The following is a 60948-nucleotide window of genomic DNA, read 5'->3' as shown; positions in this document are numbered from 1 at the left end:
TCAGGCGGGTTTTAGCCAATTTACTACAAATTTGTAATACGTAACGCTGTTTTCCTGCATTTCGATCTTGGCATGGAGCAGCGTGTTCCACGATGTTCTTACTCCAGGGTTGCAGTTGTTTTCATTTATTTCCATCGACTTGCAGAGATTTACCTGGTCAAACTTACATTATTACAGTATTTCAGATTGTTATGGGCAAGCTGCAGTAGGCCTATGTGGCTTTAACAATTCTAAAAGCAAGTTAAGTTTCTGTTTCTTTAGTAGTGACATCGTTGGAAACCCGTTGCTGCCTGGAAGGTTGGAAAACACCCACAAATATAAAAACACTCATAAGACTCTATTTTTAACTTGATACACCTACGCCCGCTAGACAACTTAATATAGTTTAAGTGGTGCACAGGGCTCTTTACACTCGATGTTTGTCAGTGAATTTGACCCAATCTGTGCACTCTGTGCTTAACCCTTGTGTTGCCTTAGGGTCATTTTGACCCGAATCAATATTACACCCTCCCCCCGCTTTAGGATTAATTTGACCCCATTCAATGTTTAATGTCGGTGTTCTTTCGGTAGTCAACAAACAAACATAAAGTGCCTCACACTTAAACTTGGAAAACAATATTAATTCTAATAATTTTCTGGAGGTTTTAATTGCTGGCGTCAAATTGAACCCAAAGGGTAAAATATGTTAGTAAATATAAAGGTAACAGGAGGGTGAAACATTGAATCGGGTCAAAATGACCCAAAGGCGGGGGGAGGGTGTAATATTGATTCGGGACAAAATGACCCGAAGGCAACACAAGGGTTAACATCAGGGGAAACCTGCGTCCTCTTACCAAATATAACCTGTGTGGTCGTAACTTTCACAACACTCCTTCCTGATCCTTTTAAAGTGTAAGCAACGTGCCACAAACCATTTGTAAAGTATGGAGACTTTTTCTAGATTTTCTACGATGCCCTACAAGAACCTCTCGACAAAGACTAATTATTTTGTTTATTAATTCTCTATTATTTCTCGTATTTATTTCCTTAATTTAGATTATTACTAATGATAAGATCTTATGTCCTTACCTCCGGTGGGTGGGTAGTAGGTATGAGGATTTACATTTAATCTGTAATTGATGTCAAATATGTTGTGTATCTTCTTCCCTGGTGCGATACAAAACATGTGAAAAGCAAAAAAATCTGATTTACAACAAAACTAAAAAAGAAATTATGAACCACTTTGTCATTCTCTGAAAGAACAGATTTCTTGTCACTGTAGTAAAATATAAAAAAACACTGTTATTGTTCTTTAGTTTCTGTCTAGACATAAAACAGTAACAGATTTGACAAAAAGGGCTTCTTTACTACTTTCTCTCATATTGTCCCTCATCATCAGCACCCCCCCCCCCCCCAAATGTACTTCCTGTCTTTTGTTACAAGACCTCAAAAACAATACACAAATGTGTGTGTCCTCCCCATCAGTCCAACATTATCAAATATGCTCAGTTCCATCCAGTGCACAGCAACCGTCCGTTTTTTTGTGCAAAGGCCTCCGAGCTCAAAGCCTCACCCATATTTGCTGGGGCGAGGGGGTAACAGTGTGGCCCTTTGTGGCCCCGTGTGTATTTATGAATGGATGAGCCTCGGGGCGAAGCCTCAAGAACAATGCTGCTACACTGAAGGACTGATTCTCATGTGGGAGGGGTGATGGTGGTGGCAGAGGAGGTGCAGGGGCGGGCAGTTGATTCCCCTCTGTTGGGGCTTGGTACAGAGAGTGGCGAGAGGTCTAGCTGGTAACAGGGCTGGTGTGACGAGTGTCAGAGGGAAGGCTGCCGGATCCGCTCAGACAGGAGCCGCTGAGCGCTTGGAGGTCGGTCACGGTCACGGTCACCGACACAGGTGAGCAGATGCAGTGAATTCTGGTTTGTTACGTTGTTGTTGTTGTTGTTTTTATGCCTTCGGGGGCTTTTGGAATTGGAGATGTTTTAGTTTAGAAAAAAAGGAAGTGGAGGACAAATGTAGTTAATACCAGTTATCATCGTATGACTATATCAGTTTATTATTTTTATTCTTTAGGGTCAAACACCTCCAGTCAGGATGAGTGTGCGCTTGTTTGCGTGACGGTTCATCGATGTGGTGATGAATGAGCGGGTGAAAAGATGGAGGGTTGTGGATGAGTCACAAGTTAGACTGAGTTAGGTGATGAATGTGTGTGTGTGTGTGTGTGTGTGTGTGTGTGTGTGTGTGTGTGTGTGTGTGTGCGTGTGTGTTTCTAAATGAATGCGTGCATGAGCGAACGTGTTTTGTGATGATGTATGCGGGGGGGGGGGGGGGGGGGTGCTAAAAGCCCAGCCAATCATTACTGGACAGATTTGGCTGCCTGTGCCATTAACTGTAATTACCACAGCGTAATACCACATCCACACATCTGATGCCTGGGAGAAGAGCCTCTGATTACTCAGCCAACCAAAACAAGTTTCACAAGTGCTTTAATAGCAGTCGACTGCATTATAAAAAATGCGTCTGCAGATAGATGGTTTACAGCGAAAACAAGTGACGGTGCACTTTTAAACAAGGAAACAAGTGTTTTATACAAATCTAAACTGGTGGTGGAATTGTGTAACTTTAAATTCGTATTTCTTATTCTTAATCTACATTTTTAATAAGACCAAGGGCCAAAAAAGCATCATCCCTGTGATGACACATTCGAGTTTTCCGATTTTGACCTTTTTATTACAGTTTCAACTTTTTCAAATGAGACTTCCAGCTAGATTTGGGGCATGGTCCCTCTTCAACATCGAGTCAAGGGGATCGATTTAGCGAGGAGCAATCTCGCCGTCGGCGTGTTGCCGAGCAGGTGACGGCTCTGTTTGTTCAGAGCGGAAGCGAGAGCGCTCTAAAGAGAGCGGAGGCCTGTGGCTCGTCCATCTGGGGGATGGCCAGAGTCCCAGGTAGAAAATATGGAGCCATCGGTGCTCCTGGCCTCTCGTTATGTCGATGATCTGCCAACTGAAGGTTACTCTGTTGTCATGCTTGCTTCATGTGATCTTGGTAAAATATTCCTCAAATGTGATCTGTCTCTGAGAAAAAGAAAAACCAACAGAAAGTAAAAGGGTAAATGTACAAATATATGTAGCATCAGCACTAACTTAAAGGGTGGGAAGTGAAACATGCATAAACCGACCAAAGAAATACCAAGAGAAATACTCTTGGCATCCATGAAGTCGTCTTCTGTGGTTTCCAACAGTCAAATAAAACCATCATATTTTTCCTTGGAAGACTTGAAGGCTGGGAAAAGAAGAACCACGCTAAATAAAGTAGAACACCGAACACTTCGAAGCACCAACTGTAAGAGGCAAGCAGTGCTGGATTTATTTTCTTTGATGACCTCAAAGTCCAGTCTGAATCTTTTATTTATTCCAGCACCCTCGGCAGTACCTCGGACAGACTGTGAGACTGAATATTGGCATATCTCCGTGTTTGTGTTTGCAGCTTGCCGGCATGAGTGTGCGTCTCCGCGCTGTGTGTGCTCATAGCGGCTCATGTGTAGGAGGGGGGAGCAGTCATGTTTTAGGACCATCTGCTCCTCCGGGTATTCTAGTGGGGGCCTTCGTTTGCGGTGGACCGACGCGCGTCACGGGCAAACAGCGAAGCGCAAGCTGTGAGCGGGCCTGTTCCGGAAGAAAAAGAAAAAAATCCTCCACTTGCATGCCTCGCACAATGGGCAGTGTTCGGCACACAAGGTTCCCATTCTTTTTGTTGTCGCCGGTCGTCCTAGAGCCACGGCGAAGCTCTCGTACGCGGGGCCGCAGACGATATTCACAATGAAAATGTTCTTCTTGGCACAGGCGGCTGTTTGTGTGAGCCTCTCGGTTTATGAGAGCGATCTGAATAATGGAGAATGACGCATTAAAAAGGTGTCGTGGCCTCATCTGGCAGAGACGATTGTTCAGATAGCGTCTGTGTCCGCCGATCGAGCCGAGGTTTAGATATTAGAAGAAGGCGTTCGAGTGGAGTCTGCTTTGCTTCTTTCGAAACGTGACACGAGTCTGTTCGACTGGACGCTCGCTCTCGAGTCCAGAGCCAGCGGGGACAACGGAGCAGGCCGAGCTCATACGGCACATACGGGATGCAGAGGAAGGTCACGTGCTGCCCACTCTGAGGAGTGTGTCGGCTTGCCTTCTGCTGCTGGCGTGTGTGTGTGTGTGTGTGTGTGTGTGTGTGTGTGTGTGTGTGTATGTGTGTGTGCGTGTGTGCAGCGTATGCGTTTGAACACAGCTCCAGAGCTCTCCCCTTTAACACTTGTTTACAGAGGGATTCCCTTGAGGTGATCCACGGCTCGGGTCGATGCCATCACTCGGGCCGGTGGCCTCAAGGCGCCCAGACGTAGTGACTCACCCTAACATTGAACAATGAGAGTGGGGGAAGAAAAGAAAGAGAGAGAAAAAAGCCACTTGCAAAGAAAAGTTGCCTTTGTTACTCTTTGCTATATGTAAACTAGGTGGACATCTGAGTGAATCCATGCTTGTGCTCCCTGCCCACAGACATTCCTGAGCAGGGGAAATATAGATCTGCATACAGCTTGAAAGATCAATAAAATGAAAATTCTCTTGCATTAAATTGTATGATTTAGGCAAATGAGCCTTTCTCGGATCCACACGTTCAGATCTGTATCACACGAATGTAAATCTGTACTTTCCATATCACAAGTTCTACGTTCCTCCTACACTCCGTATGTTGCTCTCACGCAGCCTTCCCAACGTGATATTGAGTCATCATCTTTCACCCAGCAGTGCTTTTCTAAACAGCTCCACTAATGTCAAAATACTTTGCGTTGACCTCCGAGGGGATGTGACCAAGGGGCACAGGACCGACGAGGGAGACGGTGGAAACCGGGGAGAGGAATGCCGAGTGGGCCAAGAAATGCCTGAACGCATATTCAGAGCTGCCCACGGCGAAATGTACAGCAGAGCTCACACAGTCTCCCTCTCTTCCTCTCGTCTCCGACCTTTTACCCACAGAATCCGACGTCCGGGACTCAGAGCGAGACGACCGACCCGTGGAGAACAAACGCAGCGGGGGAGACGAAAGAAGTCGGGGACGAGAGGGAGCGGGCGCCTGGTGCTGAGGCTGGTATGAGGCGAGTGTTTTGTGTGCGTGTTGTTGCGCGCGTACTGCGTCTTGAGTGTGCACACGTATGCCGTGTGCCCAGCGCCGGCCGTTTGTCTGCCCCATCAATGGGCCCCTTGTCGTTCGGGCTGGTGGGGGTCGGTGGTGTCAGCGGCTCCCGGCCTGGCCGCTCGGCTCCATTCTCTCCTGCCCGCGCGGCCCCTCTCCGCCCGGACACGCTCGCCCGTCTCTCGGCCTTTTGTTGCCGTGCAGATGGCGGAGCTTGACGCAACATCGGATGAAAAGGTTAGGATTGTCACGGCCAACAGTCGCGTCACTGTGGGCGAAGATGTCTTGAAAATGGGACCTGAATTTAAAATGATCACCTTCCTTCTTTAGCTCATTGTCTATCTGTCCCGCCGGAAATTTGACTGCTTTGGTTCTCTCAGTGTTGTATTCAACCACAACAGACAACAGAAAAGCAGACAGACACATGTTTGAGACTAGCTGGTGAACATAGTAGAACTTTTCAAGGTTCAAAGTTCAAAGTTCAAGGTTTTTTATTTGCCATTTGTGCCTAGAGCAACAGCCCAGACACATTGGAGTTGTTTTGCAGGGCAACAGAGGTACAAACACACGATAATAATGGGAAAAAATTAGTGCTGTGAAAAATAACGCGTTAACTCAGTTAATTAAATTACAGGTTTAACTAGTTTTTTTTTTTTTACGCATTTAACGCATGCGCAGAATGAGCTTCCAATCCGTCTGTTGTTGGTCGTCGGGACGAAAAAAAACTCACTTGCAAAATGAGCTTCCAATCCACCACTTCAATCTGAACTCTGTCCGCTCTCATGCAGACGGTCTGCTCATCGGTAATGATCCTTCCGCAGGTTCACCTCCGGAAACCTTGTTACGACTTTTACTTCCTGTAGATCAGGGTCTCAACACGTCGATCGCGACCTGCCAGTCGATCGCGGCGTAGTGTCGGTAGATCGCATGACATTAAAGAGATTGGCCCGCCCCCTGACATGTTCTCTAGAGCACGTCTTTGTTCTTTTATTAAACTAAACGTCTGTTGTTGATCGTATCTCCACAGCAGCATGTCATTTCTGTCTTCGCGTTGCGTTAACACTTATCGATCTCCGTCTCGCGCGCCACAGAGCTCCGTGCGCGCGCATCGGGACCGAGCAAAAAAAAAGTCACTTGTCAATCTGTTTCAGTTTTGCAGCGGTGTCCCCGCCGTCCCTTTCATCACGGCCCAGTTCATGAAGAAAACCCACACAGTCAGTTTGCCTCAGCAGCTGCTAGAGGAAGACTAGAGGCCTTTAGATTGTATCATGGTGGAGTTAATGGTTGCAGTAGGGGCGAGATCCCCCTAGCGACGCTGGCACTCAGTGGCACCTCAGTGGCAACTCACTGGCACCTCACTGGCACCTCACTGGCACCTCAGTGGCAAGTCTGTGGCAAGTGCCACAGACTTGCATAGATAATGTATTTTTTTAGACTTACTTAAAATATGCAATACGATATTGCTGTACAATACTGCTGTACTATATTGAATATTGTTTTGCTACTACTACGTTTCACTTCGTAATATATAACACTTATATACCATGATATGTATAATGTGGTCCGCCTTTCTTTAATAATAAAAAATATATAATTATTTTTTTTACCATGTCATACTGTTATACCTCCATGAAATTCTCCTTTGAGGAGATGCCACTGTTAGTCTAAAGTTTAAGCACTGGCACTCAGTGACACTTGCCGGCACTTGCCATCAGTTGCCAGCAGTTGCCAGCAGTTGCCAGCAGATGCCACTACTAGTCAAAAAGTGCCACTACTAGTTAAAAAGTGCCACTACTAGTCAAAAAGTGCCAGCAGACGGAGGGTCGGCCAGGCGCGTCTGCGGCATGTCTGCGCAGTGACGAGACGAGTCTTCGACGATTTAGTGACAAGCTTCACTGAAGTGCCCGGACAGCGGAAGAAATCACTTTCATGATCACAGAATGGAGGAGCTGCGGTTTAGCTAGATAGATAGATAGATAGATAGATAGATAGCTAAAATAGCTAGATACACAGATGGATATATATATATATATATATATATATAGTGTCTTTTTGTAGACACTTACTTACAATATGCGATAGTGCTGTACATTACTGCTGTACTATATTTAATATTGTTTTGCTTCTACTACGTTTCACTTCGTAATATATTGTAGCGACCCTGTGAAGTGGCTGTCAATCAAAGTGTGGCACCGTGCATGCTGGTCGAGGGGGCGTGCCTGTGATTGGCGGAGTAGAGGGGAGGCGGGGTTAACCTGTCGGAAAACGGGAGTTAAGGGTGGTTGACGGGAACCGTTGTTGTTGACTTTCGACCTGCTAAGCTGAGAGGAACACGCTGTATGTGTTGGTGGATGCCCAATAAAGGAGGATTAATAACGTCGTCCCGTCTCCGTGTCATCAGTGCCATAACGTCCGAGACGTTACAATATCATGGTATATAAGTGTAATAGATTACGAAGTGAAACGTAGTAGTAGCAAAACAATATTAAATATAGTACAGCAGTAATGTACAGCACTATCTTATTGCATATTGTCAGTAGTGTCTAAAAGACACTAATTAATATATATATATATATTAATTAGTGTCTTTTTTATATATATATACACACACATCCATCTGTGTATCTAGCTATTTTAGCTATCTATCTATCTATCTATCTATCTATCAATCTAGCTAAACCGCAGCTCCTCCATTCTGTGATCATGAAAGTGATTTCTTCCGCTGTCCGGGCACTTCAGTGAAGCTTGTCACTAAATCGTCGCAGACTCGTCACTGCGGCCGACCCTCCGTCTGCTGGCACTTTTTGACTAGTAGTGGCACTTTTTGACTAGTAGTGGCACTTTTTAACTAGTAGTGGCACTTTTTGACTAGTAGTGGCATCTGCTGGCAACTGCTGGCAACTGCTGGCAACTGATGGCAAGTGCCGGCAAGTGTCACTGAGTGCCAGTGCTTAAACTTTAGACTAACAGTGGCATCTCCTCAAAGGAGAATTTCATGGAGGTATAACAGTATGACATGGTAAAAAATAATTATATATTTTTATTATTAAAGAAAGGCGGTACATTATACATATCATGGTATATAAGTGTTATATATTACGAAGTGAAACGTAGTAGTAGCAAAACAATATTCAATATAGTACAGCAGTATTGTACAGCAATATCGTATTGCATATTTTAAGTAAGTCTAAAAAAATACATTATCTATGCAAGTCTGTGGCACTTGCCACAGACTTGCCACTGAGGTGCCAGTGAGGTGCCAGTGAGGTGCCAGTGAGGTGCCAGTGAGTTGCCAGTGAGGTGCCAGTGAGGTGCCAGTGAGGTGCCAGTGAGTTGCCAGTGAGGTGCCAGTGAGTTGTCGGTGCCAGTGATTGCACTCGCCCTCTCTCAATGGTTGGCAAACAAGAGACAAATGCTCTGTTTAACCCTCCTGTTACCTTTACATTTACTAACATATTTTACCCTCGGGGTCAATTTGACCCCAGCAATTAAAACCTCCAGAAAATTATTAGAATTAATATTGCTTCCCAAGTTTAAGTGTGAGGTACTTTATGTTTGTTTGTTGACTACCTAAATAGCCCTTTAAATAAATAAAAAAGTTGATATTTCTTATGTTTGACAGTGAAAAACAGCCTGGGGTCAAATTGACCCCAAAGAACACCGACATTAAACATTGAATGGGGTCAAATTGACCCGAAAGGTAACAGGAGAGTTAAACATTCTGTTTAGGATGAAGATGTATTAATGTTCCATATGGAAGAAAACTGCTAAATAACTGCTGAGTTGCAGCACCATTGTATAGAAGAATGTATAAATGTATATATCCGTCTTTTGTCATAAATCTCTATGTTCTCACAAAATATACCGAGAATATCGTTAATATGTGATTAATCATGATTAATCCACAAAAACCTGTGATTAACCCGATTAAAATTTTTAATCGTTTCACAGCCCTAGAAAAAATATAAAAAACACACTGTACATAAGGTGGTAGAATATACAGTATTAAGTACAGTTTATAAAAAACAGGTTATCGACATAAGAAAGGAGAGGGCAGAGGTTAATATATAGATAAATAGGCTAGTGCTGAGTGGTGGGGGAAGGTTATTTGGGGATATTGCACAGATTGGAATATTGTACATTTTCTCAGATAGTACATATTTTTCAATAGTTCTGTTTTGCCATCAGTCAGACTGTGGCAGGGAAGAGCAGCTAAAGGGATGGATATTTGACACAGGACTCGGTTGAGACCAAAACAGAGGTACAATAAGATAGAATATTACACTTAGATGTATTAGGTCGACAGAACATGAATCCAAATGAATTAGAATGTTACTCTGTAACTTCTGGATGTTGTTTGGTAAAAAGTTCACCATGTCAAGTTAAAAGTTTGATATTTCCGCTGCCACAATATAGAAAAAGTTATTGCAAGACAAGAAGATGGGAGAGAAGGCAGCTATAATACTTTTACATGTTTAAATATCTATGCGTTTGTGACTGTACACTCAAAAAAACGATTCAAGCCCTTCTTAGAGGTGACACATTTAAATATTGTTTGATACATTTAAATAAATCAATTACAAAACGAAGATATTTATATTGAATGGGTGTAACACAAAATGTATGAATACTTTCATTTATTAGATTTATTTAGGTTACACTCACAAAAATGATTCAAGCCCTTCTTCGAGGTGACACATTTAAATATTGTTTGATACATTGAAATAAATCAATTACAAAAATAGATGTTTATATTTAATGGGTGTAACACAAAATGTATGAATACTTTCATTTTTTAGATTTATTTAGGTTAGATGGTGTGTATATCAACTCAAAATAAATGTGTTTCATTGAGGACTACCCTTTGCGCATGCGCTTTCTGAAAATCAGTTGTTTACATGAGGTGAAGACACTTTCAGGGCTGTACGGTGGTGTAGTGGCTAGCACTGTTGCCTCACAGCCAGAGGGCCTTGGGTTCAATTCCCAAACGGGGTGTTCCTTCTGTGTGGAGTTTGCATATTTTGTTAGTTAGTTTATATTTTGAGTTGGACAAACATAAATTAATTTAATTTAATGAATATCGTTATTTTATTTGAGATGTATTTGATACAAATGAGTTGGACTAACTTAATTACATTTTATTGCACTGATGTGCTAAATTTGAGTTGGAGTTGCATATAATTATTGGATGGAAAACCTGCCAACAATTTAATTGAGTTCATCCAATGAGTCATTTCTTTGAGTGTATGATGAACAGCATGATGAATCCATGGCCTGTTGCGATGTCAAAACACAACAGCATTTCTCCCTCCCCTCCACCAACGAGGCTAATATTGGCTCGGGGGATGTTGGGACGTGTTAATCAAGAAGCTCTCATACACAATCCTCTCTCGGCCGGCCATCTGCACACACCGGCTGCTGCAGCATGAGGCGGAATCCTCTGCTTCGACTTCTGCGTGCGTTTATTCGACACCCACGGCAAGAGCAACAGCCATCATGATAATCGTATCCATTTTTATCAACATAGCCACCAACGTTCTTGGATATGCGGAAAGTTAATGTCGCCTTATTGGTAATTTACAAAATGTAAATAGAAACTAGACACTCAACAATAAGAGTATCATTTCAATGCTAAGGAAGCATCTGTTGGAGAGAGGATGGAGCTGCGCTCGAAACCGCCGATCCTCCGATTGAACCACTGAGCCACAGTCGCCTACAGAGTCGTTATGAATTTAGTGTTATCATCATAAGTGATTTGTTATGAGTCAGAGGAAACCACACCAGTTTCATGTATTTTTGGCCGGAATTTACTTTAAAAACTTAAAATGTGTCTCATCACAATAATAATAATGAGTTTAATTTGCACTGCATGCATGAAACTGGTAGGCGTGGTGTAAAGAGATGTTTTTCATTTTTATTGTGCTTTGATAAGACAACGGGAGGGAAGTTTATGCGTTCGATTCCCAGCTCCCCTTCTCTGCACGTTGAAGTGACCTTAAGACACCGAGGCTGAACATGGGGAAATGCTAAAGTTTAATTCTAGTTGCCTATTTTTTAATTTGAAAAATCAAAAATAATTTAGTTTAGTTCACCTTATGTAACAAAAGAAAGAAGACTATGATGACAGTGTTAAGCAACACAACTGTATTTTTATATGTATTTTACAGTCAAAGTTTAATATTTGGACGACTAGTTGAAGCTAATCTATCTTTTAGTAAAGTAATTGTACTTAGGTATACTTTCATTCAATTCTGGGTCAATCATGTATCTAGTTTACATTAAATTAGCAATTTAAAGATTCAAATGTTTTTTAGACCCATGATGTCAATAACTTTCTCCCACAGTGGACCAATCCCACATTTAAGCTGAACTCACCCTCACAAGGTCCGGCCTCCCCACGACCCTGAAGCGGTTCGAATAATGGAAGGGAATGGACTAAAATAAAGTGCTATTGAATCCATTGTTTATATTTATGATGATCGTGAAATGGCAGTTAAAAGTCAGGTTGATCGACTGAATCAGAATCGGCTTTATTAGTCAAAGGTGTGTCTGGATACAATGAATTTGACTCCAGTTTTAAGTTACTCTCAATGTACACACAGTTACACAAATACATATAGAAGAAAAACTAACAAACAAGGCCAACACATCTGAACATAGAACTATTATGTTCATACGAGTGAGTTGGAAAACAATCATTATATCTAGACTATAACCAGAGAGTCAGGAGAAGAGAAACCCAACGAGGAAACCCAAACACAATGTGTCGTGTTCTCACTTCATATAGATATGAACAAAGTGATCTCTTTGTTTTTACTACATTATGCTGTATAAAAAGTGTCATTTGTTTCACACTCACTGGACATCGTCACCCTCCTTACCCTTTGATTTATGAGTAATCTGCTAACGACATGGCGTTGTTGTGTCTCAGCTCAGGCGACACAGTGAGGGTCATTCATGGGACGCAGTGAGCGACTTCACCGAGGGCGAGCGAGCAGGTGCCGCTGATGCTGAGTTTGTGTGTTTGTGTCACTTACTCCGAGAGAGCGAGGGCCCTGTGAGTGATGTCATTGCATGATGCTGATGCTGATGTCACTTTCTTCCCCCTCTTTCTTGTTCTTACAGAGAAGAAGGCTGTCCGGCTGTCTGGGTGTGAGTGAACGCCCTCTAGTGGAGCTGAGCTGTACTGCAGAGCTGTCGGTTTAAATATCAGCATTTCAAGGTAAAACCACAGGAGAGGTTTTAAAAATTAAATGTTTTTATATGAAATGTGTTTTCACAAGTGCTCATCATCCCTGCATGTGGAACAAAAACATATTTTCTTTTTTGTTCACATTCAGGGAATGTGTTTTGTCACATTTTTGCTTTTTTAGCTGAAATCAAATTTAATTAGCCAGAGTTACTGCTAAATTATGTATGTAACCCATTGTTCCCGAAATGTCAAAAACTGTTCCAATCTGTAGTTGAAGTTGTAAATGATAAATTATATAAATGTTATAAATGTCCATTGTAATGTCCATCCATGTATGCAGAGTAGGACTTTCTTCTGATAACCACTTCCTGGTGAGAGTCTTTTTTCCCGCCACCAGAAGTACATTTATCAAATATTTGTCTCTTTTTGAAGACGTTTAAGGTAAATATCCCAGATACATGTTCTTACTCTTCAAAGGTATTTCATCCTCAAACATGTCTTGTAGGGCACTGTGTATCCCTCCTCAATAGTTTGTAACAACGGGGCAATCCCAGAAGATATGGGAATAGTTTGCATTTTGATTTCCACATCTTCTAAAGTTATTTTTTTTAAAAGTTATATTCTGAAGTGTTCTGGGTGGCGGTCTGGCTGCCAGTGAACATTTGGAGTATTTGTGTGACTCTTAGAAGTGGATGTGTTCTCTGAGTCACGCAGCAGCAAATGCTGTAAACAACACATTTCAAGGTTGTTGTTTTTCCTCTTGATGATGCATGCGCTGTGACTGACAGGATCTAATGTGTTCCAGAGGTCTATGGTCCAACGTTGAAGACAGACCATGTGGTGTTTGGAGCTGCTCATACCACTGCTGTTGATCATCAATGGTAACAAATACAAATAAAATTCCACAATTCTGTGGTACCTCACACTTCTCACGATGCACGCAGCTCACACGCCGTCGTGTCTGATCTCCTCTCAGACGGCAGTTGCCAGTGGAACGTTTGGGTACCTCGGGACATCTCGGCCATGACGAACTCCTGCGTGGTCATCCCGTGCACCTTCATGTATCCGTCTAGCATCCGGCCGTACCGCGGCACTCACGGTATCTGGTACTTCGGCCAGCCGTACCCGCAGCTCTTCCCTCCCGTTGTCTTCAAATCGCGCACGGACGTCGTGCACGAGAGCTTCAAGGGCCGCACCAAGCTGCTGGGCGACCTGCACCAGAGGAACTGCACCCTGCTCATCAACAACATCGGCACGGAGCACTCGGGGAGATACTACTTTCGCGCTGACCTCGGTGGAGCCAACATGTACACGTACCCAGACTTCTCTGAGCTCAAAGTCCTGGGTAAGTCACATTAAACTGTACAACATATAAACAAGAAATATGAGAGAAACATGGGTCTTTTTCCACCTTCATTTGGCTTCTTTTTCAGCTTTTATTCCTCCTCTTTACAGAACAACTTTTTGTTTTGTATTTTCTAAGGTGTTATATTTTATGAATTGGCACAATGTAAATATCTATCTCTCTCATATATATATATATATATATATACACATATATATATATAGACATAAATATATATATATGTATATATAAATATATATTTACATATATATATATACATTTTGCCATATACAGTATATATACATATATATATATATATATGTATATATATATATATATATATATTTACATTATTGTCCAAATTATTACTTGGGTCTTTTTCCACCTTCATTTGGCTTATTTTTCAGCTTTTATTCCTCCTTTTTACAGTTCAACTTTTTTTGTATTTTCTAAGGTGTTATATTTTATGAATTGGCACAATATCTTTGCTCTAGTTTTCTGCATAACTTAAATGCTGCTTTATTAATACAGCTCCTCTGGCTATTACTGAGAACTCAACTAATTTCCCGCCCACCAGATCAACCCAACATCGACATCCCAGAGGAGATTGTCAGCGATGAGAGTCTGGAGCTGACATGCTACGCTCCAGACAACTGCCCCGACATGACTCCAGAGATCCAGTGGATGTACACCGACTACCTGCCCGACCCGGAGTTCAGCTCCGACTACCTGGAGGAGAGCAACACAGCGGTACTCTCCAGCACCCTCACCTTCATACCCCGACCCATGCACAACGGGCAGCTGCTGGGCTGCAGGGTCTACTACCCCAACACCACACTGGTCTACGAGAGACTCCTCTCTCTTGACATCAAGTGTAAGTTAAAGAGTACCTCACACTATAAAGGCTCATAACTCATAATGATGCTTTTTCATCTGTCTCTAAGCTCTCAAAAGTCAGACATCCCACACTAGAGTCTGAATTCCTATCAAGTAAATTCCTTTGTTGAGTGACTCTGAGGTTTCTCAAACTCAAACCTCTCCTCTTTGTCTACGCCATGCATGCATATTATTTTATACATTCATATAAAATCTTGTAAAATATTTTTTGTCAGGAAAAAATCAACCCGTTTAAAAAAATAAAAAATAAAATCTGTTTATTTTTGCATTTTGTGACACAATAAAAGACAAATCAAATGGATTTTGTATGCAAACACATCACTATTATATTTGTATTTTTCAAGATTTGTGTTTAATGCGCTACATATTCAATTCATTCAGTTTATTTTGTAATATCACATTATCACAAATTTGCCTCACATATGACATCCCTGACTTTTGACCTCTCATCGGATAAGGAAAAAGTCCCACAAAATAGAAAAAAAAACTTTCACAGGGGAAAAAGGGAAGAAACCTTTAGGAGAGCAACAGAGGAGGATCCCTCTCCAGGATGGACAGAGGCAAAATATGTCATGAGTACAGAAGGAATCATTACAGAGTAATAACACATTCAATGAGTATGACAAAGTGCATGAATAGCTGGTAGTCGGCATGGACCACGATCCAGACCTCCGTGATCCATCAGGCAGATGGAGAACTTAACATAATTAAAAGCTGCAGTGTAAATCATTCAGTGTTGTCCGAACAGGTCAATAAATTCTCCTCTTTACTCTCCGTCCCAGACGCTCCGCGCTCTGTGCGGGTGAACGTGTCCTCGGAGGTGATGGAGGGCAGCTCGGTGATGCTGCACTGCGAGGTGGACAGTAACCCGTCTCCCAGGATCTCCTGGATGTTCGGAGACCAGGAGCTGCTGTGGGACACGGCGTCCAACGTCTCCCTCTCCCTGGACGACGTGACGCCGGCGCAGGAGGGAATCTACACCTGCCTCGGGGACAATGGCTACGGCCTCATGAACACCTCACTATACCTGTCTGTCAAGTGTAAGTCTGTGGCCCAAATCCAACATACATATTTTGAATATTGGGTACAATTTATATGTAGCAGGACATGAGGAAACGGTAAGTTACATTGCATTTTGCATTTATTACCTTCGCATTGAAAATGCAGAAGGTTATGTTTTGATCGCTGTGTATTTATTTATTTATTTATTTGTATGCGTGTTATTCGCAGAACTCAAAAAGTATTGAACCGAATCGCATGGAATTTGGTGGGATGATTGGTTATTATCCGGGAACCAGTCGATTAGATTTTGGGATCAATCGGGTCAAAGGTCAAGGTCAAAGGTCATGAACAGGTCAAATCTTCTTGAATGGCATGACATTTTGTGGGATGATTGGTTATTATGCGGGGACCATTTGATTAGATTTTGGGATCAATCGGGTCAAAGGTCAAGGTCATGGAAAGGTCAACATCTTTTTTTTTTACCATAGCACGATACATTTGTGTCCAATTGGCATGCAACTAATGCCAACATGTTCATAATTCAATGCCCAATCTTGTGATATGCGAAGGTATGCGCTCTACCGAGTGCCCATTCTAGTTACTATATATTATGATTTAAAATTAGTTTGGATTGTACAATTAGCTTGAATTCTCCAATCAGAAAGGATAAAGGAATAGTGCACTGAGCATGTTTTGAGTATCTATGTCGGCTTACAATGCGACGCATATTTACATTATTGTCCAACTTATTGTCCAAATTATTACATATATATATATATATTTCTACATATATATATTTACATTTTTGTCGTAATTATTGTCCAAATTATCACATACAGGACTGTCTCAGAAAATTAGAATATTGTGATGAAGTTCTTTATTTTCTGTAATGCAATTAAAAAAACAAAAATGTCATGCATTCTGGATTAATTACAAATCAACTGAAATATTGCAAGCCTTTTATTCTGATTTATTGCTGATTATGGTTTACAGCTTAAGAAAACTCAAATATCCTATCTCTAAATATTAGAATATCATGAAAAAGTATACTAGTAGGGTATTAAACAAATCACTTGAATTGTCTAATTAACTCAAACACCTGCAAGGGTTTCCTGAGCCTTGACAAACACTCAGCTGTTATAAATCTTTTTTTTTACTTGGTCTGAGGAAATATTAAAATTTTATGAGATAGGATTTTAGAGTTTTCTTAAGCTGTAAACCATAATCAGCAATATTAAAAGAATAAAAGGCTTGCAATATTTCAGTTGATTTGTAATGAATCCAGAATGCATGACATTTTTGTTTTTTTAATTGCATTACAGAAAATAAAGAACTTTATCACAATATTCTAATTTTCTGAGACAGTCCTGTATATACACTACCGTTCAAAAGTTTGGGGTCATCCAGACAATTTTGTGTCTTCCATGAAAACTCACTTTTATTTATCAAATGAATTGAAAATTGAATAGAAAATATAGTCAAGACTTTGACAAGGTTAGAAATAATGATTAATATTTGAAGTATTAATTTTGTTCTTCAAACTTCAAGCTCAAAGGAAGGCCAGTTGTATATCTTATATCACCAGCATAACTGTTTTCAGCTGTGCTAACATAATTGCACAAGGGTTTTCTAATCAGACATTAGTCTTCTAAGGCGATTAGCAAACACAATGTACCATTAGAACACTGGAGTGATAGTTGATGGAAATGGGCCTCTATACACCTATGGAGATATTTCATTAGAAACCAGACACTTCCACCTAGAATAGTCATTTACCACATTAACAATGTATTGTGTGTATTTTTGATTAATGTTATCTTTATTGAAAAAACAGTGCTTTTCTTTGAAAAATAAAGACATTTCTAAGTGACCCCAAACTTTTGAACGGTAGTGTATATATATATATAAGAAGTGTTTTGGACAATAATGAAAACAATAATGTAAATATATATGTAAAAAATAAAATTAAAATAAAATAAATTATATATATATATATATATACAAGGTACACGGTTCGATCCCCGCTCTCCACATAGTTGCATGTCGACATGTATTCGACATGGAACTATGTGGTTGCGCAACTATGCGTTGCGTTCACGACCTGTTTCCACAGCCCCCAAGCGGACAGTCATAACAAAAACTTCTCTTTGACATTAAAGCGGTAAGGTGCCGTTGTGTCTGTTTAACTGCGTGAATAATAAAGAGGAATTCCCACATTTAAATAAGAACAAACAAAACAATCGAATTCCTCTGCATTGTTTCGCAGACCCTCCCCGCGAGCCCGTGGTGAACGACTCCATGACGGTGCAGGAGGGATCCTCGCTGGCTCTGCACTGCAGCACCCAGGGCAGCCCGGACCCGACACTCACCTGGCTGAAGGACGGGGAGCTGGTGGGCACCATCACCGCCGACGAGCTGTCGGTGCTGCAGCTCGCAGAGATCACGCCCCAGGCGGACGGACAGTACCGCTGCCTGGCCGAGAACGAGCACGGGAGAGCCAGCAGCTCCTTCAACATCACTGTAGAGTGTGAGTGCTTCTCCGTCCTGCATCTCATGCAACAGTGGGACACAGAGTGATGCCGATATGCAGGTCTTAGGAAGTGACCTTTGGGATCCTAGTGAGGGTAGAAGCTCTTCCTGAGCCTCTCAGTGATAGTCTGGACGGACAGAAAAGGCCATTATCTGTGTCTTTGGGATTTATAATGATATTCCTGGCCTTATTCCTTCAGGCGGAGCACCACCTCTTGTATGTTTACTTAATCTAACCACTTTTTTCTGTCAGTGCTGTTGTTGCAGCTCTTTACTCTGCGGCCCCCTTTTAACAGATGCTCCGGTGCTCCTGGAGGAGTCAAAGTGCACCGTGGTACGGGAGGGCGTGCAGTGCGTCTGCATCGCCACGGGGAACCCTGAACCCACCATCGAGTTCTACCTGCCCGACCTGAACATCACCATCAACGAAACGGACGGCCGGTACAACTACTACACGCACACGGATGGACACACCTCCACGGGAATGATCAAGCTGCGGGAGAAAGGCGAGCGGGCGGACAACGGCGGCCCCGCCGTCAACGTCCACTGCAGCTTCTTCAACTTGTACGGAAGAGAGAGCGTACACCTGGAGCTGCAGCAGGAGAGTGAGTTGAGACGAAGCAATTCATGTTTTGCAGGCGACATATCGGAGGTTTTTAAATGGCATCTTCCTCTTCCCAACGCTCTTCTTTTCCCCGTCTTCTCGATGCGCAGTTCAATGTGAATGCCCTCGTTTTCCATTTTGACCGCCTTTTTTTTCTTCTTCAGAAAAGTACATGATGGCAGTTATAGTCGGCACGATTGGAGGAGTGGCGGTCATAGCCTTCATCATCGCAGCAGTGAGATACGTTGGCCACAACAACAAAAAGTGAGTACGAATGACTAACGAATGGAGAGGGCCATGCGGGGCAGAAGAACTAAATATTTTCTGAAATCCAAGGAAACACCTGAGCCTCGTCATCCATTCTAAAACACACTGACGCACATTGTTTCGTGAGTGAATGTGGGATTGTTGTGGATGTGAGATCCATTTTTCCAGAGCAATTTAGCAGTTTATTTGCCAAATCAAGTTCCCTGTTGAAATCCCTGAAGATCCTCATTGGGCTGCCTTGTGAAGTGGGTCAGCGAGCTGGACTAACCGTATACTTTGCAGGCCAGAGTCCCTGCTCTGACACTGCTTCTGGAAACCCAGGGTCGCCCTCTTAACCAAGTTGCTTCATTTTTTAGCCTCGAGGGATATTTAAACTCCGAAATTTTTGCACGCTTTCTCTGACAAATCACCCCTGAAGTGGGTGTGAGCTCAGCGACTAAACCCATTGAAATAACCACGTCACTCACAACCACATTTGGCCTCCAGCATAACCTTACAAAGCTTGTCGTTTTAAAATGGATGCCCGGGCTTGGCGTGTCGCCCTGCATGAGTGGCAGTCGAGACCGAGTCTGATCATGTGACTCCGTCCCCCCAGAGAGAATGGCAACCCTAGGCAGGACGTGGTCCTGGAGAACCCCGCGTTGTACTACAGCGCAGTCAAGAAGGACAAACAAAATCTGAGGAAGAAAGTGGTGAGACATGCTGATGTCAATGGTCATGATAATGATGGAGGATGGGTTGGATGACCATTCTCAGATTGTTGGGGGTCACAGTTTTGTAAGTTGTAAATCACGAGGTCATAGAAGGTCTCTCCCACTAGCAGTCCATGAGCTCCCCACCATGACCTTTCCAAACACTGTTTTCTCTTGCTTTCATCGCTTCTCTGCGTTTTTTCTGTCTGTTTTTCTCTCCCCTAACTCTTTGCACAGCTTAAGACAGAGCTGTTGGGCTCAAAGTTTAACTCCATTCTAGAGGAGACTACGGTAAGGTTCCTAAACAAATCCCCATTAAAAAAACAAAAAGCACAAGCCTCAGTGACAGATGCATCTCCTCGCATATCAGCTTCTGTGCTCTGTACACTGCCGTTTGTTTTACGAATCTGCCTTCTGCATGGCTGCCTCATTGCTAACACAAACTGCCCCGACTACCAAGAAACATCTCAGTCTCCATGTCAATTGTCGACCAGTAACCACTAACCTTTTGACTTGATGTTGTCTGTGGCGCTCCTGTGGCGTCCGAAGCTGTCGCCGGCAGCTTGCCAGTGATTCGTGGCGCTGATCGGTCCTTCTGTCTGCAGGGAGAAGACGGGGATTATCAACCTGTGGGCTCTATGGCAGGACTGGAGAGGAAAGAGCTGAATTACGCTGCTCTGGAGTTTACCGGGGCCAGGCCCAGGGAGGGGGCCTCAGGGAGGGGGGATGATGGCGGCAACTACTCGGAAATCAAAGCCAAATGAATCGCAATCCTTCCCTGATCCCTCGGCTATGCGAGATGCAGTGGCAGCCCCAACACACGCTGTGTAATAACCCCCACGTCCTCTCCTGGATTTCACCCCGCATTTGGTGACTCCTTGTTTCAGATTTCACGTATAATGTTCCCACTTTGATGCCACTACTCCCCCCCCCCCCCCCCCATGGAGCCCCTTCCTCCATTGGACGCCCCCTTCACACGCCGTCATTTGGGAACACTTTTTTGGGTCAGATCACGACCTCACCGGACAATGTCAAAGAAACAAAATGCCGAGCCTCAATTGCAGTGCACGGGCTCTAAAACATGCAGCGTTAACCATCGATTGTGTTTGTTTTTTTGTCGCTTCCTCCACGTTCCTCCTCGTGACCGTTGACGGTTTTGTCAAACGGCAGACGTCTAAGCGCTCGCATCTTTCTCACTATTTGCTCTTCAGCCGTCTCTCATAAGTGTCACTGTGTCTGCTGCCAGTCGAAGCATCAGGGCAAGGAGGCCCGACGCTCTTTGTTCCCTTTTATTTATGTGTGTGTCTATCAGCAGAGAGCAAATCTCTCTTTTCTCTTTCCTTTGGTCAATTACATCCCACAAATGATAACCCTCTTCGGCGAGAGATGGAAACGCATCTCAGCGTCCTGTTACCACATCATTGTTTTTTTAATTTTCGTATGTATGCTGTGTCTGTCTTGACTCATGTTCTACTAGTTCTCCCTAAAGCATGGGTTCTAGCTCTTTAATTTATCTGGAAAATACAGACCAAAAGCACAAAATATTTGAAGCGCGAGTGGCCAAAGTGTTATCTCTTTTGGACAATGTGTGTGTGTGTAGGTGTACGCGTGTGTGTGTGTGTGTGTGTTTGTTCAAGTCGTGCTGAAAGATCATCGGACACTGATCACTGATCACCACTGTGGGAAGGTTGAGCATCGCTTCACTTGAGGAGTTGATGCTTCATTCTCACAGGGTTGCCTCAGTTGTTTGAATGACAAACACGATTGTGCTATTCAAAGACATTTGATGAACTTGTGATGTAATATATAAGCGTACTAATAGTCTAACTTGATAACGATGGCGTCAATAATATATATTAAGGAGATGTATATTGATAGGGAATGGATGCCAGTATGTACAGTCACTACCCTGCATGATGGTTTTGCGAGCAGGCATACATATACATATTAAACGATGGCTAACAGCCGGTGTGGGAAGTGAACGCTTGTCATACATCATACAAATAGTTTAACTGGACACTGTCTTGATGGGTTTAGTAAATAGTATCAACCTCTAACTAGTGTGCACTAAGTCAAATCAGAGGCTGCGTTTACATGCACAGTGACCTGCTTATTTACTGTATTTGCGGTTGATTGGAAGTTCGATTACCTTCTACAATTAGCTATCGTTTCTATTAAAACTTTAAAAAGAACTCCAGCAATTAATATTGCATGTCCATTGAATTAGATGACTCTGTAGAAACATTACAACAACCAAAAAGCAGCAGAGATCAAGATGTTTTGACTTGAACTTCATAGTATGGGTCACGATCCTGCATTGCCCACAATGCAACTATTAGCATCTTTTCGATAGACCCTCCCCAGCTAGTAAACATGTCTTTCAAACTTAATGCACCTTTTCTTCAGTTTATTCAAAGTTTCTGTCTGTAGTGTAAATGCCAATTGATATCTACTGTGTGCACCGTATGTTGGATTGTTTTAACAATGTAAGTCATGAACAGTAATATTGTCCTCTAAATGAAATGTGCAAAAGTTAGTTTTCAGTTTTGGGTTATGTTTGTATTTATAATCAAACATTTATAGTACAGATATACCTGAGCAGGTCTACAAAATGTGGTATGTGATGCAGAAAGAGGTATCGGGGGTTTTGAGCGTTTTCTAAACACTTCAAGCGTGAAACAGGTAAACAATGCAGTCCTCTGTGCATGTAAACAAAGCTATTGTCAACCAGCTATTCTGAATCTCATTAGTTTCATATGACAATGTTCTGTTGACTTAATGATGGAAATGCTGGCTAGCATTCTTAAATTGCCTGTATTCTCAAAAGTCAATAACCAGTTCCTTTCTTTGAAAGCCTCATGGGGGTGTGGGTTATATTGTATTAGATCTTTTTTGTAGAAATATCAAATATGTGTTCCCTAATCTTTTGTCAAAGTGTGTGGTAAAGGAAATGTATTATGTCATATACTTGGTAATCATAATGATCATTATGGAGATTTATTTTCAACATATATGATTGACACAATAATTCAGGTCAGGGTGTTGGACTGTTACCTAATGACAGTAGGATTTCTGCATTGATGTTGTTTGCTTGCTTTTTTTTTTAAACAAGCCTTTGACGCCTCAAGCAAATTCATCTGTCTTCAGTTCCATGCAAACATAAATAAAATGAAAACAACACGAACTGGAAAAAGTTTTTTATTGATAGAAAACAAACTGAATTGATTATTTCTCATGTTGCCTACAACCCAATAGCAACCCATCAACTGAAGCTAATATGACGAATTGGCAGAACTGAGTCAAATCAAATGGGTATCATCCAAAGTTATAGGTTATGGAGGACTTAAATTGTCTTAGGTATAAATAAATAAATAAATAAATGCATGAATAAATACAGGAAAAAATCAATAAATGCTTGAATAAATGTATAAATAAATAAATACAGGAAAAAATTAATAAATGCTTAAATAAATGCTTAAATAAATGTATACATAAATAAATACAAGAATAAATAAAGAAATGCTTAAATAAATGTCTAAATAAATTTATGAATAAATGTATAAATAAATGTATAAATAAATAAATACAGGAATAAATAAATGTAAACCCATTTATCGAGTTGTAATGCAGGATGTTTTTTTTCTTTAAGCATATTCATATATACTGTATATATATATATATATGTATTGATTAATTTTGTTAACTTTAATAGAGGTGAGCGATATACCTCACTTCTATTAAAGTTAACTAAATTAAATAAATAAATGCATGCATAAATACAGGAATAAATAAATGCTTAAATAAATGTATAAATAAATAAATAAAGGAATAAATACATAAATGCTTAAATTCAATTCAATTCAATTCAGTTTATTTGTATAGCCCAATTTCACAAATTACAAATTTGTCTCGGAGTGCTTTACAATCTGTACACATAGACATCCCTGCCCCAAAACCTCACATCGGACCAGGAAAAACTCCCAAATAACCCTTCAGGGGGAAGAAACCTGGAGGAGAGCAACAGAGGAGGATCCCTCTCCAGGATGGACAGATGCAATAGATGTCATGTGTACAGAAGGACAGATTTAGAGTTAAAATACATTCAATGAATATGACAGAGTGTATGAATAGTTCATAGTAGGCATATTCCACGATGGAGACCTCCACGATCCATCAGGCAGGTGGCGGTGGGGAGGAGGAGTGGGCGGAGTCTCAACAGTGGGCGGAGTCTCAACAGGACAGTGGCGTAGTCATGAGCAGGAATTCCACGACCCAGACGATCCATCAGGCAGATAGGATCTATGCCGTCTCATAGGGTCCGATGACCCCATGAGACGTGAAGTCAAAAGGACTCGGGAGAAAGCAGAGTTAGTAACGTGTGATTGAGAGATGAAAATTCATCCTTAAGGAGAGAAAAAAGAGGAGATAGGTACTCAGTGCATCCTAAAACGTCCCCCGGCAGCTATAAGCCTATAGCAGCATATCAAGGGGCTGGACCAGGGCAAACCTGATTCAGCCCTAACTATAAGCTCTGTCAAAGAGGAAGGTCTTAAGTCTACTCTTAAACGAGGTGACTGTGTCTGCCTCCCGGACTGAAATTGGAAGCTGGTTCCATAAAAGAGGAGCTTGATAACTAAATACATTTATAAATAAATAATTACAGTAATAAATAAATGAAAACCCATTTATTGAGTTGTAATGCAAGATGTTTTTTTCTTTAAGCATATTCAAATATATATGTATTGATTCATTGTGTTAACTTTAATAGAGGTACATACCTCACTTCTAGTGAGTGGCCCAGACCTCCGTAAATTGTTTAGTCTGTAGCCCTCAGTGAAAACACTTAGGACACCTCTGTGTTACAGGAATCAAGTTGGCTTCTTTGAAACCCTAAACACACTTTGTGATGAAATCACAAGTTTTCAGTTACAAACAAAACGTTCTTCCTTTTGGTACATTGTGCAACATTGACAGGATATGTGTTCAATATGTAGACATATAGAAGCTCATAAGGACAAATGTGGAACCGGTTAGCATCTAAACATAATTATGGTTGTAATCTACTATCTCAAAACATTTATTAGAAAGAAAGACAGTGATGCCATGTGTGGCAATATTTAAATAAATAATCACTTCATAGACTTTTCTGAGAAAGATGTTGAACAATAAAACATGAAAGCCATCCTGTTACAAATATAAAGATTCTTGGGATTAAATTAAGAACTAATTAAGATATTTGATTTCATAACCCTTGTGTTGCCTTCGGGTCATTTTGACCCGATTAAATATTACACCCTCCCCCCGCCTTTGGGTCATTTTGACCCGATTCAATGTTTCACCCTCCTGTTACATTTATATTTACTAACATATTTTACACTTTGGGTTCAATTTGACGCCAGCAATTAAAATCTCCAGAAAATTATTAGAATTAATATTGTTTTCCAAGTTTAAGTGTGAGGTACTTTATGTTTGTTTGTTGACTACCGAAAGAACACCGACATTAAACATTGAATGGGGTCAAATTAACCCGAAGGCGGGGGGAGGGTGTAATATTGATTCGGGTCAAAATGACCCGAAGGCAACACAAGGGTTAAAGTGACACAAGTTGCTCAAACTAACATGTGGTACTTCCTCTTTCTCAGAGTTACTCAACCATTTACAGTCCTGAAGATGATTTTGAAAAAAGGAAGTCATTCTCATTTCATGATTCAGTGTTAAAGTTTCACATTATTAACTTGATATTTAATATATATGACAACACCATACAGATTTGTGAGTGTGGCAGTCCAACGAGGGCCAGCAGTGTGAAGAGAAATTTCCTTGTAAATTGTTGTAGCGCAAAGAGGAACGAAGTACAAAATGAAGACGAAGAGAGGAAGACGAAGAGAGGAAGAGGAAGAGAGGAAGAGTCGGCTCCGAGACGCACAGCAGACATCACTGAGGTGAGAAGAGAGCAGAACGACACCCAAAGAGGTAAAACACGTTACCTCACTTTTAAAATCATCTTGTTAAATTGTAAATGGAAACTTTAGAAGTAATTTGTCCTTACCAATGTAATTTAATGCTTTTTATAATTTCTTGATAATGTGTAGATTTTATTGGTGGGGTTGAGGCAATTGTAGATAAAGCTGCTTCAGATAAATTAACTGTATTTATTTAGCAATTTTTATGGAATATATTCAGTATTACATTCATAAAATGTGAACCTTCAACATCATATTATTTAAATATAACTGTGGAGATGTTTCTGCTCCAGTTTCATGCAGTGAAACATTTGAACGTTTCTGAAAGGAACCGACAGCGACCGGCTCAATCATCGGATCAGGATGTTTGTTCTCATCTGGACGGCTCTGCTCTTCTGTGTGAGAGACGTCACTGCTGACACAGGTTTCATCTTTTATTATTATCTTGTGATGATACCAACAATTAAGATAATTTACTGAAAAGATTTGCCATTATAAATGTCCTGATTCAAAACATCTATTGGCTCACACGGGAACTTTAGGGTGAATGGATATACTTGTTTATCAACGTTTTTAAGTGTGAATACATGTGTTAAATACTGAAAATAGCAGTTTTGTAAAACAAAAACAGTCATTTATTAAATATCATGGACTATCATCAAGATGTAAATATCTCCTTTCCCTGTTTTTGTCTCACTGTTTCCATTAACAGGAAAATCATTGAAGGGATTACAAACATGTGGCAGAGGATTCTGTATCACTCTCAGTGAAGGAGAAATCACAGCAGAGGCTGGACTCTGTGTTGTGATACCGTGTTCTTTCACTCTTGGTGCTGGCTATACACACCAACATATGGTGTGGTTCAAATGTGAACCACCTAAACTCAGATGTGGTGTTGAAGACATTATATTCAACACAAACAAGAAAACCAAAGTTCAGTCCAAGTTCTTCGGACGAGTTTCACTGTTGGAGCCTGACATGATGAAGAGGAACTGCAGCATCATCATCAATAACCTCACTGAGTCCGACTCTGGATTTTATCAACTCAGAATGTATGGTATCCTGTCTTTGAGTGACCACGGCTTTGCCCAGTATTTGAGAGAAGATGGATATACATTCTCGAAAGGAGCAACTGTCTCTGTTAAAGGTATGAAGACCTACAACAAATACATATATTGATGATCAGAATCAGAATCAGAAACATTTATTTGCTACGTGTGTTAGACGCACGAAGAATTGGCGGCTGGTGTGTACATTAGACAGACAAACAAAACAACAACAATCAACAGAAAACATAGCGCAAGAATTTAGACATTACATTCACATTGGTATGAAAAATAATAAATTGCACAAACAGATAACAGTGCTGTAGACAGGGTACTGTAGGTGTGTGTGTGTGTTAAAGTGTAATGTGTATTAAAGTGACGTGAAATTAGATGTTAAATATTAAGTATAAAGAGCTGTGCGGGGGAGTGACTGGAAGGAAATGTCCTGGGGATGACAGAGTCAGTCAGTGGGGGACCCGGACTCTGTTCGTGACATTGTTCATTATATTCAACATATTTACCTTCGCATTGAAAATGCGGAAGGTAATGTTTTGATCGCCGTGTATTTATTTATTTATTTATATATATATTTATTTATTTATTTGTATGCGTGTTATTCGCGTAACAAAAAAAGTTGTAAACCGAATCGCATGAAATGTGGTGGGATGATTGGTTATTATCCGGGGACCATTTGATTAGACTTTGGGATCGATCGGGTCAAAGGTCAAGGTCATGAAAAGGTCAACATCTTCTTGAATCGCATGCAATTTGGTGGGATGATTGGTTATTATCCGGGGACCATTTGATTAGACTTTGGGATCGATCGGGTCAAAGGTCAAGGTCATGAAAAGGTCAACATCTTCTTTTTACCATAGTACGGTCAATTTCTATCCAATTGGCATGCAACTAATGCCAACATGTTCATAATGCAATGCCCAATCTTGTGATATGCGAAGGTATGCGCTCTACCGAGTGCCCGTTCTAGTTTCTGTATTTATTTTCTGAATGGAGTAATAGTGAAATAATGTTTGGGATTTGTCGCCCTCTGTAGGCAACACGTAGAAACTGCAACTCTGATTTATTGAGATGTTTAACAAAGTATCAGATTATTTAAGCCTGAATTTTAGTGAACTGTGACCTTCTGGCTGCTCCCCTGATTCCACTCATAGACTGCTCTCCCTTCAGCTCTTACCCAGAAGCCCTCAGTGCTGATTCCTCCTCTGACCGAGGGGCGGAAGGCCACACTGACCTGCACTGCTCCTGGTCTCTGCTCTGGTTCTGATCCAGAAATCACCTGGAGGTGGAGAGGAGCAGGAGAGAAGGACTCTCACATCACAGGAAACATCACTGGTGTCACACAGAGACGCAGTTCAACGTTGACCTTTAACCCTTCAGCTGAACACCACGGCACCAACGTCACCTGTAAGGTCAGCTTCACAAGCAGCATCACTACAGAGGAGACAGAGACTCTGAATGTGGCCTGTGAGTACATCAGATACTGCACACTTTATTCTGTACCTTTATTCTTTTAACATCTAACATGTTTTCTCATAATTGTCATTTTGATGGTATTTTGATTTTATTTTACAACATAACAGTATTCTTGCAGAAATGCCACCGCCACTGTTTACTCTCTAGTCTAGATGAACCCTCTCTTCATTCACTCGCTCCACCACTGCTTCGGTTTCTCTCCATCATTCGCTCGTTGAGCCAGAGAGGAGGGGCCAATTATAAATGCTGTCTTTACAAACAGAAACCAACAGTGTGACGACATTTAATACAAACTAAACAGCTTGTTATATTTGTATTTGTATTATTACATATTGGGCTGTAAACCAACATAGTTGTTTTATAGAAAAGGTTTCACACTTAACTTGACACTTCACACTCAGAATAAAGGAGTCGAAACTAGACGGTAAGTTTTGAGAAACACAAAACCTCTCAGATTCTATACCACTACTTTATGACATTCTCAAGTACCACACTGAGCGCTCTCCGCAAACACTCCAGTTTAACCAGGAGTGTAAAGTTCACCCAGTAGCCATTGAGTGTATTCAGAGTTACACAATCGAGATGATGTCATTGGTAAACACTAGGGCTGTGAAACGATTACAATTTTTAATCGGGTTGATCACAGGTTTTTGTGGATTAATCATGATTAATCACATATTACCGATATTCTCGGTATATTTTGTGAGAACATAGAGATTTATGACAAAAGACGGATATATACATTTATACATTCTTCTATACAATGGTGCTGCAACTCAGCAGTTATTGAGCAGTTTTCTTCCATATGGAACATTAATACATCTTCATCCTAAACAGAATGTTTAACCCTCCTGTTACCTTTCGGGTCAATTTGACCCCATTCAATGTTTAATGTCGGTGTTCTTTGGGCTCAATTTGACCCCAGGCTGTTTTTCACTGTGTCAAACTTATAAGAAATATCAACTTTTTTATTTATTTAAAGGGCAATTTAGGTAGTCAACAAACAAACATAAAGTACCTCACACTTAAACTTGGGAAGCAATATTAATTCTAATAATTTTCTGGAGGTTTTAATTGCTGGGGTCAAATTGACCCCGAGGGTAAAATATGTTAGTAAATGTAAAGGTAACAGGAGGGTTAAACAGAACATTTTTCTCTTGTTTGTCAACCATTAACTCCACCATGATACAATCTAAAGGCCTCTAGTCTTCCTCTAGCAGCTGCTGAGGCAAACTGACTGTGGGGTTTTCTTCATGAACTGGGCCGTGATGAAAGGGACGGCGGGGACACCGCTGCAAAGCTGAAACCTCACCGGCCCGGACAGGTGGACAGATTGACAAGTGACTTTTTTTTTGCTCGGTCCCGATGCGCGCGCACGGAGCTCTGCGGCGCGAGACGGAGATCGATAAGTGTTAACGCAACGCGAAGAGACAGAAATTACATGCTGCTGTGGAGATACGATCAACAACAGACGTTTAGTTTAATAAAAGAACAAAGACGTGCTCTAGAGAACATGTCAGGGGGCGGGCCAATCTTTTTAATGTCATGCGATCTACCAACACTACGCCGTGATCGACTGGCAGGTCGCGATCGACGTGTTGAGACCCTGATCTACAGGAAGTAAAAGTCGTAACAAGGTTTCCGTAGGTGAACCTGCGGAAGGATCATTACCGATGAACAGACCGTCTGCATGAGAGCGGACAGAGTTCAGATTGAAGAGGTGGATTGGAAGCTCATTTTGCAAGTGACTTTTTTTTCGTCCCGACGACAAACAACAGACGGATTGGAAGCTCATTCTGCGCATGCGTTAAATGCGTTAAAAAAAAAAACTAGTTAAACTTGTAATTTAATTAACTGAGTTAACGCGTTATTTTTCACAGCACTAGTAAACACAGATCAATGTGGAGCCGGTGCAGCACTTCCCTGGGTCATCGTTGCTGTTGTTTCTCTGGTTGTGAATGTCATCTGCATCATCCTCTTGACGCTCCTCTGGTATGCTACCACTTCATCATGTTATGCGGTCATCCCTCTGTCAATGCAGTGGAGACTTTAGGAGCTCACATCATGTCTGACGCTCGCTTCTCTCCAAAGGAACACAAGGAAACAGGTGAAACCAAAACAAGAGGACAGAACTTACACGTCACTGCGGAAAAAGGACGTGTCACCAGAGTATGACGTTATTGCTCAAGCTCTGAACTGACCAGTGGCAGCTTCCACCGAGTGAAGAAGATTATTCTTCCATACTTCTATTCAACATATCATGCGTTAACTTGAATCAATATGTTCTTTATTTGCTTTAAATTGAACTGTAACTTGGATTTTGCTTTGTAAAGTATTATAATGTTTTAGTTTACGTTTCATGAACTTTTATTGACCCGGTGGAGGTCCACTGAGCAATTTTTCACTGTACATTAAAACAAACAAGCAACATGCCTTTGCCTGTGGTGGAATTATTTGTAACGCCTATTCACAAGTTGAAGTCATGAGTTGAAGGTTATGGTATATAAGAGAGGTGTAACTTATAGCTAAGAAAGCAGAAACAGGGTGTGGGGGGGGGGGGGGGGGGTGAGAAGAATGTGTCAATAGGGAAATACCCATAACTCATGTGATTTCTCAGGGAGTTTAATGAGTATTGTCACGAACTGGGCCGCACAGCCATAACAAAGGACCACACAAGCAGGTAGGGAACAGAAAGGGATTTATTTAACTTAGGTAGAATAACAAGTGGAGGTGAGTGCATGGTGGGAAGTGTGTGCGTGCTGTGCGTGTGCTATGTTGGATAGGGTCAAACCATACTCTCCTACAGACAGCCAAACACGGTCTCAGGACGGAGAGATAGAGAGCTCCTGGGACCAGAGGGCCTTTTAAATACAGCACTGGCACACAAGGCCAAGGTGTTGCCAATCCTGCTGATTACCTCAGGTGTTTCCACTCTCCTGATGACCCTTGGCCACGCCCACCTGCAGGGACACGAGCCAGTGGCAGAGAGGGTCGTCACAGCGTGCTGAGGAGTTTCACAAAACAAGAGCCGCAAAAGGTTCATGCCAGCCCAAACACAACATGATTATATTGAATATAGTAAGACGATATTCAAACCTGCAACAATTGTAAGTGCAATATTTCTTCATGTTATTTTGAAGAATTTACAGTAAAATGTCGCTGTTTGCTAGTGATGGTGAGATGAAGCCTCATGAGGCATCGAACCACTTCAGCCAATTGGTTCGAGAAAGGGTTCATTTCTCGAAACTTCATGTGCTTACGAAACCCCCTACTGGCCAAGTGCATAATCACAGGCAGCTGTATCTGAACCACATAATGTGATGCATTGAATTATTACCTTCGCATTGAAAATGCCGGAAGGTTATGTTTTGATCGCCGTGTATTTATTTATTTATTTATTTGTATGCGTGTTATTCGCAAATCTCAAAAAGTATTGAACCGAATCGCATGAAATTTGGTGGGATGATTGTTTATTATCCGGGGACCAGTTGATTAGATTTTGGGATCGATCGGGTCAAAGGTCAAAGGTCATGAACAGGTCAAAATCTTTCGCAGAACTCAAAAAGTATTGAACCGAATCGCATGAAATTTGGTGGGATGATTGTTTATTATCCGGGGACCAGTTGATTAGATTTTGGGATCGATCGGGTCAAAGGTCAAAGGTCATGAACAGGTCAAAATCTTCGCAGAACTCAAAAGTATTGAACCGAATCGCATGAAATTTGGTGGGATGATTGTTTATTATCCGGGGACCAGTTGATTAGATTTTGGGATCGATCGGGTCAAAGGTCAAAGGTCATGAACAGGTCAAAATCTTTCGCAGAACTTAAAAAGTATTGAACCGAATCGCATGCAATTTGGTGGGATGATTGTTTATTATCCGGGGACCAGTTGATTAGATTTTGGGATCGATCGGGTCAAAGGTCAAAGGTCATGAACAGGTCAAAATATTTCGCAGAACTCAAAAAGTATTGAACCGAATCGCATGAAATTAGGTGGGATGATTGTTTATTATCCGGGGACCAGTTGACTAGATTTTGAGATCGATCGGGTCAAAGGTCAAGGTCAAAGGTCATGAACAGGTCAAAATGTTCTTGAATCGCATGAAATTTGGTGGGATGATTGGTTATTATCCGGGGACCATTTGATTAGATTTTGGGATCAATCGGGTCAAAGGTCAAGGTCAAGGTCATGGAAAGGTCAAACTCTTTTTTTACCATAGCACGATACATTTTTGTCCAATTGGCATGCAACTAATGCCAAAATGTTCATAATTCAATGCCCAATCTTGTGATATGCGAAGGTATGCACTCTACCGAGTGCCCATTCTAGTTGTGTCTGTTATGGCTGTTGGGAATGACTATGAATTACAAAAATGTATGACCAAATCATTTCTGTACATAAATTATCACATATGTGCATAATAAAATATTTTTTGAATGTATTCTGTGTGTGTAAATGTTCCCAAAATGGTAGTAGCCTATCATATGATACGGCAGGTTGTGTAATAATGTTATTATGTCCCTTTAGGGAAATGGCATGGGCTTAAGCAGGCAGAGGACAGTGAACGTGTGTGTGTGTAACTAGGAAGAGGGGACTGAATATGCGTGTGTAACTTGGACAGTGATGTACAGGACAAGGGACATGTTATTCATTTTTATTCAGAAATAACAGTTTCTCAACAGTTCCATCTTATCACCTCTCCTTCTCTCCTCACTCTCCAAACTATCTCTCTCTCTAAACTCTCCAAACTCTCAACCAACAACCCACATGTTGAATGGAGCCTGAGGGGTTTATATTGCTGTCAAACCTCCCGGCAAAATCTGAACCGCTTCCCGAAGCAGTCACGTGGTACAGCCGGGCAGCGAGGCTTCGGACGTCATCATTGTTGGCTCCTCCCCTAAATGAAGCAAGCCTCGATACGCGCTTCGAGGAAACGCCCCCTCCATTACTCGACACGCGCTTCGAAGCGTCGGCACATCTCGTAACAACACTACTGTTTGCTATTTGTATACCTCAAAAGAAGTGGAAACAAAGTGTTCCAATGGCAGTAATCCCTTCATACGAGGCCTTCATTGCAACAGTAGCAGGAACATGCTGTGGGATATTCAGCCACTTGAATGGTTCTCTCACGGAGCTTCAAATGTAGCTGCTGCCTTCTTGTGTCACTTCTGCGTTACTACAAAATACAGTCTGGCTGCCCGGGACTTGAACACGCGATTATACACCCGCAGTGACTGAAGTAGAACAAATAAAGCTTCACGTGAATAATCCACACAGGGGAAAATAAGCATGATTATATTGTTGACCGAGGGGACGAGGATGGAACATAGATGAAAGAGGACAGGAACCCTCATGGAGGCACAGAGAGACAGACGAGACGCACTTAAAACATAACTTCAAACACAGGAAGTCTGGATGTGACTCAAATATCCCTTAAATACTATAAGTTTAGGTTATATTTCGAATGGTATCCTCCTTCCATACACTTTAAGGACAAATATTACAGGGACCGCTGCATAAAAGTTTGCATAAACATTTAAGGTCCCTGGATTCAAAGTAGACGCAGTAGTGCATCGACTGTATACGGTCCTGCTATGTACACGGTTTAAACCTGGCCACGTTTAAATTAGGACTTCACTTCAATTGATCATTACGATAATTATTAATTAATCAGTCGTTTCTACATGTTCTGCTACGAGGCATCAGACTTAATACTAAATACTGAATGATTGAGATGCATTGGAGCCAGTATTTTGCATAAAGGGTTTTAATCTAGCACAACGTTACCATGGGATACGGAGATCACGGTGAATGAAAAGTCACTACATTGACTTTTAAACCAGAAAAACACACACAATAATGCAGAAGTGCTTCCTAAGTTGCTGCATGGAGTTTTAAAAGGGGAAATGCTGAAAGCGGATGGTTTTTATTTCACTCTCTTGGTTCTTAATGCACTTAATCCGTCACAAGTTATCATTACATAATACAATTTTAAAACAATGTTCATTTGACCATCATGACTCAACTCTCACTGCATGTATCAGCTAGTAAGCTGCATGTGGTGTGTGTTGTGAAGCAATTGAATATTAAGTCGTTCAATATTAACACAGAAAAAAACAACTGTGTTCAGCGCTTTTCACTGTTTGGTGGTTTCTCAATATTACGAGATTACTTTGGGGAAAAAACCCATTTACAGTCATTTTCTTTTTTTAAACGTTCACATTACCTCACAGGCAGGTTGATCTAAAATAAACAAGCAAACGAAAAACACATTTCATCATTCAATGTTAAAGGTGCAAATGTATCATCAGAGATGTGATGCACATACATTGATATTATAATGTATAAGAGTATAAACGCCTGTCAGTCACAGGAGAGGCCACACGTTGCTCAGCAGTGTGTTGGGAAACTTCCTTAAACCTAGTTGCACAAAAAGAGAAGAAAAAGAAAAGTGAGAAGAAGATTCGAGTCAGTTAAAGGAAGAAAGTCTTCACAGTGATCACTGCTGAGAGAAGAGACAGGAAAAGGTAAAACACAACATTTATAGCTTTGTTTACAAATTTATGTTTGCATCGTAAATGTAATTGATCTGAGTCATTCTCACGATTGTCTTTCCACATTGTTGGATTTTTTTTTCTGGTTCTATAAAAGTGGACGATGCTTGAGTTAAATGCTTGTTGATGGAAATATCTATTTATTGGGAGTTTTCCATGATCTGATGTGAGGTCAAAGGTCAGGGATGTCCTTTGTGTACCGATTGCAAAGCCCTCTGAGGTAAATTTGTGATATTGGGCTATATGAAATAAACTGAATTGAGTATTAATTATTCATTAATTGGGTGGTGAGTTGAGTAACGGGTTCAGTTGTCCCAAAGCTGCAGTTTCTGTAAAGATTCTTGTAAAAACGTTCACGTACAGTATGAAGGATCTTTTTGAGAACCGATGTCGCAACGATGGAATAACTTGACGTGCAGCATCCTGTATTATGATCAGTGATGTCAGCGGTCGAGCTTCCCTTGCTGCACTTCCTCTTATGCTGATTGCACTTTCAGTGAACGGTCCTGTGGAGGGAGAGGCTGACGGCCTCAGTCATCAACCGTCAGGATGTTTGTTCTCATCTGGGCGACTCTGCTTTTCTCTGTGTGGGGCAGCGATGCCGTCACAGGTATGTGTCTTCACAGTGTTACCGTGCCAACATGAGAGAGTTGAAGCAATATTGATAAATGTCCTTATGTTGTCCTGAAACGCGCATTAGGAGAAATATTGCAGCATTCCTTTAGATACTTGGAAACTCTAACTTGCATTAATAATTATTTAAATGTCTATTTTGTTTCTCCAAATGAATTATGGATAAAGAAACATAGTTAAATACAGAAATGTTGTTCTGCTGTTGGATCAAAGCTGCTGTCAAAAGCGGTTAAATGTATAATAGCCTTTCTCCATTATTTGTTAACTCATCATTTGTTAAATTCTTTGGTCGATTGTCATATTAAAATAACCTCGATCCCTGTTTTTTCTTCTTCTCCAATAACAGGTGAATCAGTGGGAGAAACAACAAGCTGTTACAATGGATTCTGTATCACTTTCAGAAAAGGAGAAATCACAGCAGAGGCTGGACTCTGTGTTGTGATACCGTGTTCTTTCGCTACTGGTGATGGATTTACACCCCAACATATGGTGTGGTTCAAATGTGAACCATCTAAAACCAGATGTGGAGACGTAGACATTATATTCCACACTAACAAGAATAACAAAAAAGTTCAGTCTGAGTTCTTAGGACGAGTTTCACTGTTGGAGCCTGACATGATGAAGAGGAACTGCAGCATCATCATCAATAATCTCACTGAGTCCGACTCTGGATCCTATCAACTCAGAGTTAATGGTTTACTGGGTAGGAAAGAAGACGGATTTACATTCTCTGCAAGAGCAACTGTCTCTGTCAAAGGTATGAAGAGCTACAACAAATAGATTCATTGAAGATGTTCATTATATTCAACATCTGTTCTGTATTTATAGTCTGAATGGAATAATAATGAAATGTTTGGGATGTGTCGCCCTCTGTGGGCAACAAGTAGAAACTGCAACTCTGATGTATTGAGATGTTTAACAAAGTATCAGATTATTTAAGCCTGAATTTTAGTGAACTGTGACCTTCTGGCTGCTCCCCTGATTCCACTCATAGACTGCTCTCCCTTCAGCTCTTACCCAGAAGCCCTCAGTGCTGATTCCTCCTCTGACCGAGGGGCGGAAGGCCACACTGACCTGCACTGCTCCTGGTCTCTGCTCTGGTTCTGATCCAGAAATCACCTGGAGGTGGAGAGGAGCAGGAGAGAAGGACTCTCACATCACAGGAAACATCACTGGTGTCACACAGAGACGCAGTTCAACGTTGACCTTTAACCCTTCAGCTGAACACCACGGCACCAACGTCACCTGTAAGGTCAGCTTCACAAGCAGCATCACTACAGAGGAGACAGAGACTCTGAATGTGGCCTGTGAGTACATCAGATACTGCACACTTTATTCTGTACCTTTATTCTTTTACCATCTAACATGTTTTCCAACACATGTGCTCTCATGTAATTTCTAATGTTTTTCTGAGCATAACACAGTGTGTCGTGTTGTCTCACAGATGTGAAGGACCTTAGAACAACTGGGAATACAAGCGTGGAGGAGGGCGAGACTCTGAATCTGACCTGCAGTGTTGAAAGTTTCCCTCCAGCTCTCATCACGTGGACAACGTCTTCTGAGACAAACGGGCACAATGAGACGGAGAGGACTCTGCAGAACGACACTGAGTCCTTCATGCAGACAGGAAGTGGAACGAACACTTTGTCCATCTCTAATGTGACGGCAGACGCTTCTGGGAAATACATGTGCAGAGCAAAATATCTGAATATAACCCTGGTGAAGAGTGTTGATGTAAAAGTCATATGTAAGTCTATACGCCTACAGCTGAACATGTATCGTAGTATTTCCTCTTACTTTTAAACTATATTTAGAGAACTACCTTTATGAGTCTTCTTAATTAATCCTGAATTACTTCCTTGTTCATATATATATATATTTATGTGTGTGTGTATATATATATATATATATATATATATATATATGTGTGTGTGTATATATATATTTATATAAATATATATTTATATATGTATAAATATATTTACATATATTTATATATTTATATATGTATATATATATTTACATATATTTATATAAATATATATAATAATAAATGTATGTATATATATAAATGTATGTATATATATGTATATATATATATAAATGTATATTTATGTATGTATATATAAAGAACATACTGCAGACAATTCATGAATGCAGTCACACAAATTATCTTGTATCTGTTTACAACCTCTTCCCCGTATTGTAACCTAAAATATTGTGTCCATAATGTGCTTCACAGATATGAAGGAACCTGTCATCACTGGTCGTACAACTGTTGAGGAGGGAGATGCTCTGAGTTTAACCTGCAGCGTTGAAAGTTGTCCTCCCTCTCATATCACATGGACCGTTCTCGGCTCCAACGCAAAGCTGGACATTGGACCCGAGAAGGCCACCGGATCGGCCACACTCGTCCTCCCTAATGTGACGACGGGGGGCTCTGGACGCTACATCTGTACAGCACAACATCTGGACAAGACTGTGACGACGTATGCAGACGTGACCGTGACTTGTAAGTAGACTGATTTAAAAGGAAGCCTCTCTCCACTCTTCACACTATCAGCATTTTGGTGTGACCTTGAGATTCTGCTTGTGTGCTTACAGGGTTTTCAAAAATCTTGAAAACCTCTGGGTGTGAGGTCCAGTCGGGGGTCCTGACCTGTGTGTGCGCCAGCGAGGGGTTTCCTCTTCCCACCATCACATGGCCGCTGTTGAAGAACCACAGCGAGTACTCTGTGATCACCGCTGTGTCCGACCACGCGGTCAACAGCACCGCCACTCTCACCGTAAAAGACCACAACGCCACTTCTGTCCAGTGTGTCAGCAGCAGTGGGAATGTGGAAGCAAGAGAAAAGCTCGACATCAGAATAAACACTTCAGAACAAAAGGGTGAGTGTTGTCAGCTAAAACATCTTTCCGCTGTCAGAGGAAAAGTGAAATATTGCATATCAGACGTTTTTCTTTTGTTCCTGTTGATTGCAGGAACTCCCATCCGACTAGTTTCATGGCTGGAAATCATCATTGCCTTCTTGCTTGGGGTTCTGCTATCAGCACTTCTTTGCTGTTTGACCACAAAATGCCACAGGTACACTATTTAATCAAAGAAATAACTCCTGGCTGTTTGTGGATAATATGCAGAAATAAATGTTCATTTGTTCCCATTTTGAAAAACAAATTCCAGAAAAATACAGAAGATCTCTAGAAATCTGGACGAGCCTCTGGAGATGGGGACCAGTCCAGCTCATCCACTGGTATTTAAATTCATTCTGCTCAACATTTTGGGATCACATGTTGTTGTATACATGTTTCCATATGAAGCGTGTGCTACTTCTTTCTTTACCGGTCTTGTATACAAAGGCAGTTCAGCAGTCCATGAATATGAGATATCAGTTTACAGATAATTACAGGCCCCTCCCTTTCCTCAGTACTTATCCTCTGAGTATAAACAACGCTTTAGTCTGCTCAAAGCCAAGCAGCTTCAAGCAGATTTGATAAAAACGCTATCCTAGTTCATTCATGTTGCGGCTGCTGAATGAGTTGTATAAATGACGTTGTATAAATGACCTTTTACCTGACAGATAAATGCTGGTCAATCAGTCGAAGATGACCAGACCTACTACCAAGAGTTCGCTAAAGGAGAAGAAGAAGCGGCAGAGCAAGCAGCCCCTGATCTCAATGGCGGACGGATCGATGTGCTTTACGCCAGCATCGATTTCTCCGCGTTGAGAAGAAAGAATCCCAAGGAGGCAGAAAAGAAGCAACAAACACGAGAGACGGAGTATGCTGAAATTAAGAGAGACGTCAAAGAGAAAACGGAAAAAGATGGCGGAGAGGAAGGCGATGTGTTGGAGAGGGCGATGCTCAGGGAGGATGACGAGACAACACGTGTTCCTAGAGAGGACGACGGGGAGGACGCTGAGGTGTACTCCAACGTGAAGGATATTATGGCTGAGACTTGAGGACTGCTGCACTGAGGAAAGAGTTTCTTTACCCTCGTGGATTGTTATCCCAGTGAATGAACGCTTTCTAACAGCTGGGCTCTTCAAACGTTCAGCCTGTGGTGGTGAACTGAAGGGACGCGTCACTCCTCCTCCGCCTGTTGAGGTCTGTGCAAATCCATTCATTCAACTGAGGGCTGGAAGTTGGACAAAGTCGGCATTCGAGCGCGTTCGTGCTTCAATGTGTTGACTTTTCATATCGGTCCGAGATTAGTTGAGACACAACAATGAAGCCGTCGACTCCTCTGGAGGATAAAGAGATGAGCAGCTCCGTCCTCCCGACTTGTGAGAGCTGAAGTGTGCTTTAGATACACATTAGAAGTCATATTGGTCCACTTCTGCGCGTATACGTACGTGCACGCAAACATTTCACATTATGCAAATTGAAAAAATTATTATAATTATGAAAATGAAAATAAGAAAATAAAGGTGTGTGTGGTTGTACCGTTTTAGCCTTTATAATCACTTGTTCCTGTCTTTATTGCTGCATATCTGTCTATGCTGGTGAAGATCACTATTGCAGACGGAACCGACCTAGCAGCTGGACATCCTGTACATACATATATATATATATATACACATATATAAATATATACACATATATATAAATATATACACATATATATATATACACACACATATATATATGTGTATATATATATATATGTATGTGTATATATATATGTGTATATATTTATATATATGTATATATTTATATATATACATATGTGTGTATATATATATACTGTATATGTGTATATATTTATATATATATGTGTATATATTTATATATGTGTATATATTTATATATGTGTATATATTTATATATATATGTGTATATATTTATGTATATATATGTGTATATATTTATATATATATATGTGTGTATATATTAATATATGTATATATTTATATATATACATATGTGTATATATATGTGTATATATTTATATATGTGTATATATTTATATATATATGTGTATATATTTATATATATGTATATATTTATATATATACATATGTGTATATATATACATGTGTATGTGTGTTTTGCAGGTATTTAATGTATTTTTGCATACAGTGTGTACTTTCAATCTCAATGGAGAGGCAAACCATTAAAAGCTAGTGGTTCCAATCCGAGGAATGTAAAGATGTAGTTATGCACAAAAGATAATGTCAAATATTCCCTCCATTATTGACTTCTCACCTCATTAAAAAAAGATGGTGTATGTTGGAGAAAGCCTTGATGTTCACGCAGTACTGTAACATCCTTATTCATTATCTGTGCAATAGTCGTGTGCTTTATTTAAATGGGAGTGACTTACACTCATTCATGCTGCACCATCTCTGGTGGTCCTGCAGAAGGACCATTACATCACGTGTAGCTGACGCGTTTATCCAAAGCCACTTTCAATCATACACCCTAGACAGCTGCCTTGCTCAGGGACACATGGAGTCGGGCGGGGATCGAGCCTCTGATTGAAACACCTGCTTACCGCTGACCCACTGACTCCCAGGTGGTTGTTTACTGCTGCCTTGTGGTAATCCATAAATGTTACCCTCACATTTAAGATGCATGCTTTCTAGTCTAGTTATATCAGGACGCCTTAAATGTAATTATTTTGTATTCATAACTTCTCCTGCTCTTCGTCTGGTAGACGGTAAGCTGGTTGTTGTACATCCAGTATGAAAGGTGATTTCCATTCGTGTCTTTTGGGAAACAACCCAGAATAATGATCAGGTGGTCTAATAAAACCTTTTTTTCCTCAACCAAGAAGTCAAGTCACCTGCCTTTTACAGTTGAGCAGACACTCGATTCTTCCTCTGTCGGGGTACGTATTCGAGGATTGAGATATGACTCTATCACCCAGCATGAAGTCGACTTGTGAAATAGGGTGCAGCCTGGTAGTTTATGAATCCCACATCTGCATCAGCTGTTGACATTTCGTCAAGTCGGTTTCATGTCATACTTTAAAGAATAACTTTTGAAGATGACCCGTGGAGCTGTCTAACTCAGACAGCTGAAGCTTCTGTAAAGAATATATATTTTAGCTTAGCACAGCCTAGTATTGTTTGCATAAATATTATGTGTAAGATGGAAAACACTGAATGGAAGTTAAAATCTCCAGCGGAGCACTCTGGCGCCTGACTGATCTAAAGAAAGATAACAGTGACACTTGGTGAGGTTTTGTGAGCCCCCCTCCTCCACATCCACACATTCCGGAGGTGATCACGTACAAAGAGCTCTCTATACCTCAGGTCAGGGAATGGCAACAGAGACATTTACCTCACCGGGCAGATAGATAAGGGAGGGTCCAGATGCGGCCATTAGTCTCCTTCAGTCATTTATGGCCCCTCATTGACCCCTCTCACACTCATCTACTCTCACATGGGAATAGGCCCTTTGTCTGAACGACCTTCTGGGAAGATCCAGGTCCCATCCCTGTACTGATAAGACCCCCAGAGAGGAGTGAAAGACAGCTTCAAAGAGAGGAACCCAGTTAATCAACACTCTTCCTGTTTCATACTTTTCTACAAACATATGAATTCATTGGCTGGCCGAGAAGAACCAATGAAGGAGCGACAGCGATGGAAGCAGAGGAACAAGAACCAATGAGAAGACACCATCCTCTTTACCTCCGGGCAAATCAGAACTGGCCTTGATGGCTATTTAAACCGTCGCGCCCTCTGTTAAGGCGCCTCTCTCTGGTCTGAATACTCTAGGTACCAGCCGGAGGGGGGTCCATGCATGATGTCTACTTGTATCCTGATTTCTGAATAAAACGCTAACAAATGTAAAGTAAAAGTCTACCGCTGTCTTTCTTCCAGTGAGTGTCGTCCAGGTGGTGTGTCGCTGTCCAACTCCAACAAATGGTAGGAGAGCGATGGTTGTGAAAACCGGTCCAGAGACCTGAGGAGGACAGCACCTGAGATCCCAGACGGACCACTTGATCTAAGACCCGCTCCAAGAAACTGATCAAACCGCGCGTTGTCCAAATAAGGTAAGACTGAACCTGTTTATTTCAAATCAGTCAAATTGAACACTCTAAATTTGATCAGGAGTATTGGATGTGAGTATTGGAACTGCCACATTTTTGAATTAATTTAAATGATAAGATAAAGCGTAAAAAGGGAAATCACGATACAGCCTGGCATAAAAAGTCCCCAATAGGAGGCCAGTTTGATTAAGCTGGAAGCCGAGTTCGAACAGAACCCGCATTAGGAGTCCTCAACAGGAGGCCAGCGGTTAAAGCTGGAAGACGACCCCAGAAGTGTGGGCCGCATAGTGAGTCCTCAAATTTACTGAGGCCGGCCACAAGGCTGGAAGACGACCCAGAAGTGTGGGCCGCATAGTGAGTCCTCAAATTTTCTGAGGCCGGCCACAAGGCTGGAAGTCGACCCCCCGACGAAGTGTGGGCCGCATAGAAATTAAACACATGTGTATGTATAAACTGTGAATGAATGTTGAATACCGGTGGTGAATAAATGTTGTCAAAGTGGAATCAACAGAGCAAAGTCGAAACCTAACGGTGACAACGAAAGCTCTGGTCTGTTGAATTGCACGAGTGATAAATAAGGATTTAGTGTTCCGAAAGACACGTTGTCAAGTAAGAACACATTGTATGGCAATTGTGTACTACGTTTAAGAGCAGTTACGAGTTTGAGATTGAGGAGGATACTGAGAAACAACGAGGTAACTCGGCTTAACACGGCAAAAAATACAAGAGCAGAAAGGAGGGGGAGATCAGCAGAGCTGCTGCGCGGCCCCGCGGAGAAAGCATGCGCCTTCACAGAACAGCAGCCCCTCCCCTCCCCACTTAGCTGCGCGAGCCGTTCTTCACCCGGCAGGCACTCAGAGCAAGACAATAACAGAGCAGGACAGAGCAAGAACAGTGACGGAAGAATTCCTTTTGAAGATAACTATTAATTAGTAGAGTGTGCGACCATCTTTTACTTTTTGAAATGATGCTTTAAAGAAATGCATTGTTTAACCAAACTTTTAATTTTTCTTTAAATTAACTGATCAATTGCCTGGCTAGCTCAGTCGGTAGAGAATGAGACTTCTAATTCAAAGGTTGTAGGTTATTCAGTTTTAAATTGATCCCCTTTATTATTTTATATAGTCATCTATTTTATATTTTTATTATAATTTTTCCTCAGTCTCTCTTAAAGATTTGACCCCTTTCAAGCATAACTGCAGTTTTTCCCAGCCACAAGGCACCTCTCTTAGCAGTTCAGATAAAATATAAAAGAACACAACAACAACAATTAGCCCCCTTCCTCCCGTCTACCCTCCCCAACCCACACGGTCCCCAAAGATGAATCCCCAGCCGTTGAATAACGGGGGGTACGGACAGACTGACGACACACGACACCATAACGACTCCAACTATGTACCTGGTAGAGGAGACAGGACAACAGGCCCGTACTACTGCTACAACTGTGACGAGCCAGGGCATTTTGCCAGAAACTGTAAGAGGCCTAGAGGTAACTATTACGGAAGAGGAAGATACAGAGGAGGAAGTTATGGAGGACCTGGAGGTTATAATGGACCCCAGGGAAACCCTGTTCAACAACAGCAGCAGACTCCCCCTCAACAGCCCCCCCTCTACAACAACAGCAGCAAACAGCAGCACAACCACATGGACCTTGAGTCCTGTATAGTCCGTATCCAGCTCCTCCTCCAAATCCATAAGCACTGATCTATCAACAGCCACAGCAAGCCACGTTTGCACCGCTTCAAGCTTAGTTCCCTCAAACCTTATGTCCCGCAAACAGGCGGGTCAGCAGCCCATAAATGGGGCCCCACAACAGAGAGATAATATGCATAAAAGAAGCCCGTTCAGGAGTAAGAGGGGTAACAACTGGGGCAACGGAGGCTTTAGACGAGTATTAATAAATTTTTAATTATAGTCAGGCTGGACATTGGGATAATTTTTGTCCTTATCCACCACAGGGTTAGCAGTCTCAGTCAGGACCGCTTCAGTGCTCCCATAATGTCTAACCCCGCCATAACAAGCATCCAACACATAGCCACAGCCACAAGGCAATAGTGATCCACGGCACCAGGCCTGGACCAGAGACACAAAATTAGGCGTACCCAGATCCAACAGCTGACAGCGAACTGTATCCACTGAACAGAAATGTGCCACACCCACTAGTCACCCAATGATTCAACTGGAGACTAAAGAGACACTGAACAGGAAGCAAAGGGTCCAGTGGGACAGAGTAGATGATGATGACATCACACCTCTGCATGACAACATCCAGCAGTGGAGACTTTGGTTCAAAGTCCTGCATCCCTACTCGCCACCAGGGGACCAAAGACATTGTGCCCTTAACTCCTCCTTGATACAAGATGAGATCTGAATTCCTGAGGGACTGCCTGCAACACGAGATTGAGGTTCATGAAAAACCCAACTGTGGAGGCTTGGAGATCTATGCAGAGAAGCAAGGAGTAGCAGCGGCTGTTGAATGAACACCAGAGTTGCAGATTGTATGCAGTCGTTGACACCGCAGCTCCACATCACAGTGTTTGTCCAGAGTGGAGGCACAGAGAAGAACAATGGTGGAAGCAGAGGTTGAGGCTACGGACTGGGTGCACACACAAAATAAACACTGACATTACTCCACATTTGAGAACATGTACAGAATTGCACACACATCGGATGTCCAGTTAATATTAGAGACACATGCTGAGACACATGCTGAGACACACACACATAGTAGAGAGAACACTGATCATGGGGACACTGACAACATGCTAAACTTATTTCCAGACACCTTTAGGACTGAAGGGTGAACTGATGTGTGACTGATTCCGATAGCTCCCATAGAGATAGAGTTAAAACCGCATATGATTCCAATTTAATCGTCACCAGCATCCCTTAAGGATGGAACAGACTGTAGATATATTTTTTAAATCATAGAATGGTTGTTATAGGCAGGTGTAATGGAGAGGACGAGGGCTCCCTGGAATACATTAATTAATTAATTTCCTAAACCTGGAAAATGGGCCTTGATTTGGGGCCAATAAATAAATTTGTAACCCGCTCTTTAATAATTAGGCTGACTTATTATGACATTCCTAACCCAAGCACAATGATGACGCTGTGAGTTCAGACAAGACATGGTTCTCCTGCATTGATTTGACAGACGCATGCATTTTTAATTTTATTTCTCTCTTTTCTTCGAGAGGTTGACTGTTTATTAAGATTATTATTATTGAAAAGGACGAATTTAGGAATTCCATCCTATTTCAAAAGAGGGGTATGTTGATGCCAGACTATTAAGAGGAGGGCCAGACAATTACAGACTAATAGATCAGATATCAGTAGGTTTAGAATCAGTGACCCCAGAGAATCATAAAAAATATTTTTTTGAAATCATAAATATGCTTGATAAATGAAAAGATGTAATCTTATTTGTGTTCCTTCCATAGTTGTGGTGATAGTAAATGGGGTTCAACGTCGACAGATTAGAAGAAGAGCCGCCACTCCTGTACACATAACTTGCTAGTGTTTGATCACATCCCATATAGTGCACACATGCACACACTCAAGGTATAGAGTTACAAGACGCATCAGGTCCGACAACGGAACACATTTTAACAACAAACTGCTGGGGAAAGTTGATATGCACTGGGCATAACCTACAAGTTTGGGTCTGTATATCACCCTCAGTCTCAAGGATTGGTTGAGAGAGCCAATCAAATCATTAAAAGGAAAATGTGCGAAGGCGCTTCCACTAGGTACTGATGACCATGAGATCATTACCAGGGGGGAAGACGTCACCAAGTGAGTTGTTAACAGGAAGAAGTATGCCAGAGCCACCCAGAGATGGAGGTCATATGCCACCTCTGGATGTCTGCAAAATTGAAATGTCAGAATACATAAAAGCTCTAATTTCTCTCTCACCAAAACTCTCTCAAACCAGGTTGTTCGAGCCCAGACGATCGATCAGGAGGCAGCAGAGCCAACCAAAGTAAAAGTAGGTGACTGGGTCAGGGTCAGCGTTCACAAGAGAAAGTGGACTGAGCCTAGGTGGACTGGTCTGTACGAAGTGAAGGAGGTTACTTCACACATGGTCCAGGTCAAGGGTAAGGCAGAGGCACCTTGACACCACCTGACACATTGTGCCCCAGCCACCTGTCCAACAAGGACATTGACAGAAACACAATCAGATCTAAAAATGTTGATGCCACAGAGGTCGTTCCGTAGGTGTTTCGGGGATCCTGGTAGCCCAGCTAGAAGGTCCCCCCGCAAACCACTATAGGAATAGTTGTGAATGAGCCAAAATGTTCTAATAGTCATGGGACTAACCCTTGCCATTATCGTAGGATTAGTCATGTGAGGTTTAGAGAAGAACCTGCCAAAAAAGACATTATAATAGAAAAGATTAGGGAGAACATTGTTTTTAATGTATGTTGCATGAGAGTGACTGCATGTTAGTATTATAGATTGACGAAGCCAGTTGAATTACGTGAAGTGACTTAGAATAACAAAGACAGGACGTTTATGATGAAAATGATTTTAATGCGGACAATAACAAGGACAGGACTTTTATTGTGAAAATGATTTTAATGCGGACAATAACAAAGACGAGACTCTTATTTTGAAAATACTTGGTTAGCGACTTGACCGGAAGTGACGTTTTGACCGTGGGTTAGTGACATTTGACCCCTCCATTGTTCTAGCGGAACTTTGAACTAATCACTAGGTGTTAAAGGCTGGACTCACCTTTGAGTGAGGATTGGCTGATTTTGAGTCTAAGACTCTGGGGATTAGAGATAGCGGGGTCTCATCAACAGATATCTCGACGCCGGAAGGCTGAGGAAGCAGAGGAGCCGGGAGCCAATGAAGAGCACGCTCTACCACCCACGATGCTGCACATGGGAGTCATGTCGTATCCAGGGCCCATGCGACACCAGTGGAAGAAGAACAACAAGCCTGACCAGGACGATCCAGACGAAATCAAGTTCGAGACCACCGGATAAAAGACCCCATCGACAGCCGGAGGAGACGCTGAAGAGGACCAGAGGACCAGAGGACCAGAGGGACCAGAGGGACCAGAAGGACCAGAAGGACCAGAAGGACCAGAAGGACCAGAAGGACCAGAAGGACCAGAAGGACTTCCAGACCCAGACCGGGTTGAAGCAGGCGAGTTGCAGAGGAGACCAGACCCACAGGTCGCAGACGAGTACCAGGATGAAGCAGATGACGCAGATGAGTTGCAGCGGGGACCGGATCGTCAACTGGTTATCAGGATGCCAACCTGCTACTCACCAGCCGCTAGGATACAAGACCCAGGCCTGCCTGACCACTCTCAATTTCACCTCTTTCCTTCGACACCTGCACATTACAGATTTAACGCACACAGACCTACTGACTTCCCTAGGATGGAAGATCTAAGAGGGTGGGTCGGAGTACCACATGACAGAAACCATGCCCCTATTCCCATCACTAACAGAGAGAGACTCTCTCCCCGAGAAATAGGTATCTTACAGGTCTTATGGGACCTTAATCTAGGCAACGAAAGATCATATTTCAGGAGACTCATTCACGTCAAATGGCAGAGCTAAGACAGGACGAGGAGACCAGGACACATAGCCACTTAGGGAGGCCAGGCCATTACAAGATCTGGCATAAAGAGGGAAATAAATATTCCCGGAGGAAGGGTTCACATCCAGCGGATGTGAAAAGAGGGATTTGTAAAGAATATATATTGTAGCTTAGCACAGCCTAGTATTGTTTGCATAAATATTATGTGTAAGATGGAAAACACTGAATGGAAGTTAAAATCTCCAGCGGAGCACTCTGGCGCCTGACTGATCTAAAGAAAGATAACAGTGACACTTGGTGAGGTTTTGTGAGCCCCCCTCCTCCACATCCACACATTCCGGAGGTGATCACGTACAAAGAGCTCTCTATACCTCAGGTCAGGGAATGGCAACAGAGACATTTACCTCACCGGGCAGATAGATAAGGGAGGGTCCAGATGCGGCCATTAGTCTCCTTCAGTCATTTATGGCCCCTCATTGACCCCTCTCACACTCATCTACTCTCACATGGGAATAGGCCCTTTGTCTGAACGACCTTCTGGGAAGATCCAGGTCCCATCCCTGTACTGATAAGACCCCCAGAGAGGAGTGAAAGACAGCTTCAAAGAGAGGAACCCAGTTAATCAACACTCTTCCTGTTTCATACTTTTCTACAAACATATGAATTCATTGGCTGGCCGAGAAGAACCAATGAAGGAGCGACAGCGATGGAAGCAGAGGAACAAGAACTAATGAGAAGACACCATCCTCTTTACCTCCGGGCCAATCAGAACTGGCCTTGATGGCTATTTAAACCGTCGCGCCCTCTGTTAAGGCGCCTCTCTCTGGTCTGAATACTCTAGGTACCAGCCGGAGGGGGGTCCATGCATGATGTCTACTTGTATCCTGATTTCTGAATAAAACGCTAACAAATGTAAAGTAAAAGTCTACCGCTGTCTTTCTTCCAGTGAGTGTCGTCCAGGTGGTGTGTTGCTGTCCAACTCCAACACTTCATATTAACTTCAGCTGAATTTAATGACGCATGTTTTCACAGAATGAGGACTGCAGATTTAGTTTCCATCTATTGAACTGGAATTTAATCTGGATGGGATTCTTCAAGGAAACTATCGTAGGAATGTTCATGTTCATATGCATGTTAGTTTGGGAAAAAAGGACTCTCCTCTAAACGTGTGGATTTGTATGCATTAATTTAAAATAAAATATGAAAAGTTGTTGAACTACAAATTGCAGATTAGTACGCCCTTTATAATACAAATTAAAGTTTTTAGCTTTTTGGATTGTTTCCGCTTTTTTAAACTGATGACATGTTCGGCCCAATGCGTCTCTACACACTTGTTAATGTTATTTCAGGAAGACGTAGATTACTTCCCTTTTTTAATGTGTTACCGGAATCATTTATTAATTTAAACAGAAAATGCATTTACTTCTGTTGGGGATGAAATCTTGAGTTTTCAGTTATTGTGAAAACTTTTTTCCTACATTCTGTAATATTGACCGGATATGTAGGAGTGTTCAATATGCAGGCTAATAGAAGCTGATCATGACAAACGTGGAACCAGTTAGCAGCTAAATATAGTTATAGTTAGAATCTACCATCTCAACGTGTCAACAGGAAGTTATTAGAAAGAATACAGTGATGCCATGTAAGGCAATGTTTCAATACAGAATCACTTGAGAGACTTTTCTGAGAACACAACTTCAAGATGTTGCACAATATACTGTAAAAAATATACTTGCAGTTGAATTAGGAACTAGGATTTTAAAAAATACTGCCGGTATGCACTTAATTAGACTTGGCAGTTCTAATACAGACCATTCGAATGCATGCACATCCACCACCCTCCCACCATGCACATGTATGTGTTGTTTTGTTTATTACATTATAGAAAAATAGCTGGTAAAGGAGAAATTTGGTTTCTTAAGGTGACACAAGTTTCTCTAACATGTGGTACTTCCTCTTTCTCAGAATTCCTCAACCATTTATAGTCCTGAAGAAGATTTTAAAAAAGGAAGTCATTCTCATTTCATGATTCAGTGTTAAAGTTTCACATTATTAACTTGATATTTAATATATATGACAACACCATACAGATTTGTGAGTGTGGCAGTCCAACGAGGGCCAGCAGTGTGAAGAGAAACTTCCTTGAAAATTGTTGTAGCGCAAAGAGGAACGAAGTACAAAAGGAAGACGAAGAGAGGAAGACGAAGAGAGGAAGAGTCGGCTCCGAGACGCACAGCAGACATCACTGAGGTGAGAAGAGAGCAGAACGACACCAAAAGAGGTAAAACACGTTACCTCACTTTTAAAATCATCTTGTTAAATTGTAAATGGAAACTTTAATTCATAATTAATAAATTTGTCCTTACCAATGTAATTTAATTATTTTTATAATTCCTTGAATAATGTGTAGATTTTATTGGTGGGGTTGAGGCAATTGTAGCTGCTCCAGATAATTAAACTATTTATTTAGCAGTTTTATAGAATATATTCAGTATTACATTCATCACACGTGAACCTTCAACATATTATTTAAATATAACTGTGGAGATGTTTCTGCTCCAGTTTCATGCAGTGAAACATTTGAACGTTTCTGAAAGGAACCGACAGCGACCGGCTCAATCATCGGATCAGGATGTTTGTTCTCATCTGGACGGCTCTGCTCTTCTGTGTGAGAGACGTCACTGCTGACACAGGTTTCATCTTTTATTATTATCTTGTGATGATGCCAACAACTAAATTATGAATAAATTACTGAATGGATTTGCCATGATAAATGTCCTGATTCAAAACATCTATTGGCTCACTGGGGAACTTTAGGGTTAATGGATATAATTGTATAATATATAGTATATATACTACTTGTATACCAGAGTTATTAAATGTGAACATATATGTTACATACTGAAAATAGCTCATTTATTAAATATCATGAACTCTTACCAAGATGTTTTTGTCTCACTGTTTCCATTAACAGGAGAATCAGTGAAGGGATTACAAACATGTGGCAAAGGATTCTGTATCACTCTCAGTGAAGGAGAAATCACAGCAGAGGCTGGACTCTGTGTTGTGATACCGTGTTCTTTCACTACTGGTCATGGATTTACACCCCAATATATGGTGTGGTTCAAATGTGAACCATTTAAAACCAAATGTGGAGACATTATATTCCACACTAACAAGAATAACAAAAAAGTTCAGTCTGAGTTCTTAGGACGAGTTTCACTGTTGGAGCCTGACGTGATGAAGAGGAACTGCAGCATCATCATCAATAATCTCACTGAGTCCGACTCTGGATTTTATCAACTCAGAGTTAATGGTGCCACGAAAGATAAAAAAGACGGATTTACATTCTCTACAAGAGCAACTGTCTCTGTTAAAGGTATGAAGAGCTACAACAAATACATATATTGAAGATGTTCATTATATTCAACATCTTTTCTGTATTTATAGTGTAAATTAAATAATGTTGAATAATCATGAAATAATTACATGTGTCTGTGGGCAACAAGTAGAAACTGCAACTCTGATATATCTAGATGTATCAGATTATTTAAGCCTGAATTTAAGTGAACTGCTCCCCTGATTCCACTCATAGACTGCTCTCCCTTCAGCTCTTACCCAGAAGCCCTCAGTGCTGATTCCTCCTCTGACTGAGGGGCGGAAGGCCACACTGACCTGCACTGCTCCTGGTCTCTGCTCTGGTTCTGATCCAGAAATCACCTGGAGGTGGAGAGGAGCAGGAGAGAAGGACTCTCACATCACAGGAAACATCACTGGTGTCACACAGAGACGCAGTTCAACGTTGACCTTTAACCCTTCAGCTGAACACCACGGCACCAATGTCACCTGTAAGGTCAGCTTCACAAGCAGCATCACTACAGAGGAGACAGAGACTCTGAATGTGGCCTGTGAGTACATCAGATACTGCACACTTTATTCTGTACCTTTATTCTTTTACCATCTAACATGTTTTCCAACACATGTGCTCTCATGTAATTTCTAATGTTTTTCTGAGCATAACACAGTGTGTCGTGTTGTCTCACAGATGTGAAGGACCTTAGAACAACTGGGAATACAAGCGTGGAGGAGGGCGAGACTCTGAATCTGACCTGCAGTGTTGAAAGTTTCCCTCCAGCTCTCATCACGTGGACAATGTCTTCTGAGACAAACGGGCACAATGAGACGGAGAGGACTCTGCAGAACGACACTGAGTCCTTCATGCAGACAGGAAGTGGAACGAACACTTTGTCCATCTCTAATGTGACGGCAGACGCTTCTGGGAAATACATGTGCAGAGCAAAATATCTGAATATAACCCTGGTGAAGAGTGTTGATGTAAAAGTCATATGTAAGTCTATACGCCTACAGCTGAACATGTATCGTAGTATAGACAGAGACTCTGAATGTGGCCTGTGAGTACATCAGATACTGCACACTTTATTCTGTACCTTTATTCTTCTAACATCCAACATGTATTCTCATATTTGTCATTTTGATGGTAAGTGTGATTGGATTTTTACAACATAACGTCTCTCTCCACACTTCACACTATCAGCATTTCGTTGTGACATTGAGATTCTGCTTGTGTGCTTACAGGGTTTTCAAACATCTCAAAAAGCTCCGGGTGTGAGGTCCAGTCGGGGGTCCTGACCTGTGTGTGCGTCAGCGAGGGGTTTCCTCTTCCCACCATCACATGGCCGCTGTTGGAGTCTCACGCTGAGCACTCTGTCACTACCAGTAAGTCAGGCCGCACCGTCGTCAGCGTCACTGTTTCTGTGAAGGATCGCAACGACACTACTGTTGAGTGTGTCAGCAGCAATGCACTCTGGGAAGCAAAAGAAAACCTCACGGTCAGCAGAATAAAGGAGTCGAAACTAGACGGTAAGTTTTGACCTCCTCGACTCTAGAGCACTACTTTTTATGAAAAAGAAGCAGCAATCAGGACGTAACATTCAGTTCCTCTTCGTTCCAGATCTGCTCTACACATATTTAATAACCTTCGTACAGCCTCAAGTCATCGTTGCCTTTCTGATTGGGACATTCCTTTCAGCTGCCACCTGCTGTTTGGCCCTAAAATGCTGCAGGTACTCTTTTTTATTATGTATTATGCCTGCATAACTGTGCTTCTTATTGACGTCCGTGCATATCTTTTCTTATTTTTTATGAAAAGTTCAAGGCACTATTATTTATATATTATTAGTCTTTAAGAAACACAACAGTTTTGTTTTAGCATTCTCGATTAATTTTACAGCAAATCATGAATATTTGACAGAAATGCAAACCATAATTCAAGGAAAACTGCTCAAGTTTTTTATATGTTCTTCCAAAATACAAGCGTGTATTAACATCTAAATGTAGTATACATAAGCTTTAATATGGTTGTGTTGTGAGGGTTGTGTCTTATTTATTTTCCATTGTTATAATATAGTTTTTTGGCAACTTAACAGAGATTTCATAATTCAAAATGAAATCGTCACAGGTAGTAAGGGAGAAGGCCATCGGCTTTGTTTGAACCCAAAACATTTTTAAATATAGGACAGTTTATGTTGTGGCATAATGCACCATTATGCCACAACATAAACTGTCCTATATTTAAGCTATAAATACAAAATAAAAAAGATTCAAGTTTAAATAAAGGTTATATGAAAAATGTCATCAGTCGTGGGCTGAAATATTCCAAATTACATGTGTGGCTTTTATTTATTTATTTATTCATATAACATTTTTAGTAGTGACTTTGATTCAATAATTATTGCTTGTTCATTGTTTATTTGAAACATTTGTTCTTGTTTGATTACTTTTCTCCCCAGAAGTAAACAGAAGAACTCTGGTGATACGGCTGAGGCTCTGGAGATGGTGAAGACTCGAAGGCTTGCTCTGGTATTTATATGAACACACATATATATATATATATATTCACACTACCGTTAAAAGTTTGGGGTAACTTAGAAATTTTCTTATTTTTAGAAAAAAACAGTTTTTTTCAATGAAGATAACATTACATTTATATTTAATATTTTAATATTAATATTTAATAATTCAAATAAAATGTTTTAACCTTGTCAATGTCTTGACAATGTTTTCTATTCATTTTGCAATTCATTTGATAAATAAAAGTGAGTTTTCATCGAAAACACGAAATTGTCTGGGTGACCCCAAACTTTTGAACGGTAGTATATATATTTGTATATATTTATATATATATATATATATATATATATATATATATTTGTATATATTTATATATATATTTTTTAAATTATATAGTAATATATATTTGTATATATATATATATGTATATGTATATATATTTATATATATGTATATATATATATTTGTATATATATATGCAGTATATTTGTTAAATGTTCGCTGAAAGCCTTGTGAGGAGACACGTATTACCGTTGTTTTCCTTTTGTTTCACTTATACTTCACACCTTCATCTTTGTAACTCTGCAATGCTGTTGTGAGTGTCGCCTGATTTTAAAAAGCCGGCAGTCTGAACTACAATTATGAAGAAAAGGTCATTTTAACGGCTTACAGATGATATAGTTTATTGTTTCAAGCTGAATTAAAAGGAAGAAGGAACCCGTTGTAGCCTGGATGTACACAAGTCACGTATCAGTTGAGTAAAGGATTTATAATTTCCTAATTTCCCCTGACAGATCGATGCCGGTCAAGGAGTGGAAGGCGACCAAGAGAAGTCTGAAGAAGGAGCTCAGGCTGCCGGCGGTGACGTGGAGCCAAGAGAGGCGGAGTACTCCGACGTCAAGTTTTCCTTGCTGAAAAGGAAGAGTCCCACAGGGGAAGAGGTCATACAAGAGACCACAGACTCAGAGTACGCCGAGATTAAGAAAGAGAACAGGGCGGAGGGCAGGAAAGAGGAGGAAGAGAAGGAGGCAAAACGGTGTATGCCGAAGGAGAAGGAGGAGGGAGGGCAGGATGTGGCAGTGTACTCCAATGTGAATGAAATAATGGCTGAGGAAGAAGGACTGTGTAGCTTGGTGGAGTGACTGGGAAATTAACTATTACCCCAAAGGTTGCAGATGTTGGAGGAAGCAAATAAGTACAGTTAAAAGAAGTGAGAGAAGAAGAATAGTGTAAGTAATGTGTTGTCAGTACTTAAATATGTATAGGCTAAAAGAAGTGGACAGATGTTGGGCACAGGTGTGTTTTAAAGGGGTTCTTGGCAGAAAAGAGATGCGACGGCAGAGCAATTAAGGTTATATTGCTATATATTATATGTGTAGCCGTGGCTCATGAAGTAAAGCGGCCGAGTGGTCCAGACAGACACTGGACCCTGAATGTGTCATTTGTTTGATAGAATCTGATTTAAATGCTGTTTGACGTGATCTGTATGAAGTATTCAAACGTATCGATGCCTGTCAGAGTATCCTCAGTGCTCTGCTGGGCCTCCAGTGCTCTGGTGTTTGCAGGTGAATTTTGTTGTTGTTGTTGTTGTTGTTGCTGCTGCTGCTTTTTTGCTTTGCGCACAAATAAAGCTCATTCCTGCAATGAAAAAAGTTCTCTGAGTTTCATTTTGTTTTTAGGAATAAACAATGGAATATAATGCCACAAATATTCCCCAGATATATATATATATATTAATATATATTAATATATATATATATTAATATGTATATTAATATATATATGTATATATTAATATATGTATATATATATTAATATATCCTAAATGAGGGGATTGTGACCCTTTCGTCAACATTGTGGACAGTGAGGAGAACAAAAGTATTTAGTAAACATTGTTGTTTGTTACTATATGGCGATACTGATACATTTTAGCATCCTTTATTTTCTGTAATTTTAGCTGTAGCAATACGAATAATGTGAGCTATTTATATAATTTAAAACAAATGCTAATCTTGCATGAATGATGCCAGTATCTTCATTGATGTGCCTTCTTGCAGAGCTTTACATACACAGTGAGCATGAATGTGCTTCAGGTGGTTGTAGATTAAGGCCGAGCTAACGGGATTAAAATGTTCCACGAGCTTTACAGGCACCTTGAAATAGATCAGCCCGACTCGGCTGCTGTCAGAGCCGCAGAGGAACCAGCAGCTGACGACTGAGAAAACAAACACGTCAACCACAGGGCTGCTCCGCCTCCATCCGCCGGTGAGTGTATGCAGTGTTGTGTTGAATTAAAACTTTGCATTGCCAAAAATAATGTGTATTATATTGCTTTTAAAAATGGCCAATTCCTGCACTTTATGATTTTTACATGGATTGTGATGTTTGCTTTTTTTTTATGGACTGTTCAAAACCTTAATTTCAAGTTCAAAATGTTTAAATTAAAACAAAAAAAGCATACAAAAGTGCAGCAATAATAATACTTATCATGATGGTTACTTGGTGTGCAGGTCTATCTGTTTTAATTCAGTTAGATATGTATTTGATCCAGCATCCATCCTATTGGACAAGGGGTGTGGCTCTTTTTTTTCTTCTTATTTAAATAGTAAGCCCACCAGTGGTGAATAAGCAGTTTTCCAGTTACACCAGTAACATAATTAACTTAAATATTTAGGTCACATTTGAAAAGCTGCCACTTTGATCTGTTTTTTATTGATACGTTAGCTCCTGTCTCCACTTAGCAGGGTGCTCAGGTAGATCAGTTTGAATGCAGACGTCCTTTTCATTTCATCTTCCTGCTCTGTGGTTCATTATTTTATAAACACTGCAGTCTCTTCTCACAGAAATGGCCGATGTCTTCAGAAGCCTGAACCTCCTTGAGACCCTCAAAGAGTCCGTAGAGCGCAACAAGTTATCAGATGTCAAGGATGCAGTGGAAGATCTCCTGATCAGCCGGCTCAACTTGGCTGTGATCGGGGAGCGCGGCGATGAAAAGGACACCTTCATCAACTCCCTGCGTGGCCTCGGCTCCGTCGCCCTGGAGGACGTGGCCGGCTACCCGAACCCGAGACACCCGGACTTCCGCCTGTGGGATCTGCCGCCTGCCCCGTCCACGTCTCCATTTGAACCCAAGGGATACATGGAGCGGGTTCGGTTCGCCCGCTACAATGCCGTCTTCATGACCTTCAGCCAGGCGCCCCAAGCCAACGCCGTGGAGGTGTTCCTCGAGGCCCGGTACTTCCTCCTCTTGGCTTCGGCGATGGGCAACGAAACACACCTGGAGGGGACGAGGAAAGCCAGTTTAGAAGCGCTGGCGTCACAGGGCGTGGCACGGCCGAAAGTCTACCTGGTGCGGCCCGCCGCCTTGGAGAAGTTGGACTTCCCCGGCCTGTTGGAGGACATGGGACGAGACCTTCCGGAGATCCGAGCCCACGCACTTCTCCTGGCTCTCCCGACGCTCACCTCCACCGTGGTCACTCAGAAGAAGGAGGCGTTCAAAGCCCTGGTGTGGGCGGCGGCCTCGCTATCCGGCGGGGTGTCGGCTATCCCCGTTCCCTTCGTGGCCTCCATGGTGGACTGCAGCGTCGCGCTGAGGATTCTCGGCAAAGCCCAGTTAGGTCCGTGTACGTAATGTTAGTTTGTTTTTTCGTTTCATTCCAAATACGGAATACGGAAATCACGTGGTTTTTTCGTTTTCCGTTTGAAAACCAAAAACGGAAAAACGGAATACCACCTCCTTAAAATGAAAGTCAAAATAAAAGCCAGTGATACATATTCGTATTACAGTAACCTTAGAAGAATATTAATTAATCAATATAAAGAATAAATAATTAAACGGGGATATTTTAACGATGCAAACACATAGCAGGGTAACGTGAGAAGAATATTAATTAGTCAATATAAAGAATAAAGAATTAAACCTGGATATGTTAGCAACAGTGGTGACGACGGGAAGTTTACTATTCATGTACACAGCAAGAATCACCTTCTCACTTAATCGTTGCATTGTTTGATGCAACACAGTTCCTAATATAGATTAATCAAAGTAATGTTTCTGTGCAGAGTTGTTGCTGTTATTATATGTATATTTCCACATCGGGACGAAAAAAAGTCACACTGTCTATCTATCCATCCATCTATCTATCTATATCTATCTATATCTATCTACCTATCTATCTGTCTATCTATCCATCCATATCTATCTATCTATATCTATCTATATCTATCTGTCTATCTATCCATCCATCCCTCCATCTAGTGTATATATCTATCAATCTATCCATCCATATATCCATCCATCCATCTATTCGTTCATCCATCTAGTGTTTTTTATCCATCCATCCATCTATCCATCCATCCATCCATTTGATCTCTTTTCTTCCCAAGTGCTGTTTTTTCTGTGGCTTTTTTACCATTTGATCTGCCACCTGAGCTTTTATTTTGTAAAGCTTCATTTGATCTGCCTTGTGAGCTTTTATTTTGTAAAGCTTCATTTTATCTGCCTCGTGAGCTTTTATTTTGTAAAGCTTCAGTGCATTCTGTTTGGAGGTTGACTGTTTGTTGTTTCGTCGCTTGGTTGTGGGAAAGGGGAAGTAGATTCTGCACAATGTCTCTTATCTTACACAAGAGGAACCGGAAATGTACATTTCGTCGCAGCCCTATGTGCCAAAGAGCAAAATGTCAAAGACAACAACAACAACAACAACAATGTGTTCCGGTATTTTTATTCAACGTAATAAGAGGAAAGCTTCTGGATATAAAGCACATATTCTACTGTCCCCTCTGCATATCAACTTTTGTTTTTACATTCTTTACAAATACACATTCTGAACCCGTCTGCGATGCTGCAGCGCTCTCTCGTGGCCAATCAGAGGCGACCATTTAAAATGTCACATGACAAAGGAGAAACATTTAATCCGGACGTCTCTAATGAAGACGCACGCAGAAACAACCACACACATGCGCACATGTCGGTATTCTTACACAGTTAATTCACCTGTTTAGATATTCTCAAGTAGGAAGTGTGAGAAGTTCACACGGATAAAGCGTCCTGGACGCAGATCCATTGCTTACGGAGGTCACAGCTCACTGAGCTCCATCCTTCACCCTGGGTTGAGACAGCACAGTGACCGTCAACAGGAGGTCCATTCCAGGAGCTGGAGGAACAACATGGTGTTTAGAACAGAGGCTCAGAGGACATGTGACTCAGGGCTGGAGGACGTGTCTTACGTTTGATTCAGCTCAGTTCCATCGATCCACTTCCATTTCCCATCTTCAACTCTCAGGCCAATCCAGTCTCCAACGTCCCCATAGCTGTACTTATCGATTATGTTCTAACGCACCAGAAACAGTCATCAGACACGGAATGTAACCATTGTGTCGTGAACATTCCCTCAGTTCTCCCGTTACCTTTCCATCTTCAGTGAGTACAACAGGAAAATCTGCATTTCTTTCTCTGCAGTATTCTCGAGCTTCTGTCCAGGTTTTCCCACCAGGAGGATTAGGGTTAATAGTCACGTAGCAGCTCTTCTGGTTGAGTGACCAGCCCTTCCTACACGCTTCACACTTTCCCTCTGAAAGGACAGAGACCAAACAATAAACACCTTCATTGTGATGACGTCATGGGTCATTAAAGGAACGTGCTCATACCGGCATTGTGGATGCAGTAGGTATCGATGCTCCACTGAGCTCTGCTGATGTTGAGCTCAGTCCAGTTGGTCTCCATATCTTGTATGGTGTTCCTCTGCCTCTTCAGGTCCTGGTTCTGCGTCTTCAGGTTCAGGTTGTCTGCCTTCAGCTTGGCGTCGTTTTCAGAAATGACAGAAGTAACTGCGGTTACAAACGTAAGAAAACACAAAGAAACCTGTTTTACATCGGTAACCATCGTAAAACTAACGATAACCATCAAAAAACTAACGATAACCATCCTTAAACTAACGATAACCATCCTTAAACTAACGGTTACCATCGTTAAACTAACGGTTACCATCGTTAAACTAACGTTAGCCATCCTTAAACTAACGATAACCAACATTAAACTAACAGTAACCATCGTTAAACTAACGATAACCAACATTAAACTAACGATAACCAACATTAAACTAACGGTTACCATCGTTAAACTAACGATAAGCAACATTAAACTTACGGTAACCATCGTTAAACTAACGGTAACCATCGTTAAACTAACAATAACCAACATTAAACTAACGATAACCAACATTAAACTAACAGTAACCATCGTTAAACTAACGGTAACCATCGTTAAACAAACAGTAACCATCGTTAAACTAACAATAACCAACATTAAACTAACGAGAACCAACATTAAACTAACAGTAACCATCGTTAAACTAACGGTAACCATCGTTAAACTAACAATAACCAACATTAAACTAGCGGTAACCATCGTTAAACTAACGTTAACCAACATTAAACTAACGGTTACCATCGTTAAACTAACGTTAACCATCCTTAAACTAATGTTAACCATCCTTAAACTAACGGTTACCATCGCTAAACTAGCGGTAACCTTCATTAAACTATATAAGATATATACGTTATGGGTTCATGTGTCTATCTTCTCAGTCGGTGTCTTTCTAGTACAAAATGTCCTCTCTGCATCACAACGAGTGAATTTGCAAAGAAGGTGAAGAAGTTTGTATTGATGGTTTCAAGCTGAGGCCACACGTTCAGATGAAGTACCACCGAGCGGCGGAGGAGAAGCTGCTCGTCGTGGGACTCACAGTGGAGACGAAGGCCCAGGATGAGCACCAGCACCAGCCAACACGCCGCGATCACTAGAGGAGACCGAGAGAAGAAGAGGAACCTCCGGTCTGGACAGACGGGTTCGTGAGGTTCATTTATCTCAGGCCAATGAGATGTACGAGTTTTTTAATCGAGAACAGAAGGATCTGATCTCGTCAACATTCACAGGTTTCATGTTGCTCGCTCTTCTCCATCAGGTGAGATGTATGAAGTGTGTTCATAACGCACCTGGAGCGGCTGCCACTGGCTCCACACTGCGGACTGCTTCATTGACATAGTCAGCTTCCTCTGGGACTTCCTCTGAATGATTAACAGATCAAACACAAATATTTATACGCAGTTTTATCCCAATATGTTGAGCACACTGATCCA

The 60948-nt window shown here is 41.4% G+C and overlaps 5 protein-coding genes across 11 annotated transcripts in view; 4 read left to right on the top strand and 1 right to left on the bottom strand.

The window, feature by feature from the left end:
• The first annotated feature begins 12293 nt into the window (after positions 1-12293).
• mag (myelin associated glycoprotein) lies at positions 12294-22872 on the top strand. 5 transcript variants are annotated; one of them, XM_056405893.1, is made up of 11 exons: positions 12294-12382; positions 13158-13233; positions 13329-13697; positions 14275-14571; positions 15377-15634; positions 17863-18123; positions 18422-18730; positions 18894-18993; positions 19592-19688; positions 19926-19979; positions 20294-22872. In XM_056405893.1, exons 2-11 carry the CDS (start codon positions 13188-13190, stop codon positions 20450-20452), a joined length of 1950 nt encoding a protein of 649 aa, XP_056261868.1. In that variant the 5' UTR covers positions 12294-12382; positions 13158-13187; the 3' UTR covers positions 20453-22872. The 5 variants fall into 5 exon arrangements, with proteins under 5 accessions (XP_056261868.1, XP_056261869.1, XP_056261867.1 ...); XM_056405894.1 differs by lacking the exon at positions 19926-19979; XM_056405892.1 differs by having other exon boundaries at positions 19926-20376.
• A 2764-nt stretch (positions 22873-25636) lies between these two features.
• LOC130187948 (sialic acid-binding Ig-like lectin 8) lies at positions 25637-30620 on the top strand. The gene is made up of 6 exons (XM_056405949.1): positions 25637-25661; positions 25980-26075; positions 26364-26798; positions 27883-28179; positions 30069-30180; positions 30280-30620. Exons 2-6 carry the CDS (start codon positions 26015-26017, stop codon positions 30386-30388), a joined length of 1014 nt encoding a protein of 337 aa, XP_056261924.1. The 5' UTR covers positions 25637-25661; positions 25980-26014; the 3' UTR covers positions 30389-30620.
• Positions 30621-34698: 4078 nt separating this feature from the next.
• On the top strand, positions 34699-39838 carry LOC130187920 (sialic acid-binding Ig-like lectin 10). The gene is made up of 10 exons (XM_056405890.1): positions 34699-34718; positions 35243-35355; positions 35725-36135; positions 36389-36685; positions 36823-37125; positions 37621-37890; positions 37983-38267; positions 38361-38463; positions 38560-38629; positions 38957-39838. The coding sequence occupies exons 2-10, from the start codon at positions 35295-35297 to the stop codon at positions 39335-39337; spliced, it is 2181 nt and encodes a 726-aa protein (XP_056261865.1). The 5' UTR covers positions 34699-34718; positions 35243-35294; the 3' UTR covers positions 39338-39838.
• Positions 39839-50517: 10679 nt separating this feature from the next.
• LOC130213209 (sialic acid-binding Ig-like lectin 5) lies at positions 50518-58586 on the top strand. The gene is made up of 10 exons (XM_056444684.1): positions 50518-50630; positions 50912-51316; positions 51549-51845; positions 51983-52285; positions 52534-52818; positions 52910-53021; positions 53748-53817; positions 54603-54941; positions 55972-56073; positions 56639-58586. The coding sequence occupies exons 1-10, from the start codon at positions 50570-50572 to the stop codon at positions 57437-57439; spliced, it is 2775 nt and encodes a 924-aa protein (XP_056300659.1). The 5' UTR covers positions 50518-50569; the 3' UTR covers positions 57440-58586.
• LOC130187936 (CD209 antigen-like protein C) overlaps positions 58517-60948 on the bottom strand; it is a 3088-nt gene continuing 656 nt past the window's right edge. Inside the window, exons 2-7 of one of the 3 annotated variants that reach the window (XM_056405928.1) lie at positions 60805-60876; positions 60555-60644; positions 59458-59637; positions 59218-59381; positions 59038-59141; positions 58517-58964 (exon numbers count right to left, since the gene is read on the bottom strand). In XM_056405928.1, coding sequence (XP_056261903.1) covers positions 58841-58964; positions 59038-59141; positions 59218-59381; positions 59458-59637; positions 60555-60644; positions 60805-60876 — 734 coding nt within the window. In that variant the 3' untranslated portion in view covers positions 58517-58840. Of the gene's footprint in view, positions 58965-59037; positions 59142-59217; positions 59382-59457; positions 60045-60554; positions 60645-60804; positions 60877-60948 lie in introns of those variants that run through there. The other 2 variants (XM_056405929.1, XM_056405927.1) reach the window with 2 other exon arrangements.

Source organism: Pseudoliparis swirei, chromosome 22 (genome assembly GCF_029220125.1).
Source record: "Pseudoliparis swirei isolate HS2019 ecotype Mariana Trench chromosome 22, NWPU_hadal_v1, whole genome shotgun sequence".
NCBI classification, from domain to species: Eukaryota; Metazoa; Chordata; class Actinopteri; order Perciformes; family Liparidae; genus Pseudoliparis; species Pseudoliparis swirei.
The sequence above is the reverse complement of the archived record's forward strand: the minus strand, read 5'-3'. Positions and strand labels throughout refer to the sequence as shown.

What these genes read in the sequence shown, in the direction of transcription:
- mag (XM_056405892.1), top strand. Translation starts at nt 13,188, where the DNA reads ATGTGGTGTTTGGAGCTGCTCATACCACTGCTGTTGATCATCAATG. An exon ending in ACTATACCTGTCTGTCAAGT is followed by an intron (nt 15,635 to 17,862) that starts GTAAGTCTGTGG and finishes ATTGTTTCGCAG; the next exon opens with ACCCTCCCCGCGAGCCCGTG. An exon ending in AAAATCTGAGGAAGAAAGTG is followed by an intron (nt 19,689 to 19,925) that starts GTGAGACATGCT and finishes CTCTTTGCACAG; the next exon opens with CTTAAGACAGAGCTGTTGGG.
- LOC130213209 (XM_056444684.1), top strand. Translation starts at nt 50,570, where the DNA reads ATGTTTGTTCTCATCTGGACGGCTCTGCTCTTCTGTGTGAGAGACGTC. An exon ending in AGACGTCACTGCTGACACAG is followed by an intron (nt 50,631 to 50,911) that starts GTTTCATCTTTT and finishes TTCCATTAACAG; the next exon opens with GAGAATCAGTGAAGGGATTA. An exon ending in TGCTCCGCCTCCATCCGCCG is followed by an intron (nt 56,074 to 56,638) that starts GTGAGTGTATGC and finishes TAAACACTGCAG; the next exon opens with TCTCTTCTCACAGAAATGGC.
- LOC130187948 (XM_056405949.1), top strand. Translation starts at nt 26,015, where the DNA reads ATGTTTGTTCTCATCTGGACGGCTCTGCTCTTCTGTGTGAGAGACGTC. An exon ending in AGCAACTGTCTCTGTTAAAG is followed by an intron (nt 26,799 to 27,882) that starts GTATGAAGACCT and finishes CTCTCCCTTCAG; the next exon opens with CTCTTACCCAGAAGCCCTCA. An exon ending in AGAGACTCTGAATGTGGCCT is followed by an intron (nt 28,180 to 30,068) that starts GTGAGTACATCA and finishes TATTTTTCACAG; the next exon opens with CACTAGTAAACACAGATCAA.
- LOC130187920 (XM_056405890.1), top strand. Translation starts at nt 35,295, where the DNA reads ATGTTTGTTCTCATCTGGGCGACTCTGCTTTTCTCTGTGTGGGGCAGC. An exon ending in AGCAACTGTCTCTGTCAAAG is followed by an intron (nt 36,136 to 36,388) that starts GTATGAAGAGCT and finishes CTCTCCCTTCAG; the next exon opens with CTCTTACCCAGAAGCCCTCA. An exon ending in TGCAGACGTGACCGTGACTT is followed by an intron (nt 37,891 to 37,982) that starts GTAAGTAGACTG and finishes GTGTGCTTACAG; the next exon opens with GGTTTTCAAAAATCTTGAAA.